General features: G+C 35.0%; 2 protein-coding genes across 2 annotated transcripts; both read left to right on the forward strand.

Annotated features, from left to right (window-relative positions):
* Nucleotides 1-25,134: 25,134 nt before the first annotated feature.
* LOC139859929 (uncharacterized) lies at nt 25,135-26,268 on the forward strand. Its single transcript, XM_071848705.1, has one exon. It carries the CDS (start codon nt 25,135-25,137, stop codon nt 26,266-26,268), a length of 1,134 nt encoding a protein of 377 aa, XP_071704806.1.
* A 54-nt stretch (nt 26,269-26,322) lies between these two features.
* Nucleotides 26,323-27,087, forward strand: LOC139859930 (uncharacterized). The gene has a single exon (XM_071848707.1). The coding sequence runs from the start codon at nt 26,323-26,325 to the stop codon at nt 27,085-27,087; it is 765 nt and encodes a 254-aa protein (XP_071704808.1).
* The last annotated feature ends 45,002 nt before the right edge of the window (nt 27,088-72,089 follow it).

Here is a 72,089-nt window from a genome sequence, read left to right on the forward strand (position 1 = left end):
GAACCATTATGTAATGGTCGTGTGTAAACATGATATTTTAGATTATCATTATTTGATAATCTACGTAAAGCTTTTTAAACCTTTATTTATGAAATAAAGGTTATGGTTTGTTTTAAAAATGAATGCATTCTTTGAAAAACGTCTCATATAGAGGTCAAAACCTCGCAACGAAATCAATTAATATGGAATGTTTTTAATCAATAAGAACGGGACATTTCAGTTGGTATCAGAGCGTTGGTCTTAGAGAACCAGAATTTTGCATTAGTGTGTCTTATCGAGTTTGTTAGAATGCATTAGTGAGTCTGGACTTCGACCATGTTTACTTGAAAAATGATTGCTTAACAAATTTTGTTGGAAACTATATATTTTTAACATGTGAATATTATGTGATATATTAATCTCTTAACGCGTTTGATATTATGTGATAGATGTCTACCTCTAGAACAAGTCCCATTGACTCACCTAATAATAATGAAGAGTCAAATGTAAATTGGAATTATTCGTGGACTGATTCACAAGTTCCCGAAGAGGAACCGGAAGAAGAGTCGGAACCAGAAGAAGAATCGGAACCGGAAGAAGAATCGGAACCGGATGAAGAAATAGAACCGGTGGGGGAAATAATAAAACGGTTAAGTAAAAAAAAATCCTCAACCAACCAACCAAGGCTAATTATGGTCAATGGTGTTTCCGCTAAGGAAGCAAAATATTAGGAGGATTACCAATTCTCCGATGAATCGGATTCTGAAGAGAATTCCGATGATGTTATAGAAGTTGAAATGTCCCGTTCTTATTGATTAAAAACGTTCCATATTAATTGATTTCGTTGCGAGGTTTTGACCTCTATATGAGACATTTTTCAAAGACTGCATTCATTTTTAAAACAAACCATAACCTTTATTTCATAAATAAAGGTTTAAAAAGCTTTACGTAGATTATCAAATAATGATAATCTAAAATATCCTGTTTACACACGACCATTACATAATGGTTTACAATACAAATATGTTACATCGAAATCAGTTTCTTGAATGCAGTTTTTACACAATATCATACAAACATGGACTCCAAATCTTGTCCTTATTTTAGTATGCAACAGCGGAAGCTCTTAATATTCACCTGAGAATAAACATGCTTTAAACGTCAACAAAAATGTTGGTGAGTTATAGGTATAACCTATATATATCAAATCGTAACAATAGACCACAAGATTTCATATTTCAATACACATCCCATACATAGAGATAAAAATTATTCATATGGTGAACACCTGGTAACCAACATTAACAAGATGCATATTTAAGAATATCCCCATCATTCCGGGACACCCTTCGAATATGATATAAATTTCGAAGTACTAAAGCATCCGGTACTTTGGATGGGGTTTGTTAGGCCCAATAGATCTATCTTTAGGATTCGCGTCAATTAGGGTGTCTGTTCCCTAATTCTTAGATTACCAGACTTAATAAAAAGGGGCATATTCGATTTCGATAATTCAACCATAGAATGTAGTTTCACGTACTTGTGTCTATTTTGTAAATCATTTATAAAACCTGCATGTATTCTCATCCCAAAAATATTAGATTTTAAAAGTGGGACTATAACTCACTTTCACAGATTTTTACTTCGTCGGGAAGTAAGACTCGGCCACTGGTTGATTCACGAACCTATAACAATATATACATATATATCAAAGTATGTTCAAAATATATTTACAACACTTTTAATATATTTTGATGTTTTAAGTTTATTAAGTCAGCTGTCCTCGTTAGTAACCTACGACTAGTTGTCCACAGTTAGATGTACAGAAATAACTCGATAAATATTATCTTGAATCAATCCACGACCCAGTGTATACGTATCTCAGTATTGATCACAACTCAAACTATATATATTTTGGAATCAACCTCAACCCTGTATAGCTAACTCCAACATTCACATATAGAGTGTCTATGGTTGTTCCGAAATATATATAGATGTGTCGACATGATAGGTCGAAACATTGTATACGTGTCTATGGTATCTCAAGATTACATAATATACAATACAAGTTGATTAAGTTATGGTTGGAATAGATTTGTTACCAATTTTCACGTAGCTAAAATGAGAAAAATTATCCAATCTTGTTTTACCCATAACTTCTTCATTTTGAATCCGTTTTGAGTGAATCAAATTGCTATGGTTTCATATTGAACTCTATTTTATGAATCTAAACAGAAAAAGTATAGGTTTATAGTTGGAAAAATAAGTTACAAGTCGTTTTTGTAAAGGTAGTCATTTCAGTCGAAAGAACGACGTCTAGATGACCATTTTAGAAAACATACTTCCACTTTGAGTTTAACCATAATTTTTGGATATAGTTTCATGTTCATAATAAAAATCATTTTCTTAGAATAACAACTTTTAAATCAAAGTTTATCATAGTTTTTAATTAACTAACCCAAAACAGCCCGCGGTGTTACTACGACGGCGTAAATCCGGTTTTACGGTGTTTTTCGTGTTTCCAGGTTTTAAATCATTAAGTTAGCATATCATATAGATATAGAACATGTGTTTAGTTGATTTTAAAAGTCAAGTTAGAAGGATTAACTTTTGTTTGCGAACAAGTTTAGAATTAACTAAACTATGTTCTAGTGATTACAAGTTTAAACCTTCGAATAAGATAGCTTTATATGTATGAATCGAATGATGTTATGAACATCATTACTACCTTAAGTTCCTTGGATAAACCTACTGGAAAATATAAAAATGGATCTAGCTTCAATGGATCCTTGGATGGCTCGAAGTTCTTGAAGCAGAATCATGACACGAAAACAAGTTCAAGTAAGATCATCACTTGAAATAAGATTGTTATAGTTATAGAAATTGAACCAAAGTTTGAATATGACTATTACCTTGTATTAGAATGATAACCTACTGTAAGAAACAAAGATTTCTTGAGGTTGGATGATCACCTTACAAGATTGGAAGTGAGCTAGCAAACTTGAAAGTATTCTTGATTTTATGAAACTAGAACTTTTGGAATTTATGAAGAACACTTAGAACTTGAAGATAGAACTTGAGAGAGATCAATTAGATGAAGAAAATTGAAGAATGAAAGTGTTTGTAGGTGTTTTTGGTCGTTGGTGTATGGATTAGATATAAAGGATATGTAATTTTGTTTTCATGTAAATAAGTCATGAATGATTACTCATATTTTTGTAATTTTATGAGATATTTCATGCTAGTTGCCAAATGATGGTTCCCACATGTGTTAAGTAACTCACATGGGCTGCTAAGAGCAGATAATTGGAGTGTATATACCAATAGTACATACATCTAAAAGCTGTGTATTGTACGAGTACGAATACGGGTGCATACGAGTAGAATTGTTGATGAAACTGAACGAGGATGTAATTGTAAGCATTTTTGTTAAGTAGAAGTATTTTGATAAGTGTATTGAAGTCTTTCAAAAGTGTATAAATACATATTAAAACACTACATGTATATACATTTTAACTGAGTCGTTAAGTCATCGTTAGTCGTTACATGTAAGTGTTGTTTTGAAACCTTTAGGTTAACGATCTTGTTAAATGTTGTTAACCCAATGTTTATAATATCAATGAGATTTTAAATTATTATATTATCCTGATATTATCATGTATGAATATCTCTTAATATGATATATATACATTAAATGTCTTTACAACGATAATCGTTACATATATGTCTCGTTTAAAAATCATTAAGTTAGTAGTCTTGTTTTTACATATGTAGTTCATTGTTAATATACTTAATGATATGTCTACTTATCATAGTATCATGTTAACTATATATATATCCATATATATGTCATCATATAGTTTTTACAAGTTTTAACGTTCGTGAATCACCGGTCAACTTGGGTGGTCAATTGTCTATATGAAACATATTTCAATTAATCAAGTCTTAACAAGTTTGATTGCTTAACATGTTGGAGACATTTAATCATGTAAATATCAATCTCAATTAATATATATAAACATGGAAAAGTTCGGGTCACTACAGTACCTACCCGTTAAATAAATTTCGTCCCGAAATTTTAAGCTGTTGAAGGTGTTGACGAATCTTCTGGAAATAGATGCGGGTATTTCTTCTTCATCTGATCTTCACGCTCCCAGGTGAACTCAGGTCCTCTACGAGCATTCCATCGAACCTTAACAATTGGTATCTTGTTTTGCTTAAGTCTTTTAACCTCACGATCCATTATTTCGACGGGTTCTTCGATGAATTGAAGTTTTTCGTTGATTTGGATTTCATCTAACGGAATTGTGAGATCTTCTTTAGCAAAACATTTCTTCAAATTCGAGACGTGGAAAGTGTTATGTACAGCTGCGAGTTGTTGAGGTAACTCTAGTCGGTAAGCTACTGGTCCGACACGATCAATAATCTTGAATGGTCCAATATACCTTGGATTTAATTTTCCTCGTTTACCAAATCGAACAACGCCTTTCCAAGGTGCAACTTTAAGCATGACCATCTCTCCAATTTCAAATTCTATATCTTTTCTTTTAATGTCAGCGTAGCTCTTTTTTCGACTTTGGGCGGTTTTCAACCGTTGTTGAATTTGGATGATCTTCTCGGTAGTTTCTTGTATAATCTCCGGACCCGTAATCTGTCTATCCCCCACTTCACTCCAACAAATCAGAGACCTTCACTTTCTACCATAAAGTGCTTCAAACGGCGCCATCTCAATGCTTGAATGATAGCTGTTGTTGTAGGAAAATTCTGCTAACGGTAGATGTCGATCCCAACTGTTTCCGAAATCAATAACACATGCTCGTAGCATGTCTTCAAGCGTGTGTATCGTCCTTTTACTCTGCCCATCAGTTTGTGGATGATAGGCAGTACTCATGTCTAGACGAGTTCCTAATGCTTGCTGTAATGTCTGCCAGAATCTTGAAATAAATCTGCCATCCCTATCAGAGATAATAGAGATTGGTATTCCATGTCTGGAGACGACTTCCTTCAAATACAGTCGTGCTAACTTCTCCATCTTGTCATCTTCTCTTATTGGCAGGAAGTGTGCTGATTTGGTGAGACGATCAACTATTACCCAAATAGTATCAAAACCACTTGCAGTCCTTGGCAATTTAGTGATGAAATCCATGGTAATGTTTTCCCATTTCCATTCCGAGATTTCGGGTTGTTGAAGTAGACCTGATGGTTTCTGATGCTCAGCTTTGACCTTAGAACACGTCAAACATTCTCCTACGTATTTAGCAACATCGGCTTTCATACCCGGCCACCAAAAATGTTTCTTGAGATCCTTGTACATCTTCCTCGTTCCAGGATGTATTGAGTATCTGGTTTTATGAGCTTCTCTAAGTACCATTTCTCTCATATCTCCAAATTTTGGTACCCAAATCCTTTCAGCCCTATACCGGGTTCCGTCTTCCCGAATATTAAGATGCTTCTCCGATCCTTTGGGTATTTCATCCTTTAAATTTCCCTCTTTTAAAACTCCTTGTTGCGCCTCCTTTATTTGAGTAGTAATGTTATTATGAATCATTATATTCATAGATTTTACTCGAATGGGTTCTCTGTCCTTCCTGCTCAAGGCATCGGCTACCACATTTGCCTTCCCCGGGTGGTAACGAATCTCAAAGTCGTAATCATTCAATAATTCAATCCACCTACGCTGCCTCATATTCAGTTGTTTCTGATTAAATATGTGTTGAAGACTTTTGTGGTCGGTATATATAATACTTTTGACCCCATATAAGTAGTGCCTCCAAGTCTTTAATGCAAAAACAACCGCGCCTAATTCCAAATCATGCGTCGTATAATTTTGTTCGTGAATCTTCAATTGTCTAGACGCATAAGCAATCACCTTCGTTCGTTGCATTAATACACAACCGAGACCTTGCTTTGATGCATCACAATAAATCACAAAATCATCATTCCCTTCAGGCAATGACAATATAGGTGCCGTAGTTAGCTTTTTCTTCAATAACTGAAACGCTTTCTCTTGTTCATCATTCCATTCAAATTTCTTCCCTTTATGCGTTAATGCAGTCAAGGGTTTTGCTATTCTGGAAAAGTCTTGGATGAACCTTCTATAGTAACCAGCTAGTCCTAAAAACTGGCGTATGTGTTTCGGAGTTTTCGGGGTTTCCCCTTTTCAACAGTTTCTATCTTTGCCGAATCCACCTTAATACCTTCTTTGTTCACTATGTGACCGAGGAATTGAACTTCTTCCAACCAAAATGCACACTTTGAAAACTTAGCGTACAATTCTTCCTTCCTCAATACTTCTAACACCTTTCTCAAATGTTCACCGTGTTCTTGGTCATTCTTTGAGTAAATAAGTATGTCATCAATGAAAACAATGACAAACTTGTCAAGGTATGGTCCATACACTCAGTTCATAAGGTCCATGAACACAGCTGGTGCATTAGTTAAACCAAACGGCATGACCATAAACTCGTAATGACCGTAACGTGTTCTGAAAGCAGTCTTTGGAATATCATCTTCTTTCACCCGCATTTGATGATACCCGGAACGTAAGTCAATCTTTGAATAAACAGACGAGCCTTGTAGTTGATCAAATAAGTCATCGATTCTCTCTGTAGTGGGTAGCGGTTCTTGATGGTAAGTTTGTTCAACTCTCGGTAGTCGATACACAACCTGAATTTACCATCTTTCTTCTTGACAAACAAAACAGGAGCTCCCCACGGTGATGTGCTTGGTCGAATGAAACCACGCTCTAAAAGTTCTTGTAATTGTCTTTGTAGTTCTTTCATCTCGCTGGGTGCGAGTCTGTAAGGAGCACGAGCTATTGGTGCAGCTCCTGGTACAAGATCTATTTGAAATTCAACGGATCGATGTGGGGGTAATCCCGGTAATTCTTTCGGAAATACATCAGGAAATTCTTTTGCGACGGGAACATCATTGATGCTCTTTTCTTCAGTTTGTACTTTCTCGACGTGTACTAGAACAGCATAGCAACCTTTTCTTATTAGTTTTTGTGCCTTCAAATTACTAATAAGATGTAGCTTCGTGTTGCCCTTTTCTCCGTACACCATTAAGGGTTTTCCTTTTTCTCGTATAATGCGAATTGCATTTTTGTAACAAACGATCTCCGCTTTCACTTCTTTCAACCAGTCCATACCGATTATCACATCAAAACTCCCTAACTCTACTGGTATCAAATCAATCTTAAATGTTTCGCTAACCAGTTTAATTTCTCGATTCCGACATATATTATCAGCTGAAATTAATTTACTATTTGCTAATTCGAGTAAAAATTTACTATCCAAAGGCATCAATGGACAACTTAATTTAGCACAAAAATCTCTACTCATATAGCTTCTATCCGCACCCGAATCAAATAAAACGTAAGCAGATTTATTGTCAATAAGAAACGTACCCGTAACAAGCTCCGGGTTTTCTTGTGCCTCTGCCGCATTAATATTGAAAACTCTTCCGCGGCCTTATCCATTCGTGTTCTCCTGGTTCGGGCAATTTCTAATAATGTGGCCCGGTTTTCCACATTTATAACAAACTACATTGGCATAACTTGCTCCGACACTACTTGCTCCGCCATTACTCGTTCCGACACCATTTGTTCCTTTCGTTCTGTTAACCCCTGGTCCGTAGACCTCACACTTCGCCGCGATATGACCATTTCTTTTACACTTGTTGCAAAATTTGGTGCAGAACCCCGAGTGATACTTTTCACACCTTTGGCATAGCTGCTTCTGATTGTTGTTGTTGTTATTGCGGTTGTTATTGTTGTTGGGATGATTGTTGTAGTTGCTGTTGTTGTTGTTGTTGTTGTTGTTGGGCCGTTTGTTGTAGTTGAGATTGATGTTGCGATTGTTGGGATAATTGTTGCGATTATTGTTGTAATTGCTGTTGTTGTTGTATTGGTGATTCTTATCACCGTTTTCCTCCCACTTTCTTTTGACTTGCTTCACATTGGCCTCTTCAGCAGTCTATTCTTTAATTCTTTCTTCAATCTGGTTCACTAGTTTGTGAGCCATTCTACATGCCTGTTGTATGGAGGCGGGCTCGTGTGAACTTATATCTTCTTGGATTCTTTCCGGTAATCCTTTCACAAACGCGTCGATCTTCTCTTCCTCATCTTCGAACGCTCCCGAACACAATAGGCATAATTCTGTGAATCGTCTTTCGTACGTGGTAATATCAAATCCTTGGGTTCGTAACCCTCTAAGTTCTGTCTTGAGCTTATTGACCTCGGTTCTGGGACGGTACTTCTTGTTCATCAAGTGCTTGAATGCTGACCACGGTAGTGCGTACGCATCGTCTTGTCCCACTTGCTCTAGATAGGTATTCCACCATGTTAACGCAAAACCTGTGAAGGTATGCGTAGCGTACTTTACTTTGTCCTCTTCAGTACACTTACTTATGGCAAACACCGATTCGACCTTCTCGGTCCACCGTTTCAATCCGATCGGTCCTTCGGTTCCATCAAATTCCAAAGGTTTGCAGGCAGTGAATTCTTTGTAGGTACATCCTACACGATTTCCTGTACTGCTAGATCCAAGGTTATTATTGGTATGTAGCGCAGCCTGTACTGCGGCTATGTTTGAAGCTAGAAAAGTACGGAATTCCTCTTCATTCATATTCACGGTGTGTCGAGTAGTCGGTGCCATTTCCTTCAAAATAGTTAAATGGAACAAGTTAATCATACAGAATATTAAGAGTAGTTAATAGTATTTCGTAGCATAATATGAACTCATTTATAAAAGCTTTTTCTTCATATTAGAGTTTTATAAGTTTAAATTCGGGTAGTACCTACCCGTTAAGTTCATACTTAGTAGCTAATATACAATTCAACTACTACAATTCTATATGAAAAACTGATTATAATAATATTTCGCGTTCAAACTTTTACACAATATTTTATAAACTTACAATACCGCTTATTTTACATATAGCATGAAATATAGCACACAATAAATTTGATACAAGATGGTTGTGAAGATAATTCTAGCTAGTACACAAGTCGTTCAGCAAAGGCAATAAAGACACGTAATTCATACGTCCAGAAACAAGTCATGCATTCTGGTTTTACTACGATTACTTCCCATCCTTGGTCTTGTGGAACATAACTGTTATGGCCGTTGATAAGACAGCGTGTTGTAACGTCGTCAAAGGGACGAGGGTTACGTAATGTCCAACAGTCCCGTAACAATCTAAACACCTCATTTCTTACCCCAATTACCGACTCCGTCACTTGTGGGAATGTTTTGTTTAATAGTTGTAGCCCGATGTTCTTGTTCTCACTTTGGTGAGAAGCGAACATTACTAATCCGTAAGCATAACATGCTTCTTTATGTTGCATGTTAGCCGCTTTTTCTAAATCACGAAGTCCAATATTCGGATATATTGAGTCAAAATAATTTCTTAACCCATTGCGTAAAATAGCATTTGGGTTCCCCGCAATATATGCGTCAAAGTAAACACATCGTAACTTATGGATTTCCCAATGTGATATCCCCCATCTTCCGAACGAAAGCCTTTTATAAACCAAGGCATTCTTGGAACGTTCTTCGAATGTCTTACAAACTGATCTCGCCTTAAATAGTTGTGCCGAAGAATTCTGACCGACTCTAGACAAGATTTCATCAATCATGTCTCCGGGTAGGTCTCTTAAAATATTGGGTTGTCTATCCATTTTGTGTTTTTATACTGTAAAATAGACAAGAGTTAGATTCATAAAAAAAAATTACTTATTAATACAAGCAATTTTTACATATATCATAAAGCATAAGCACACTATATTACATATATTACACCACACGAATACAACTATCTTATTCTGACTCGCTTGTTTCTTCTTCTTCGGTTTTGGTTCGTTTTGCCAAGTTTCTAGGGATATATGATGTTCCCCTAATACGAGCCGTCGTGATCCACATTGGTTTAGAAAAACCTGGTGGTTTAGAGGTTCCCGGGTCATTGTTACAACTTAAGGACTTCGGGGGTTGACGATACATATAAAGTTCATCGGGGTTGGAATTAGATTTCTCTATTTTTATGCCCTTTCCCTTATTATTTTCTTTTGCCTTTTTAAATTCAGTTGGGGTAATTTCTATAACATCATCGGAATTCTCGTCGGAATCCGATTCATCGGAGAATTGGTAATCCTCCCAATATTTTGCTTCCTTGGCGGAAACACCATTGACCATAATTAACCTTGGTCGGTTGGTTGAGGATTTTCTTTTACTTAACCGTTTTATTATTTCCCCCACCGGTTCTATTTCTTCATTCGGTTCCGATTCTTCTTCCGGTTCCGATTCTTCTTCCGGTTCCGACTCTTCTTCCGGTTCTTCTTCGGGAACTTGTGAATCAGTCCACGAATCATTCCAATTTACATTTGACTCTTCATTATTATTAGGTGAGTCAATGGGACTTGTTCTAGAGGTAGACATCTATCACATAATATCAAACGCGTTAAGAGATTAATATATCACATAATATTCACATGTTAAAAATATATAGTTTCCAACAAAATTTGTTAAGCAATCATTTTTCAAGTAAACACGGTCGAAGTCCAGACTCTCTAATGCATCCTAACAAACTCGATAAGACACACTAATGCAAAATTCTGGTTCTCTAAGACCAACGCTCTGATACCAACTGAAATGTCCCGTTCTTATTGATTAAAAACGTTCCATATTAATTGATTTCGTTGCGAGGTTTTGACCTCTATATGAGACGTTTTTCAAAGACTGCATTCATTTTTAAAACAAACCATAACCTTTATTTCATAAATAAAGGTTTAAAAAGCTTTACGTAGATTATCAAATAATGATAATCTAAAATATCCTGTTTACACACGACCATTACATAATGGTTTACAATACAAATATGTTACATCGAAATCAGTTTCTTGAATGCAGTTTTTACACAATATCATACAAACATGGACTCCAAATCTTGTCCTTATTTTAGTATGCAACAGCGGAAGCTCTTAATATTCACCTGAGAATAAACATGCTTTAAATGTCAACAAAAATGTTGGTGAGTTATAGGTTTAACCTATATATATCAAATCTTAACAATAGACCACAAGATTTCATATTTCAATACACATCCCATACATAGAGATAAAAATCATTCATATGGTGAACACCTGGTAACCGACATTAACATGATGCATATTTAAGAATATCCCCATCATTCCGGGACACCCTTCGGATATGATATAAATTTTGAAGTACTAAAGCATCCGGTACTTTGGATGGGGTTTGTTAGGCCCAATAGATCTATCTTTAGGATTCGCGTCAATTAGGGTGTCTGTTCCCTAATTCTTAGATTACCAGACTTAATAAAAAGGGGCATATTCGATTTCGATAATTCAACCATAGAATGTAGTTTCACGTACTTGTGTCTATTTTGTAAATCATTTATAAAACCTGCATGTATTCTCATCCCAAAAATATTAGATTTTAAAAGTGGGACTATAACTCACTTTCACAGATTTTTACTTCGTCGGGAAGTAAGACTTGGCCACTGGTTGATTCACGAACCTATAACAATATATACATATATATCAAAGTATGTTCAAAATATATTTACAACACTTTTAATATATTTTGATGTTTTAAGTTTATTAAGTCAGCTGTCCTCGTTAGTAACCTACAACTAGTTGTCCACGGTTAGATGTACAGAAATAACTCGATAAATATTATCTTGAATCAATCCATGACCCAGTGTATACGTATCTCAGTATTGATCACAACTCAAACTATATATATTTTGGAATCAACCTCAACCCTGTATAGCTAACTCCAACATTCACATATAGAGTGTCTATGGTTGTTCCGAAATATATATAGATGTGTCGACATGATAGGTCGAAACATTGTATACGTGTCTATGGTATCTCAAGATTACATAATATACAATACAAGTTGATTAAGTTATGGTTGGAATAGATTTGTTACCAATTTTCACGTAGCTAAAATGAGAAAAATTATCCAATCTTGTTTTACCCATAACTTCTTCATTTTAAATCCGTTTTGAGTGAATCAAATTGCTATGGTTTCATATTGAACTCTATTTTATGAATCTAAACAGAAAAAGTATAGGTTTATAGTCGGAAAAATAAGTTACAAGTCGTTTTTGTAAAGGTAGTCATTTCAGTCGAAAGAACGACGTCTAGATGACCATTTTAGAAAACATACTTCCACTTTGAGTTTAACCATAATTTTTGGATATAGTTTCATGTTCATAATAAAAATCATTTTCTCAGAATAACAACTTTTAAATCAAAGTTTATCATAGTTTTTAATTATCTAACCCAAAACAGCTCGCGGTGTTACTACGACGGCGTAAATCCGGTTTTACGGTGTTTTTCGTGTTTCCAGGTTTTAAATCATTAAGTTAGCATATAATATAGATATAGAACATGTGTTTAGTTGATTTTAAAAGTCAAGTTAGAAGGATTAACTTTTGTTTGCGAACAAGTTTAGAATTAACTAAACTATGTTCTAGTGATTACAAGTTTAAACCTTCGAATAAGATAGCTTTATATGTATGAATCGAATGATGTTATGAACATCATTACTACCTTAAGTTCCTTGGATAAACCTACTGGAAAAGAGAAAAATGGATCTAGCTTCAATGGATCCTTGGATGGCTCGAAGTTCTTGAAGCAGAATCATGACACGAAAACAAGTTCAAGTAAGATCATCACTTGAAATAAGATTGTTATAGTTATAGAAATTGAACCAAAGTTTGAATATGATTATTACCTTGTATTAGAATGATAACCTACTGTAAGAAACAAAGATTTCTTGAGGTTGGATGATCACCTTACAAGATTGGAAGTGAGCTAGCAAACTTGAAAGTATTCTTGATTTTATGAAACTAGAACTTTTGGAATTTATGAAGAACACTTAGAACTTGAAAATAGAACTTGAGAGAGATCAATTAGATGAAGAAAATTGAAGAATGAAAGTGTTTGTAGGTGTTTTTGGTCGTTGGTGTATGGATTAGATATAAAGGATATGTAATTTTGTTTTCATGTAAATAAGTCATGAATGATTACTCATATTTTTGTAATTTTATGAGATATTTCATGCTAGTTGCCAAATGATGGTTCCCACATGTGTTAGGTGACTCACATGGGCTGCTAAGAGCTGATCATTGGAGTGTATATACCAATAGTACATACATCTAAAAGCTGTGTATTGTACGAGTACGAATACGGGTGCATACGAGTAGAATTGTTGATGAAACTGAACGAGGATGTAATTGTAAGCATTTTTGTTAAGTAGAAGTATTTTGATAAGTGTATTGAAGTCTTTCAAAAGTGTATAAATACATATTAAAACACTACATGTATATACATTTTAACTGAGTCGTTAAGTCATCGTTAGTCGTTACATGTAAGTGTTGTTTTGAAACCTTTAGGTTAACGATCTTGTTAAATGTTGTTAACCCAATGTTTATAATATCAATGAGATTTTAAATTATTATATTATCATGATATTATCATGTATGAATATCTCTTAATATGATATATATATACATTAAATGTCTTTACAACGATAATCGTTACATATATGTCTCGTTTAAAAATCATTAAGTTAGTAGTCTTGTTTTTACATATGTAGTTCATTGTTAATATACTTAATGATATGTTTACTTATCATAGTATCATGTTAACTATATATATATATCCATATATATTTCATCATATAGTTTTTACAAGTTTTAACGTTCGTGAATCACCGGTCAACTTGGGTGGTCAATTGTCTATATGAAACATATTTCAATTAATCAAGTCTTAACAAGTTTGATTGCTTAACATGTTGGAAACATTTAATCATGTAAATATCAATCTCAATTAATATATATAAACATGGAAAAGTTCGGGTCACTACAGAAGTTACCCCAACTAAATTTAAAAAGGCAAAAGAAAATAATAAGGGAAAGGGCATAAAAATAAAGAAATCTAATTCCAACCCCGATGAACTTTATATGTATCGTCAACCCCCGAAGTCCTTAAGTTGTAACAATGACCCGGGAACCTCTAAACCACCAGGTTTTTCTAAACCAATGTGGAAAACGACGGCTCGTATTAGGAGAACATCATATATCCCTAGAAACTTGGCAAAACGAACCAAAACCGAAGAAGAAGAAATAAGCGAGTCGGAATAAGATAGTTGTATTCGGGTGGTGTAATATATGTAATATAGTGTGCTTATGCTTTATGATATATGTAAAAATTGCTTGTATTAATAAGTATTTTTTTTATGAATCTAACCCTTGTCTATTTTACAGTATAAAAACACAAAATGGATAGACAACCCAATATTTTAAGAGACCTACCCGGAGACATGATTGATGAAATCTTGTCTAGAGTCGGTCAGAATTCTTCGGCACAACTATTTAAGGCGAGATCAGTTTGTAAGACATTCGAAGAACGTTCCAAGAATTCCTTGGTTTATAAAAGGCTTTCGTTCGTTCCAACAATCTTATTTCAAGTGATGATCTTACTTGAACTTGTTTTCGTGTCATGATTCTGCTTCAAGAACTTCGAGCCATCCAAGGATCCATTGAAGCTAGATCCATTTTTCTCTTTTCCAGTAGGTTTATCCAAGGAACTTAAGGTAGTAATGATATTCATAACATCATTCGATTCATACATATAAAGCTATCTTATTCGAAAGTTTAAACTCGTAATCACTAGAACATAGTTTAGTTAATTCTAAACTTGTTCGCAAACAAAAGTTAATCCTTCTAACTTGACTTTTAAAATCAACTAAACACATGTTCTATATCTATATTATATGCTAACTTAATGATTTAAAACCTGGAAACACGAAAAACACTGTAAAACCGGATTTACGCCGTCGTAGTAACACCGCGAGCTGTTTTGGGTTAGATAATTAAAAACTATGATAAACTTTGATTTAAAAGTTGTTATTCTGAGAAAATGATTTTTATTATGAACATGAAACTATATCCAAAAATTATGGTTAAACTCAAAGTGGAAGTATGTTTTCTAAAATGGTCATCTAGACGTCGTTCTTTCGACTGAAATGACTACCTTTACAAAAACAACTTGTAACTTATTTTTCCGACTATAAACCTATACTTTTTCTTTTTAGATTCATAAAATAGAGTTCAATATGAAACCATAGCAATTTTATTCACTCAAAACGGATTTAAAATGAAGAAGTTATGGGTAAAACAAGATTGGATAATTTTTCTCATTTTAGCTACGTGAAAATTGGTAACAAATCTATTCCAACCATAACTTAATCAACTTGTATTGTATATTATGTAATCTTGAGATACCATAGACACGTATACAATGTTTCGACCTATCATATCGACACATCTATATATATTTCGGAACAACCATAGACACTCTATATGTGAATGTTGGAGTTAGCTAAACAGGGTTGAGGTTGATTCCAAAATATATATAGTTTGAGTTGTGATCAATACTGAGATACGTATACACTGGGTCGTGGATTGACTCAAGATAATATTTATCGATTTGTTTCTGTACATCTAACTGTGGACAACTAGTTGTAGGTTACTAACGAGGACAGCTGACTTAATAAACTTAAAACATCAAAATATATTAAAAGTGTTGTATATATATTTTGAACATACTTTAATATATATGTATATATTGTTATAGGTTCGTGAATCAACAGTGGCCAAGTCTTACTTCTCGACGAAGTAAAAATCTGTGAAAGTGAGTTTCATTTGCCTTTTTACCCTTTATATTTTTGGCCTGAGAATACATGCGTAATTTTTATAAATGTTTTACGAAATAGACACAAGTAATTGAAACTACATTATATGGGTGAATGATCGAAGCCGAATATGCCCCTTTTTGCTTGGTAACCTAAGAATTAGTAAACTGATCTACTAATTGACGCGAATCCTAAAGATAGATCTATTGGGCCTAACAAACCCCATCCAAAGTACCGGATGCTTTAGTACTTTGAAATTTATATCATATCCGAAGGGTGTCCCGGAATGATGGGGATATTCTTATATATGCATCTTGTTAATGTCGGTTACCAGGTGTTCACCATATGAATGATTTTTATCTCTATGTATGGGATGTGTATTGAAATATGAAATCTTGTGGTCTATTGTTACGATTTGATATATATAGGTTAAACCTATAACTCACCAACATTTTTGTTGACGTTTAAAGCATGTTTATTCTCAGGTGAATATTAAGAGCTTTCGCTGTTGCATACTAAAATAAGGACAAGATTTGGAGTCCATGTTTGTACGATATTGTGTAAAAACTGCATTCAAGAAACTGATTTCGATGTAACATATTTGTATTGTAAACCATTATGTAATGGTCGTGTGTAAACAGGATATTTTAGATTATCATTATTTGATAATCTACGTAAAGCTTTTTAAACCTTTATTTATGAAATAAAGGTTATGGTTTGTTTTAAAAATGAATGCAGTCTTTGAAAAACGTCTCATATAGAGGTCAAAACCTCGCAACGAAATCAATTAATATGGAACGTTTTTAATCAATAAGAACGGGACATTTCACATGGTTTGCTGACTTTGCAAACTATTTAGCTGCTAAAGAATTAAGAAAAGATTTAACTTATCAATAAAGAAAAAAATTCTTCTCTAATTTAAAACATTACTTTTGGGAAAATCCTTATTTGTTTAAAGTAGGTCCCGATCAAATTACTCGATGTTGCTTTCATGGTAAAGAAGCAAATGAAATCTTATTACAATGTCATAGTAGTGCACCGGGAGGACACTTTTGAGATACCCGTCAGAATATTCAAGAATGCGAAATATTTGAAGTGTGAGGTATTGATTTCATGGGACCATTTCCTTCTTTAGAGAGGAATCAATATATTCTTGTAGCAGTTGACTACGTTTCTAAATGGGCTGAAGCAAAAGCTCTTCCTACTAATGACTCACAAGTGGAGGTTGATTTTCTAAAGAAATTATATTGCCGATTTGGTTTTCGTAAATCCTTAAATAGTGACCGTGGAATCCATTTCACCAATTTACTACTCGAGAAAGTTCTAAAAAGATATGGAGTTAATCATCATTTCTCTACAGCTTACCATCCTCAAACAAGTGGTCAATTTGAAAACACTAATCGAGGAGTAAAAAGGATTCTCGAACGAACCGTTGAAAATAATCCAAAATTCTGGTCTCAAAAATTAGATGATGCATTATGGGCTTTCCGAACTGCATATATAACACCTATAGGGACTACTCCTTTTAGGTTGGTTTATGGAAAAGCTTGTCATCTACCTGTTGAAATTGAACATCGTGCATATTGGGCTTTAAAACAATGTAACTTAGATCCTAAGGAAGCTGGAGAAAACCGACTCCTCCAATTAAATCAACTCGATGAACTTAGACTTTCTATTTATGAAAATTCACTAATATATAAAGAGAAAATAAAAAGATGGCACGATGCTCGTATTAAAAACATTAAAAGCTTTCAACTAGGTGATAAAGTTCTAATTTTTCAACCAAAATACAAATTTTCTCCTAGAAAGTTAAGATCTAGATGGATGGGTCCTATTATAGTTAAAAAATCTTTTCTAACTAGATATGTTGAGTTATATAATTAGAAAGGGGACACCTTTAAAATAAATGGCCATCATTTAAACATTTACTTTGAGAAAGATGCATTACCAGGAGGGGAAGTAATTTCCCTTACTACAATTTAAGCTTGAAAAATATAAATAAGTTACTGTAAATTTTGTAAATTAATTGTACACTCTGATAAAATTCAAAAAATTAAAAATTTAAAAAATAATTAAGGAAGCCGCCGACTTAGGCTCACGAAGCCACCGGCTTGGGTGATGCAAAAAAATGCTGCAAACCGTGTTCAATCATTAATGCTTTTTGTCCTCGAATCTGCCGACTTTGCTATTAAAGCCGCCGACTTATGCTGCAAATGGGTTTTAAACCCTAATCCACCTCACTTTTCCTTTTCACACATACAACCTCAAAAAATGCTCTCAAAATCTAAAAATCGTTGTTTCCTTCATCTACTTCAAAACATCCATGGCTGGAAGAGTAAGTTTCAATTTTTAATTCTGCATTGTCAACATCTTTTTATTTATGTAAAACTGCTATGACTTCCTCTACCATGCCATGAAGCCGCCGGCATAAGAATGAAGCCGTCGGCTTCGTTCTCTTCTGTTGAAATTGTTTATGTTTGCTAGTTTGTTTATCGAGGAATTGTTAGGAATTGCTTAGAAATCTCTGTTATGATAATTATTGTTAAGTTTATAATTAGAACACCTAAAAATATGAATATATTTAACAGGCATATAAAGCCGCCGACTTAGTATTAAAGCCGCCGGTTTCATCTTAACTGGACATGAATGAAAATTGAACATTGATGTTTAAAATGTTTATACACAGGTTGGAGGAATTGAAAATTTTGCAGGTTATAAAGCCGCCGGCATGGGCAATTGAAGCCGCCGGCTTTGTTATAAAAATTCGTATTTTTAATTGCTAATGTTTCTTCAAATTGTGTTAAAACAGAGAGTTAGGAACAGGGAAGAGCCCAAGCCAGTTGAAATTCGCATTAACTGGGCATCGTTACATGAGTGGTTGAGATTTCCACAGGACGATCATAGGTTCCAAACCATGGCTCTAAGACTTAAGAAAATGATGCGTCAGGAGATTTTGGCACCTTACGTGATTGATTGGCCAGCGTTAAACTCTGATGGGTTGACACTATAAATAAATGATGCAAACTGATTACATGGTTCCTTTGGCTGATGGAGGGGGATGAATGTGGTTATGGAAGAGTGGTTTAATTTGTTTAATATTCATATGCCGATCTATCCTACTCTCACTTATGAGTTATTGGCTACTACTGCTTGTTCCTGTCACGCTTAGAGTGTGGTAGGTGCTTCATTCTTTAGGTTTCGACTGGGTGGACGTGCGTAGTTGATGCTCGTTTCACAAACATATATTTATCTTCAAATTTTATACTTAAACGTGGAGTCAACTATGTGACAAGCATACGAGAAACAATGACTCGGTAGTTGAAATTAGTAAGTTTTCCTTTTAAGGTTCATCCCAAGAGACCGGTGAATGCTAGTTGAATCGATGAAAACTCATAATCGTCCTAAGGTTTGTTTGGTTGGGGGTTTTGAATTTTAGATATTAAGAAAACTATTGCAATTTAAATCTAGAACTAAAAAGTGATTAAGTAAATATCTATATTAAAGGCATGTACACTTGCTTAATCCACTTGAAGCATTAGGATTGGTCTATTGTTCAATTAGGAGCTAAATGTATTCAAACTTTGGACTAGTATCCCTACTAGATGTTCTTATGATCAATAAACACTTACAAATTCCCATAAGTTTGCATTAATTGAATCTAGTTGAATCATGCAATTTTCATTAATACTTAGCCTAGGTTAAAGCCCTAAAACCCTTTGGTAATCAAAATCCCTTAAGAAAACCAACTTCACTATGTTGACTAAGGACCAATTGAAAACTAATCCAAACTAAGACCCCAATCCTTTGAAAGCCCCAATTTGATTGTCTAGATCACCTAAGTGTTGAAGTACAAGTTTCTTCACTAATCAAATCCTTTTGAATGCTACATAACTCATATAATCAAAGTCAAGTCCAAAACAAGCATAATGAAGGATCTTGTGACTAATTCTAATAACAAACCACAATTATCAACTCAAGTATTCATCCAAACACAATCAATAATATAGATATGAATAATCCTTAGCTATCAAGCTTCATAAACAAGTGCACATAATAAAATCTAGCCAATCATGGCTAGAACAAGATCAATACAAGTTATAATAGTAAAACTAAACATCATTAAGCAATAAACAAGAGTAGATTGTACCAAAATTAAGAAATTACAAAAGTGACTAGATGAAGATGATGAAGATGATGAAGAACAAGCCCTAGATCTTGATTCAATCTTCAAATCCTTGATGTAGAATGGAATGGATGATGAAAACTTGATGGAAAACTTAATAAAATAGCTATGAAACCCTAATTTTGATCAGCTACCACGAACTACTATTCAATTGAATGTGTTCTCTATTAAAACCCTTCATCTCTTTCTATTTATACTCTTTCAAAAACTACCCAGACAACGCAGTGGAACGTCGTTCCTCTTTTAGGAACAGCATTCTTGGGCTCTTAAAAATGGAACGCCATTCTTAATTAAGAACGTCATTCTTGAATCGTGCTCCAAATGCCATCTTTTTCTGTTTACATTTCCTTTGTAAATTTCCCAGGTACAACGTTGTTCTGACTTTGGAACGGCATTCTTGATGATGGAACGGCGTTATTTGATGATGGAATGTCGTTCTTGTTTCCAGGTTGAGCACTTTGCAATTTTCTTGATATATTTGCACACTTTGGTCAATTTTACACCAAATTTACACTTAGAACTGCAATAGCACTCAGAACACGATAAAACCCAAGATCATAACTTTTCGAGCACTTTGGAAATGAAAACCGAGTAAAACGAAGTAGATATTCGTGAGAAACATAGCGTGGATGAGCAATATCAAACCCCCTACATTTGAACCTTGCTTGTCCTCAACCAAGAATAGTAATAAACAAGTCTTTGAGACAAATATCAATAAGATGATCAAAGCCAAAGTGCAAACGTTTGTGCAACAATTGATACCTTCGTGAATACAAGTGATTTCTAAATACTTGCATTTGCTTAGGGCCAAGCATAACCTCATCATCATCATCATCATCATCATCTTCTTCTTCTTCTTCTTCTTCTTCTTCTTCTTCTTCTTCTTCTTCTTCTTCTTCTTCTTCTTCTTCTTCTTCTTCTTCTTCTTCTTCTTCGGTGGTAATTCTTGACTAAATCTTCAATTGAACCTCAACATTACACACCACTCTTCCAAATCAAGCTCCAAATCATCAAACATCCTTAAATAAAACAAATTCAAACCTAGGCTAAACATCTACACATCTTCATTCATCTTGAAACAAACGATCAAACAACATGCTCCCTAGAAAGGCTCAAATATCTACTCGTAAAAGATTTGCAATTAAGAGTAAACATATCATGATTCGAGCTTTTTAGTGCAAACCTTTATAGGAGCATTCTACAAATCACCACAAGCAAAGGCTCCACCTTTTCACCCTAAGTTCATCACCACCGAGTCAAGGATTGCCCGCATGCTTCGTTTTGGAACAATGGAGCGCCAAGTCACATGAGTCATCCAAGAAAAACATTTTAGCCTTAAGGAAGACAAGGCTTTAAGAAAACCATTTTTGTTTTTGAAAAGGAAAAAAATGAGTCGAGTTGTGAAACTAGACAAGTTTTATGAAAATTTTATGGTTTAAAAGCTTTGTGCTTTCCAAAGCCATCCCGGTTTTGGGACAACCGCACGGATAACTAATTCCCTGGTATATCACCAAAGTGAACTACCTTCTTGTATTAAAGGCGATGAGACACTAACTATCTTGGGCTCATAAGGTTGTGTGCATACAAGCCACCCTGGTGGTGGGACGGCAGCACGGGTAGCTACTTTCTCGGTATATCACCGAAGTGAACTACCCCCGGTGTCGAATGCGATGAGAAAGTAACTACCTTGGGTGTGATATTGGCGGTGGGTCTATTGCGTGATACTTGGAAGACTTTACTTTCAAGCTTAGGTCTTTTGTTACACAACTTAACTTGGAAGACTTTACTTCCAAGCTTGGAAGACTTGACTTCCAAAATAACAAATGGGAGGACTCGACTCTCCCGGGAGTGTCAAAGCTCAAGGCTTTTATTCACTCAGCTACTTCCCACATAACAAGCTTTTATGCTTATGTTGAGAAAGGGTAGGAAGTAGAAACTACCCCTCTATAATTGATAGAACAAGGGTGCCATAGCTTTTGCCATGGCGTGTGTTGTCTAGCAACACTAGCACGAAGCCATTGCTCTTAAAAAGGAAAGTACATTGTGAAGCTCGGGCTCCTCTTCCCACGGTATGATACATCGGTTGAAACATCGTGAAATGATGAGACAACTAATGTCAATATAAAATGATGTGGATTAGGAAGTGTTCCACACCAAGTAATGCGACATTCGGGAGACTTGACTCCCTAAAAATGGATGGACTTGAGTCATCCGGAAGTGTTAAAGCATGGAGGTCTAAACACTTGGTTTTTGGAACCTGCATGAAAGACTTTACTTTCAAGCTCAAGCTTTGATTTCTCATTTGATTTCATCATTTAAAGCACAGAAATCTTTTGAAAGTGGGAGACTTTACTCCCACATGAGAATAGTAAGTATGAAAGGAAGACTTTACTTCCTTGAAGTTGAAACAATTTACAAGTTTTAACCATTTCGGTGTTTATGATATAAGTTAATGTAATGGTTAAAAACTTGTTCCAAAAATTAATCAATATTATAAGTTTATCTTTGTAGTGTATGTGACAATTGTAACCAAAAAGTTTAAAATGACCCAAGATTTTAACTCTCCCCCTACATTTAGTTTGATGCAATGCCCTCATTGCATTGAACGATGAAATAAGTAAAAATGAGGGGCATTTTGAAATCGAATAGAAGAAAGAAGAGAAGTAAAAAATTGGAGTAGATCAAGTGATCTTTGTTATCATCAATCAGATATTACTTAGTCACCAAAGAATGCAAGTCGATGAGCTTGATGCCTGAACTTACTGCCAGGCTTGGATCAATTATCAAAGAGTGTATCCTACCACTAAGATCGACAAACAAGCAAAAGATACCATGAACAAATTCACAAGAAATCATAAAGTTATTACAATCATAGTGTGATATTGTGCGAGAGTAGTAATACAAGTGTACTACCTCACACCAAATCAATGATGCTTAGTTTCACACACAATTATCAAAGTAATATAAGTTATAAGCCAAATCATAGAATTGTTTCATAAATCACGGTGGATATTTGTTACCGCTTAACCTTTACGTGTCGAGGTTCCTTCACCTTTACAACGTGTGATCAAGTTGCGTGAAGTTCCCCTTAGGATATGCCCTTCTTTGTACTCCTTAACACCGAACCGGGTCATTGGAAGCTTTTCAAACCCATCTAAGTCAACCTTTAGGAACTTGTCAAGGCGAGTTACATAGTGACCACCAACACTTGGGAGCTTTAATTTGTCTCCAATTGCAACAAAGAGGTAGCTTGCAATGAGGTTAGGAACATGAACATGCTTTCTCTTGTGAACTCTATGGACCAACCAAATATCGAGCAATGTTATCTTATCCTTATCCTCTACGAGATGGAAAACCGTATTTGTAAAGAACCCTTGAATACATCTAAGCCTAGGACTAGAAAGTGCGTGAGGCACTTGGTTGGATGGTGTGAACTCGGTATTACTAGTCTTATGCCAAACCCTCTTTGGATCGAACTCATTTGGATTGAACGTTTCACATTTGGACAAATACATGAAAGTGACATTGGGTGAGGTATCCTTGTAGAGATTTAGACTCGCCATGAATTGTGCCATACTTAATCGCCATTCCTCCCCTCCTAACCTAAATGTGAGGTAATCTTCTATCTACGGAGAATGGACTTTGAAGTTAACTCTTAAGGTTGTTATAAATTCCTGGGTTAACAAGGGGTAGACATCCTCACGGATATCAAGCAAAGGTCCCCATGGGCACATGCTTTGACGAAAGTACTCAACTTTGAACGCATCCTAAATCTCACTAACCATTCCTGCTATTTGTAATGGAGCCCAATCAATGTTCTTGACCAGGCACAACGGCATATGAATTCTATTAAGCATTTGAGACCTTAAAGTCTCTTCATAAAGAACTTCTTGTAACCATTCATCAATACCGAATGCTTGCTCCTTCCCTCTTCCTTTATAAATCACCTAAAACACAAATGCAACAAATAACAAACTCATCCACAACTTCATTTCATTACATTAGTAAACATCCAACTTCTCGTATTTAACAACAATGGGGCATACGCCCCCTACATTTAATCCATTAACACAAGCTTCACAATTGTCATGTTTAGGCTAAAATGATCAATATGCAATGATGGTCCAATGGTCAACTTGGGTCAAACTAGATAAGTGCAATTCTAGAAAACTTAAATAACCTTGCAAGCATACCGTAAGCACATATAAAAATCACTAGCCAGAGTGTTTCATGCTTCAAATCACAATTTCATTGTCAAAAAGTCAACGTCAGTCAAACCCTAAAGTCAATAACCCTAATTTCAATTTCATAACGAAAGAAACACTAAATCCTAGGGTACATGGCATTAGTACGCTGGTTAACTAGCAAATAACCTTAGACAACACTTAATTTCATCTCAAACATCCAAACTTAAAAAGTCCCAATTATTGAAAACCCTAGAATCACAAAGTTGAAATTGTGCAATTAAACATGGCAAACATGTAAATTAACAACATTGCAACATAGAATCAAAAATTATATCATCATAATCAACTTAGATCTAGCATAATTGACAAGCATGGAACACAAGGTAAAAAGCATCAAGATTTCACAAATAAGTGTAATTAAGTGAAATAAGTGCAAGATCATACTTGAAACTTGTTTGATGTTGATAAATTAAGAAGATCCTTTAACGATACGCATATCCACAGGACAATGCGGATGCGCATACAAAGCCCTAAATCGCACACAAAACTGTCATGTCAGAGATATGACATGTGTGTAGCCGCACTCTATGCGCCTATACCATCTGATGTGAGTTTCGTATACTTGCATAAGGGTCCAGTACATTCTAGAAGAATGTACGGTATAATCAATTCGGATTCTTTTCCTTAAATAACGAAAGTTAGTTGGGATAAGATTGCATTTAATTAGGGAAGAGATTTTACCGAAACCCTAATTAATGAGCCTATAAATACATAGCTCATAAACCCTAAAACATATATACATTCATTCGTTTACTCATACATAAACCACATCATACAAATCTTCATCGTACGAACAAAGCTTCTTACGATCTTAAAGACTTTCAGGTATGTCTCGAACTATAAAACCTTCATGTCTTTGGGCCACTCAACGCGTTATGCTGCAACTCAATCAAACAGCTTCATATCTCAATTGCAGTAAGTCGCGCCACCACACTTAGCACCAGCTTTCAATGAGCCAGCACGGTTACAAGAATTTATGAACAATTGGTTCGAAGTGATGCAAGGGCAAAAAGCTAAGCAAAGCCTTGAATTAGCTCCCACAATAGAAAAGTTTGTGCCACATATCGCCAATTATCCCTTTACAGTCGCACCTGTGTTGCCTCTAACACTTGGAAGTTATGACGGGTTATCGGATCCAGATGACTTTTTACAAAAGTTTGAAGGAACCGCAAGAACATATAGCTGGGGAGATGCGGTAGCATGCCATATGCTACCAATAGTGCTGCAAGGAGTAGCTAGAGAGTGGTTCAATAATTTGTCAGCTCAAAGCATTGCAGGTTTTGCGGATTTGCGCTCAAGATTTTTATTAAATTTCCACAATTTGTGCGCACGCAAAAGAACACATGTCGAATGCCACGACATTAAGCAGAAATCGAAAGAAAGCTTGGGAGAGATAATAGATAGATATACCAAAGAGGTGGCTAAAATACAAGACTTGCCAGAAAGCCAGAAGGTGTCCTGCTTTATACATTGTATAGATACCAATAGACACCTATCTTTATGGAAACGGTTACGTAGAAGAGTGCCAGAAACTTTGGTAGAAGCTGCAAAAGAAATGCATGATTACATGCGGGCACGAGAAGATATAAAACAGAATTGCGGAAGTACCTCTTCAAATATGGACATCGACGATGATTATTATCGAGTGCAGGGAAGAGGGTCAGAGTCTGGCAAGCGTTATGGTGGTAATGGGCAACCCAGGGGTGGTAACTATCATAGTGATAAATATCGCAAATTCAACAATAACAAAGGGGGAGGAAGTCAGAGATTTAAAAGCATCCACACTGAGAATGTTGCGTTAATAAAAGACCTCACAAAAACACCAAAAGAAATTTTAGCTACAGAGGCAGTATGCAAAATATTCGACCCCCCACTGCCATTGTCAAAGTATGGGAATAGAGACAAAAGTAAATTTTGTGATTTTCATGATGATTACGGTCATGGAACCAACGAATGTCAGCATTTAATCGAAAAGGTAGTTGCTGAACTCAAAAGAGGAAGATTGCAACACCTGAAGAAAAATGCAAGTGCATTAACCGATAAGCCAAAAGGAGAAAAAGAATATCCGTGGCAAAAGAAGAATGAGGGAAAGGAAACGGATAAAACCATAAATATGGTAACCAGCGGATGAGCAAATCAGAGGCGCAAGTTGGAAGTATCTGAAGAATGGGAAAACACTCCCATCATGTTCCCGACCATAGCGCAGGAACCCTCGGATGCGCCCATCACAATTAAGGGACGTGCTAAAAGTTGCGGGTACATCATCAAGCGATTGCACATAGACACCGGTTGCAGTGTTGATATAATGTACGAACATTGTTTTCGCTTGCTGCTAGACGCTGTGCAAGCCAAGCTAATGGCCCCTAACACCGCATTATCAGGCTTCTCTGGGGAGTCCGCATGGCCAATCGGGATCATTGAATTAGAACTAGAGCTGGTAGATGATGATAATAAGGAGTTAGTAAGGAGTATAATAGTAGAATTTGCTGTCATAAGGTCTTACTCAAAATATAATAGGCTTTTAGGACGCACAACTTTGCAAAAATTGGTGGCTATCCCTTCAACAGTGCATGGCCTTGTCAAGTTCCTAACACCATTAGGAATTGCAACAATAAGGTCAGAAAAACAAGATGCAAGCGTCGCGGCTGTGGAACAAGCAGAACAACAGCCAAGTGAGGTAGAGCAGCTTCAAAGCTACATGATCATTGCAAATCCGCAACATCCGGAACAAAAAATTAAAATCGGCAGAGGATTGTCCGGTGAGACAAAATTTAAGCTTCTTAATATATTAGCTTCTAATACGGACGTCTTTGCATGGAAAGAAGTGGACATGACGGGCGTGCCAAGAGAAATTGCTGAGCATAAACTCAATGCAAATCCAAGTTTGACTCCAGTGCGACAAAAGAAATGTGGCATGGCACCAGAAAGAAGCAAATGGTTGAAGGCATAAGTTGATAAGTTGGTCAAAGCAAACATATTACGAGAAGTAAGGTACCAAACATGGGTAGCAAACCCTGTACTGGTAAAAAAGCCTGACGGGTCTTGGCGCATGTGTGTTGACTTCATGGATATCAACAAAGTATGTCCTAAGGACAATTATCCTCTACCAGAAATAGACTGGAAAGTTGAGTCGTTAGCTGGCTTCCGATACAAATTTTTTTGGATACATCAAAGGGTACCATCAGATATAGATGGTAGCAGACGATGAGGATAAAATTGCTTTTCACACAATCCAGGGCATATATTGCTATACCAAGATGCCATTTGGTTTAAAAAACGCCGGATCAACGTACCAACGCGTAATAGACGAGGCTTTCAAATGTCAAATTGGCAGAAATTTAGAAGCATACGTTGATGACTTAGTCATAAAGAGCACAACAGAGCAAGGTCTGCTGAAAGATATATTAGAAATGTTTGCATCGCTAAGAAAGATTAATATGAAGCTCAACCCGTCGAAGTGCAGTTTTGGAGAAGAAGAAGGAAAGTTTCTTGGTCATATAATAACTTAGCGCGGGATACGTGCAAACCCAAATAAAATAGAGGCAATTGAGAATTGCCGTCACCTAGAAATAAAAAGGAAGTGCAAAGTTTAACTGGTAAGTTGGCGGCATTAACAAGGTTTTTATCGAAATCCGCAGAGCGATCACTCCTCTTTTTCGGGACACTGAAGAATTGCTTAAAGAAAACGGATTTCAAGTGGATGGAGGAAGCAGAAGTGGCATTTCAAGAAATGAAAAAGTTGCTGAAAGAGTTGCCAATAATGACTGCGCCGATTGCGGGAGAAACGTTGATACTATACTTAGCAGCATCGAAAGAAGCAATAAGTTCAGTATTGATAGCGAACAGGGGACAGGTACGCACTATAGAATTAAAAATAACTAATTTTCAATCAGTAGACATTTAAAATTATATAATTATGATGTGCGAACAGGTACAAATGCCTATATATTTTGTTAGCAAAGCTTTAACAGGGAGCGAATTAAACTATCGTGCAATTGAAAAATTGGTTTATGCACTCGTGCATACTGCTAGATCTTAAGGAGATATTTCCAAACGCACCCAATAATGGTCCTAACAGATCAGCCAATAAAGCAGGTATGACAAACAACAACGTGTTGTCAACAAACATAAAATTTCTTGATAAATTCTAGCAAATTTACATTCCCTGATACTTGTTGAGCAGGTGCTATATAAACCAGAAAATTCTAGTCGCATGGCCAAATGGGCTATTGAATTGGGAGAGCATGAGATAAGCTTCTCACCAAGAAGTGCGGTAAAAGGACAAGTCCTAGCAAATTATCTGGCTGAAATAGCTGGAGATATCGAAGTCTCGCATGAGTCAAAAGAAATACCACCTCCGCTCGAACAGTTGTGGGAGATGCACACAGATGGGGCTTAAGGTCCAGAAGGCGCAGGGGCAGGCATAGTCCTAAAAAGTCCAGAGCGAGAAGAATATACCTGTGCGCTGCCATTTAGCTTCCCTATCACAAACAATGAAGCTGAGTATGAAGCGTTGTTATCTGGAATGTGGGTAGCAAAATATCTTAAGATAAAAGAACTGTCAGTATATGTTGATTCGCAGTTAGTTGCAAACCAATTCAATGAAATATTTGAGGCACATGATGAATCGATGCAAAAATATCTAAAACTTGTGCAAGAACTGGCGGTAGAGTTTGACTTATTGCAGATAACTCAGGTTTCAAGAACGTTGAACAAAAAGGCGGACGCACTCAGTAAGTTAGCTGCCTTAACATTCAACCATTTTAAGAAAGAATTTTGGGTTGAGGAAGTTAAAGTAAAATCTATTGAGGAAGACAGTGTATCCGCCACAGTTGAAGAAGAGGAGCAGAGTTGGATGACACCAATAGTAGAATTTCTAAACAAAGGTACATTGCCGATAAATTCAGTTGAAGCAAGAAAGATTAAGATGAAAGCACCAATGTATTTGTTAGACAATGGAATTCTATACAGAAAGTCTTTTCTGGGACCCCATTTGCGGTGTCTTAATACAACTCAAGCAGAGTCAATCATACGGGAAGTGCACGAGGGTATGTGCGCTTTACACTCAGGACACAAAACAGTTGCATCCAAAATAATGCGGCTCAGATACTACTGGCCGTCAATGTACAGAGATGCTGTAGAAGTGATACGCAAATGTCAGTCGTGTCAGCTTCACGCACCGGTAAGCAAGGCTCTGCGACATCCAATGATACCGGTCGCGTCTCCATGGCCATTCTGCAAATGCGTAATCGACATAGTAGGGCCATTCCCCACAGGACCTGGGGGTGTAAAGTTTCTGGTAGTGGCCATTGATTATTTCACGAAGTGGGTAGAAGCCAAACCACTGAAATCAATTTCAGGAAAGCAAATCCGAAATTTCGTATGGGAAAAAATCGTCTGTCCGTTTGGAATACCAAATGAAATAGTAAGCCACAATGGTATCCAGTTTGAAGGTAATCCATTTAGTGACTGGTGCCAAGAATTAATTATAAAGCAAACATTTACATCAGTTGCACACCCTCAGACGAATGGTCAATGTGAAGTCACAAATCGGGACATTGTGTTAGGAATCAAAGCAAGGCTTGGATTATGTCGAAGGGGTTGGATAGATGAGCTGCCTAACGTATTGTGGGCACACCGCACAACTCCAAAAGGCTCAACTAATGAAACACCTTTCGGCTTGGTGTACGGGTCCGAGGCTGTAATACCCGCCGAAATAAATGTGCCAACTATGCGCATAGCTTTCTTTGATGAAAGTAGCAATAACGAAGAACTGTGTGAAAATCTAAACTTAGTTGAAGTACGTAGAGAAATGGTGGCTATAAAAGAAGCAATCAGCAAGCAAAGAATCGCAAGCTACTATAATAAGCGCGTACAACCATTATCTTTCTAATTGGATAACTTGGTGTGGCGAAAAAATGAAGCAAGCAGAGCAGAGGACACGAGTAAAATTGGACCTAAATGGGAAGCACCATACAATGTTACTGGCGTAAGAGATACAGGGGCGTATTGGCTAGCAAGTTTAGATGGAAAAGCAATAAAACGCACCTGGCATGCGCAAACACTGCAACGGTGGTACATATGAAAAAACTGCAGAGGGATTGATCACCCTAAATAACTGCTTTAAGTTTTTAGTATGAAAAGTTTTTATTTTCCATTGTAAACATGACAGCTAAGTGTTGGTCAAGTGATATGTTTGAAATAAATTGAATTATGCAATTTAAGCCAATAACTTGTGCATTTTTACATTTGTTGATTACATGCCCCTTAAGCTATACAGGGACACACTTCGAGTCTCAAGTGGCATAGTTTAGTTTGGTTACTAATACTATTTTTAATGGTGACAGTAGTAAAACATTGGTTTGTTTCAAACGCTCGTACATCGCGCAAGACGGAGACTTGCACAGTCTAGACTATAAAACACAAGTTTGGTTTACTTGTTTAAATAACCCGGACATTGGCGTGGGCGGAAGACTCTTGAGTATAGACATTGGTTTGTCTATAGTACGGGTAATTTACATTAGATTGTATACGCGTACGTACTTATAAAATTTTTTATAATAGTCTTGAGTATAAACTTATAAGCATTGGTTTGCTTACTGTTGCGTATAACATTGGATTGTTGGCGCAAGAATAAAAAGATCATGAAACGATTGAAGGGTCGCTCCCGTCATGAAGTCATGACATTTATTCTACATAAGAGTTATTGAATGCATAATGTCATAACAAATCATTATAACCGCCGTAGTGATTTCGTAAAGATACAATAAATGCACTTTAACCAAAAAAGATGTGGAATTATATCCAGTCAAAAGATAATAAATTACAGTCATAAAATATAACGTCAACCGCTTAGCATAAAAGCGGGACACGTACCAAAATTTGACCTAATACAAGCTAATATAAAAATAAAAAAGGGGGTGGCATTGGATGGAACGTTTGCCCTACACTAAGGAGAGCATGCCATCCTCGCACGCAACGATCAGGCGCATACTCCGCTGTCAACAGAAAAGAAAAATATAATATAGGGATGCGAAACCTCCAAGACTGCAAGGCCTATCCCTCATTGGCAAAAACAAGCCACCCAAGGATAGCTTAACAAACTCAATCGAGTTTGTCGGTAATTATCTCCTGCGTGGAGATGGTAGGATCGTTAATGAGAAATTGAAGACGGGGGATCGAGATTTGTTGAAGTTGGGAACAAGCTTCCTCACATTTTTCCTTGGCTCCATCGACGAGCAACTCAGCAATATTGGGGGGAATCACGGGGGGCACATACAGTTCCTGGCGAATAACATTCCAGAACAGGGTTCGCTCATACGCACATGCGGCAACCATGGCTGCACCAAAATGCTGCTCGACGGCTTCGCATTCTAGAGCATGATGGACAAGGTTCGGTAAACTCTTGCGGAGAATGTCATACTCCACCTTTAAAGAGTCATGTTTCGCGCCCCATGACTCCTGTGACACAATCCAGTCACTAAAGCTTTCGTTTAAAAAGATGACAAGGTTTTCTGACTCTTTGAGCTTTGCAGACAGCGATGCAATCTCCTACTCCATAAACCGTTTCTCAGCAACATGCCGATCCTCCTCCTGTTGCCTTTTAAACATCATCACATTAATTCGCTCTTCTACCTGCTTGTGCGCGGTTACTGTAACCGCAAGCTGAGCAGTTAGTTTTGCGTTTTCTTGCTGCAAGGAAGTCTCTGTGGATGACAGCAGTGGTGGATAAGCGAGCGCAGCAGATTTGAGTTGCAAACGATTGAGGTCCTTGGCAAAGTTGAACAGCATTGATTGCGTGTCAATGTACAGTTCCTCGGTAGGTGAAAGTGTGGAAAACTTTTGAATCAATTGCTGAGGGGCACAGGATTGTAGAAAAGAAAATTGTTGGGCGAATACTGAAACAGGAACCTTCATAAATTCATTGGCATTTGGAATAAGTAGAGACAAATCTTCTGGATTTGGATATGCACGTTTGGAGTGATGAACTACACTACTGGGACCTGCAAAAACAATATGCATGATATATAAAAATCTTAACATCGAAATTCAACTAAAAGGCCGTCGGATGTGAAATGTCCCGTTCTTATTGATTAAAAACGTTCCATATTAATTGATTTTTGCGAGGTTTTGACCTCTATATGAGACGTTTTTCAAAGACTGCATTCATTTTAAAACAAACCATAACCTTTATTTCATCAATAAAGGTTTAAAAAGCTTTACGTAGATTATCAAATAATGATAATCTAAAATATCCTGTTTACACACGACCATTACATAATGGTTTACAATACAAATATGTTACAACAAAATAAGTTTCTTGAATGCAGTTTTTACACAATATCATACAAGCATGGACTCCAAATCTCGTCCTTATTTAAGTATGCGACAGCGGAAGCTCTTAATAATCACCTGAGAATAAACATGCTTAAAACGTCAACAAAAATGTTGGTGAGTTATAGGTTTAACCTATATATATCAAATCATAATAATAGACCACAAGATTTCATATTTCAATACACATCCCATACATAGAGATAAAAATCATTCATATGGTGAACACCTGGTAACCGATATTAACAAGATGCATATATAAGAATATCCCCATCATTCCGGGACACCATTCGGATATGATATAAATTTTGAAGTACTAAAGCATCCGGTACTTTGGATGGGGTTTGTTAGGCCCAATAGATCTATCTTTAGGATTCGCGTCAATTAGGGTGTCTGTTCCCTAATTCTTAGATTACCAGACTTAATAAAAAGGGGCATATTCGATTTCGATAATTCAACCATAGAATGTAGTTTCATGTACTTGTGTCTATTTTGTAAATCACTTATAAAACCATGTATTCTCATCCCAAAAATATTAGATTTTAAAAGTGGGACTATAACTCACTTTCACAGATTTTTACTTCGTCGGGAAGTAAGACTTGGCCACTGGTTGATTCACGAACCTATAACAATATATACATATATATCAAAGTATGTTCAAAATATATTTACAACACTTTTAATATATTTTGATGTTTTAAGTTTATTAAGTCAGCTGTCCTCGTTAGTAACCTACAACTAGTTGTCCACAGTTAGATGTACAGAAATAAATCGATAAATATTATCTTGAATCAATCCACGACCCAGTGTATACGTATCTCAGTATTGATCACAACTCAAACTATATATATTTTGGAATCAACCTCAACCCTGTATAGCTAACTCCAACATTCACATATAGAGTGTCTATGGTTGTTCCGAAATATATATAGATGTGTCGACATGATAGGTCGAAACATTGTATACGTGTCTATGGTATCTCAAGATTACATAATATACAATACAAGTTGATTAAGTTATGGTTGGAATAGATTTGTTACCAATTTTCATGTAGCTAAAATGAGAAAAATTATCCAATCTTGTTTTACCCATAACTTCTTCATTTTAAATCCGTTTTGAGTGAATCAAATTGCTATGGTTTCATATTGAACTCTATTTTATGAATCTAAATAGAAAAAGTATAGGTTTATAGTGAGAAAAATAAGTTACAAGTCGTTTTTGTAAAGGTAGTCATTTCAGTCGAAAGAACGACGTCTAGATGACCATTTTAGAAAACATACTTTCACTTTGAGTTTAACCATAATTTTTGGATATAGTTTCATGTTCATAATAAAAATCATTTTTTCAGAATAACAACTTTTAAATCAAAGTTTATCATAGTTTTTAATTAACTAACCCAAAACAGCCCGCGGTGTTACTACGACGGCGTAAATCCGGTTTTACGGTGTTTTTCGTGTTTCCAGGTTTTAAATCACTAAGTTAGTATATCATATAGATATAGAACATGTGTTTAGTTGATTTTAAAAGTCAAGTTAGAAGGATTAACTTTTGTTTGCGAACAAGTTTAGAATTAACTAAACTATGTTCTAGTGATTACAAGTTTAAACCTTCGAATAAGATAGCTTTATATGTATGAATTGAATGATGTTATGAACATCATTACTACCTTAAGTTCCTTAGATAAACCTACTGGAAAAGAGAAAAATGGATCTAGCTTCAACGGATCCTTGGATGGCTCGAAGTTCTTGAAGTAGAATCATGACACGAAAACAAGTTCAAGTAAGATCATCACTTGAAATAAGATTGTTATAGTTATAGAAATTGAACCAAAGTTTGAATATGATTATTATCTTGTATTAGAATGATAACCTACTGTAAGAAACAAAGATTTCTTGAGGTTGGATGATCACCTTACAAGATTGGAAGTGAGCTAGCAAACTTGAAAGTATTCTTGATTTTATGTAACTAGAACTTGTAGAATATATGAAGAACACTTAGAACTTGAAGATAGAACTTGAGAGAGATCAATTAGATGAAGAAAATTGAAGAATAAAAGTGTTTTTAGGTATTTTTGGTCGTTGGTGTATGGATTAGATATAAAGGATATGTAATTTTGTTTTCATGTAAATAAGTCATGAATGATTACTCATATTTTTGTAATTTTATGAGATATTTCATGCTAGTTGCCAAATGATGGTTCCCACATGTGTTAGGTGACTCACATGGGCTGCTAAGAGCTGATCATTGGAGTGTATATACCAATAGTACATACATCTAAAATCTGTGTATTGTACGAGTACGAATACAGGTGCATACGAGTAGAATTGTTGATGAAACTGAACGAGGATGTAATTGTAAGCATTTTTGTTAAGTAGAAGTATTTTGATAAGTGTATTGAAGTCTTTCGAAAGTGTATAAATACATATTAAAACACTACATGTATATACATTTTAACTGAGTCGTTAAGTCATCGTTAGTCGTTACATGTAAGTGTTGTTTTGAAACCTTTAGGTTAACGATCTTGTTAAATGTTGTTAACCCAATGTTTATAATATCAAATGAGATTTTAAATTATTATATTATCATGATATTATCATGTATGAATATCTCTTAATATGATATATATACATTAAATGTCTTTACAACGATAATCGTTACATATATGTCTCGTTTAAAAATCATTAAGTTAGTAGTCTTGTTTTTACATATGTAGTTCATTGTTAATATACTTAATGATATGTTTACTTATCATAGTATCATGTTAACTATATATATATCCATATATATGTCATCATATAGTTTTTACAAGTTTTAACGTTCGTGAATCACCAGTCAACTTGGGTGGTCAATTGTCTATATGAAACATATTTCAATTAATCAAGTCTTAACAAGTTTGATTGCTTAACATGTTGGAAACATTTAATCATGTAAATATCAATCTCAATTAATATATATAAACATGGAAAAGTTCGGGTCACTACAGTACCTACCCGTTAAATAAATTTCGTCCCGAAATTTTAAGCTGTTGAAGGTGTTGACGAATCTTCTGGAAATAGATGCGGGTATTTCTTCTTCATCTGATCTTCACGCTCCCAGGTGAATGATAATGCTAAAAACGAACATATATTTCATAGCATTATTCCTCAAGAAAGACAAGCTTTTAGTTGCAATTGTTCTATTTACAAGTAATATTCGTTTAAATAATAAAAGGTGAAGACAAAAGACAGATTCGACGAATTGAAGACGCAAACGACCAAAAAGCTCAAAAGTACAAAAGACAATCAAAGAAGTTCCAATTATTGATAAGAAACGTCTCGAAATTACAAGAGTACAAGATTCAAAACGCAAAATACAAAATATAAAATTGTACGCAAGGACGTTCGAAAATCCGGAACCGGGACCAGAGTCAACTCTTAACGCTCGACGCAACGGACTAAAAATTACAAGTTAACTATGCATATAAATATAATATAATATATAATTAATTATATTAATTATATATATATTATATATATATATTATAAAACCGTCGGCAGAGAAACTCCAAGGGTGTGAGCTGTAAATACATTCTCCGGGACTCGCGGAATTTGAAGAGGATTTTGACGCAAGTCGCGGAGCCCCAAAAATCAACTCTGGCTATAAAGCAAACCGAATTCTGATCATTTTTCATATTCTATTTCTCTCATCTCTCTATCTATACGATATATATATATATATAATTTATATTTTAATTTTAATTTTAATTATAATTCTAATAATAAGGGTATGTTAGCGAATGTTGTAAGGGTGTAAGTCGAAATTCTGTCCGTGTAACGCTACGCTATTTTTAATCATTGTAAGTTATGTTCAACCTTTTTATATTAATGTCTCGTAGCTAATTTATTATTATGCTTATTTAAAACGAAGTAATCATGATGTTGGGCTAATTACTAAAATTGGGTAATTGGGCTTTGTACCATAATTGGGGTTTGGACAAAAGAACGACACTTGTGGAAATTAGACTATGGGCTATTAATGGGCTTTATATTTGTTTAACTAAATGATAATTTGTTAATGTTAATATAAAGATTTACAATTGGGTGTCCCTATAAATTACCATATACACTCGATCGGACACGATGGGCGGGGTATTTATATGTACGAATAATCGTTCATTTAACCGGACACGGGAATGGATTAATAGCCACTAGAATAATTAAAACAGGGGTGAAATTACATTCAAGGGTAATTGGTGTAATTGTTAACAAAGTAGTAAAACCTTGGTTTACACGCAGTTGATAACCTGGTGTATTCATTAAACAAAGTATTAAAACCTTGTTACAATTCGAATCCCCAATTAGTTGGAATATTTAACTTCGGGTATAATAATAATTTGACGAGGACACTCGCACTTTATATTTATGACTGATGGACTGTTATGGACAAAAACCAGACGGACAGATTAAATAATCCAGGACAAAGGACAATTAACCCATGGGCATAAAACTAAAATCAACACGTCAAACATCATGATTACGGAAGTTTAAATAAGTATAATTCTTTTATTTCATACTTAATTTCCTTTATTTTATATTTAATTGCACTTCTAATTATCGCACTTTTATTTATTGTTGTTTAATCGCACTTTTAATTATCGTACTTTTTAATTATCGCAAGTTTATTTTATCGCACTTTTATTATTCGCAATTTCATTATCGTTATTTACTTTAAGTTTTAATTTAAGTCTTTTATTTATTTAATATTTTACATTAGGTTTTAACTGCGACTAAAGTTTTAAAATCGACAAACCGGTCATTAAACGGTAAAAACCCCCCTTTATAATAATAATATTACTTATATATATATGTTTGTATTTTTATAAAAGTAAACTAATATAGCGTTAAGCTTTGTTTAAAAAAGATTCCCTGTGGAACGAACCGGACTTACTAAAAACTACACTACTGTACGATTAGGTACACTGCCTATAAGTGTTGTAGCAAGGTTTAAGTATATCCATTCTCTAAATAAATAAATATCTTGTGTAAAATTGTATCGTATTTAATAGTTTTTCCTAGTAAAATATAAGCTATTTTATATACACCTCGCATAACATCAAGTATTTTTGGCGCCGCTGCCGGGGATCTATCTTAAAAGCCGGAAGCGCAACGCTAATATATATATTAAAAAAAAAAAGATTTTTAGCTTACTTCTATTAAAAATTCGTTTTTGTAAAAATATGTTTTAATTATTCAAAAATATAAAAAGAAAAAACAAAAATTTATATATTTTTAAGAGTTTGTTAAAAGTTTTATAAGTTTCTTTATCTTTATTTTAGTTTATAATAATATAAATTTTATTAAATATCTTTTATATAAAAATTAAAAACAGAAAATAAAATAAATAAATAAATAAAGAAAAACGCGTTGAAGATAAAACCTGTCAGCTGAAATTCTGAACCCCGCGACTCGCGGGGTTTTCTTTATAAATTACCGCAACTCGCGGAGGCTACCTGACACACGGACAAAAACCCTAAACCAGCATTAATTACGAATTATTATTAATTATTAATAATATAAACCCTAATTATGTATTATTATTATTATTAGTTTTATTTTAACTTTTACTTTTTATTTATTTTATATTTTGTTTAATTAGTTTTATTAAAATTGTAAAATTAATAGTTTAATAAAATAAATAATATAAAAATAATATTTTTATAAAAAATTGTACTTTTTACAACTTTTTGTATATTTTTATATTTTGTCCCTTTTTAATCGTTGTAGCGTAATATTTGTATTTTTTAGCTCATATTTAATTTTAAACTTAGTATTTGCTATAGTCATTTTTACTCCTAGATTTTTAGGCTTTGCCGTAAAATTCCTTTTTGTCCCTTTTTAATCGTTGTAGCGTAATATTTGTATTTTTTAGCTCATATTTAATTTTAAACTTAGTATTTGCTATAGTCATTTTTACTCCTAGATTTTTAGGCTTTGCCGTAAAATTCCTTAAGTGCTTTTTTCTTTAGACTAAGATTTAGGTGCTTTAGAATTTGGCGACGCCATTTTAAGTTTTAGTTTCTTTTTAAGTTATTTCCATTTGGGATTTAGTTTTTCCTGTAAGCTTTAATATTTTTAGACCTTTTACTATGTACCAATTATCATTCCAATTAGTAATTTCAATTTGCGATTATAATTTTAAGTTAGTTGTAGTAATAAGGTTAGGTTAGTTAAGTATTTTTAAGTTTTGATAAGTTTCTTTTATTTTTCCGTCACCTTTTATTTTTCAACCATTTTTCGTTTTTCGACCTTTTTCGACGAACTCTTTTTCTCTCTTATTTCTCGCCATTCTAGTTTTTAGGACTTAGAATTTTTTCTACTTCTTATCTAAATTTCTTAAAATTACGAAAATTTATTTTAAGTGGTTAAATTAATAGACATCAAAATTTTCTGGTTCGTAGTAATAGTTGGATTTGTACGTGGACCGGGTTATTGGAGCCAAACAGTCCTCAATTATATTGAGACCAAACGAATCCTGCCCCTCTGCTGCATCTTTTGGCTATTCGAAACGTGGGCAAAATCAGAAAAGTCTATTGATTGGATAACTTATTATAATTTTTCTTTCCTTTTTAAAACTAATAGGATATTCAGTGAATGCACCGAGCAAGACGTTCATCACCTTTTGTACGTTCACCACCTATAACTAGATCAAGACATTTAGCAAATATAACCACCGTTGATTTTTCTTTAGAATCGTCATCCAGTCGACCAAGTACTTCAGTTCAAATTTCCGATAATCCATTTTTTGAACCCAACATCACAATTGAGAATCCGGAGAATATTCAGGAACGGTTCGTAGATCCTGAACCATTAAACTTTCCTCCGGAACCACCAATCATTCAAACAGAGATTGTTGAGGAACGAACCATTAAATCAGAATCATCTAGTGATACCGATTCAACAAATTCAATTATGGAGAATCTAGAACCTTTAAGTATGGAAGACCGAATGAGAGCTAAACGCACTGGCCAAGGTCACGCAATTACTCATCCAGACATTAATGCGCCAGATTATGAAATCAAAGGACAAATTCTACACATGGTGACTAATCAATGCCAATTTAGTGGTGCGCCGAAGGAAGATCCAAATGAACATCTACGTACCTTTAATAGGATCTGCACACTATTTAAAATCCGAGAAGTGGAGGATGAACAGATATATCTCATGTTATTTCCCTGGACTTTAAAGGGAGAAGCCAAAGATTGGTTGGAATCGTTACCTGAAGGGGCGATTGATACATGGGACGTTTTAGTTGACAAATTTCTTAAACAATTCTTTCCTGCATCTAAAGCCGTAAGACTTCAAGCAGAAATTGTTACGTTCACACAAAAACCAAATGAAACTCTATATGAGGCGTGGACAAGATATGGAAAGTTATTAAGAGGATGTCCGCAACATGGTTTAAACACCTGTCAAATAGTACAAATATTCTACCAAGGATGCGACATCACTACAAGAAAAGACATAGATATAGCAGCTGGTGGTTCTATTATGAAGAAAACCGAAACTGATGCTTACAAAATTATTGATAACACTGCTTCCCACTCACATGAGTGGCACCAAGAAAAAGATATCATTAGATCATCTAAAGCAGCTAGAGCCAATTCTAGCCATGACTTAGATTTCATTTCCGCAAAGATAGATGCTGTGGAGAGACGAATGGAAAAGATGACTAAGGATATTCACTCAATACGAATTAGTTGTGAGCAGTGTGGAGGACCACATTTGACAAAAGATTGTCTCAGTATTGAATTAACAATGGAACAAAGAGAGAATATTTCATACATAAACCAAAGGCCTGGAAATAATTATCAGAATAATTATCAACCGCCAAGACCGATTTACAATCAAAACCATAATTATAACCGAAATATTCCATACAACAACCAACAAGGTCCTAGCAATCAACAAGTATCCAATAATACTTACAATCAGCAAAGACCTAATTTTCAAAACAAACCACCACAACAAACCGATGATAAAAAGCCGAATTTAGAAGATATGATAACGAAGCTAGTTGAAACTCAAACACAGTTTTTCACATCTCAAAAACAAACTAATGAACAAAATGCTCAAGCATTTAGAAATCAACAAGCTTCTATTCAAAATCTGGAACAAGAAGTAAGTAACCTAGCAAGATTAATAGGTGAAAGAAAACCGGGAAGTCTACCTAGTGATACAAATGCTAACCCCCGGAATGAAACAGCTAAAGCCATTACCACAAGAAGTGGTACAACACTTAAACCACCTGAAATACCTGTAACTTCTGATGAAACTATTCCTACTCCACAAGAACCACAACCTGATCAAGATAAGGAAAAAGAACCGGTAGTTGAAAAGGTTAATGAAGATAACACAGTTAAGGATAAACCTTATGTTAAACCATACCAACCACCACTTCCTTACTCGAGTAAAATGAAGAAAGAGAAACTTGAAGCCGAGCAATCCAAATTTTTGGATATGTTTAAACAAATAAATATAAATCTTCCTTTCATTGATGTAATTTCAGGAATGCCAAGGTATGCTAAATTCTTGAAAGATCTAATCACGAATAGAAAGAAAATGGAAGAACTCTCGGCTGTCACTATGAATGCAAATTGTTCAGCAGTGCTGTTGAATAAGATACCAGAAAAATTATCTGATCCAGGAAGTTTCACAATTCCATGTTTTCTGGGCAGTCTTAGTTCAATAGAAGCATTGGCAGACTTAGGTGCTAGTATAAATCTAATGCCGTATTCACTATACGCTAAACTAGACCTTGGAGAATTGAAACCAACCAGAATAAGCATACAACTAGCCGATAGATCAATAAAATATCCTAGAGGGATAATGGAGAACATGCTAGTTAAAGTTGGTAATTTAGTATTTCCAGTAGATTTTGTTGTTTTGGACATGGAAGAAGATTCTCAAGTTCCTCTCATATTAGGAAGACCATTCTTAAACACGGCTAAAGCAATGATAGACGTGTTCGGTAAGAAATTGACCCTAAGTATAGAGGATGAGAGTGTTACCTTTTCAGTTGATAGAGCAATGCAACAGCCGCAATCTGCAGATGATACATGTTATTATATTCAAACTATAGATGCACATGCAGAATTATTAGAAGAATTTCCAGAATTACAAGGAACAGGAGAATGTTCTTTAGGAGAAGGTAATGAACCAATTGATGAAGCTGAAATGTTAGCTACACTTATAGCTAATGGATATGAACCAACAACAGAAGAAATTCAAATGCTAAAAGAAGAAGACAGATATCGATATAAATCATCGATAGAAGAACCTCCGAAATTAGAGTTAAAGCCACTTCCAAACCATTTGGAATACGCTTATTTACATGGTGAATCTGAATTACCTGTAATAATATCGTCTTCTCTTACTGAAAATGAGAAATCACAACTCATTTCTGTGTTGAAAGCTCATAAACCAGCCATTGCATGGAAGATTCATGATATTAAAGGAATAAGTCCTTCGTATTGCACACATAAAATCCTTATGGAAGAAGGTCATAAAACGTATGTGCAACGCCAACGAAGACTAAATCCTAATATGCAAGATGTAGTTAAGAAAGAGATTATTAAACTGCTAGATGCAGGTTTGATATATCCAATTTCTGATAGTCCATGGGTAAGCCCAGTTCAATGCGTACCTAAGAAGGGTGGCATGACTGTCATTACAAATGAGAAAAATTAGCTTATTCCTACTAGGACTGTAACAGGATGGCGTGTATGTATTGATTATAGAAAATTAAATGACGCCACCAGAAAAGATCACTTTCCCTTACCTTTCATAGATCAAATGTTGGAAAGATTAGCCGGAAATAGTTACTATTGTTTTCTAGATGGATTTTCCGGATATTTTCAAATTCCAATAGCACCCGAGGACCAAGAGAAAACCACATTCATGTGCCCTTATGGTACTTTTGCTTACAAACGCATGCCATTTGGACTTTGTAACGCCCCTGCAACCTTTCAAAGATGTATGATGGCGATTTTTCATGACATGATAGAAGAATGAATGGAAGTATTCATGGATGACTTTTCATTCTTCGGTGATACATTTAAATCATGTCTAGTTAATCTGGAACGAATGCTAATTAGATGCGAAAAATCAAATCTAGTACTTAATTGGGAGAAATGCCATTTCATGGTTAAAGAAGGCATCGTTCTTGGACATAAAATTTCAAAAGAAGGAATTGAAGTGGATAGAGCTAAAGTAGATGTAATTGCTAAACTTCCACATCCCACCAATGTTAGAGGAGTTAGGAGTTTTCTAGGGCATGCCGGTTTTTACCGACGTTTCATAAAAGATTTTTCTAAAATTGCCACTCCTATGAATAAACTCCTAGAAAAGGATGCGCCATTCATCTTTTCAGATGAATGTATCAAATCTTTTAATATTCTTAAAGAAAAACTCACTAATGCACCGATCATGATAACACCAAATTGGAATCTACCATTTGAACTAATGTGCGATGCAAGTGATTTTGCAATGGGAGCCGTTTTAGGACAAAGGATTGAAAAACGATTTCAACCTATATATTATGCTAGTAAGACATTACAAGGAGCACAAACGAACTATACAACTACTGAAAAAGAACTCCTTGCTATTGTCTTTGCTTTTGACAAATTTCGATCATATCTCGTTCTAGCAAAAACGGTGGTCTATACCGACCATTCTGCTCTTAGATACCTATTTTCAAAACAAGATGCTAAACCAAGATTAATCCGTTGGATCTTACTCTTACAAGAGTTTGATATTGAAATCCGAGATAAAAGAGGAGCAGAAAATCTCGCCGCTGATCATCTTTCTCGTCTTGAAAATCCCGAATTAGAAGTTCTAAATGAATCGGCCATACAAGACAACTTTCCTGATGAATATCTATTGAAGATAGATTATAAAGAAATCCCATGGTTTGCAGACTATGCAAACTACTTAGTTTGTGGATTCCTTGAAAAAGGATTATCATACCAAAGACGAAAGAAATTCTTCAGTGATATAAAACACTATTTTTGGGAAGATCCACATCTGTTTAAAAGTTGTCCCGATGGAATAATACGCCGATGTGTATTTGGAGATGAAGCTAGTAAAATATTAAACCATTGTCACACAGGACCAACAGGAGGGCATTATGGGCCTCAACTAACAGCAAGAAAAGTTTATGAAGCTGGATTCTATTGGCCTACAATTTACAAAGACGCACACCTTCTTTGCAAATCTTGTGATGCATGTCAAAGGACCGGAAAAATCAGTCAACGTGATGAAATGCCACAAAATGTCATCCAAGTATGTAAAGTATTTGACATTTGGGGTATTGACTTTATGGGTCCATTTCCAAAATCTCATAATAATCTATATATACTCGTAGCCATTGATTATGTATCTAAATGGGCGGAAGCATAAGCTCTCCCAACTAACGATGGACGAGTTGTAGTCAACTTTTTAAAACGTCTTTTTGCAAGGTTTGGAACACCGAAAGCTTTAATAAGTGATCGGGGTACTCATTTCTGTAATAATCAACTTGAGAAAGTTCTTAAAAGATATGGAGTAACTCATAAAATCTCCACCGCATATCATCCACAAACAAGTGGACAAGTTGAAAATACCAACCGAGCTTTAAAACGTATTCTAGAGAAAACCGTATGATCAAATCCGAAGGAATGGTCCATTAAATTGGAGGATGCACTCTGGGCTTTTAGAACAGCCTACAAAACTCCAATTGGAACCACACCTTTTAGACTTGTTTATGGAAAAGCATGTCATCTTCCAGTAGAAATTGAACACAAAGCATTTTGGGCTTTGAAAACATGTAATCTTGATTTACATGAAGCCGGACGTCTACGATTAAGTCAACTAAACGAATTAGAAGAATTAAGACATGAAGCATACGAAAATTCGTTAATCTATAAAGAAAGAACGAAGAAATGGCATGATACAAGAATCAGAAGTTCAATAGAATTTAAAGAAGGAGACAGAGTTCTTCTTTTCAATTCACGATTCAAGCTATTTCCTGGAAAATTGAAATCAAGATGGTCTGGACCATTCATAGTCAAAAGAGTTTTCCCATACGGAACGATAGAATTGATAAATTCAAATGGGATTGAATTTAAAGTTAATGGTCACAGAGTTAAACATTACATACATGGTCCGATGGAAGTCGACAACAAAGTTAATCACAATTTCGACACCACAGCTAACTAAGTGTGGGGAGAATCAAGTCTTTAAAGGATAATATGTATTTCTGTTAGAGTTAGATTGTCTGTTTTCGTGTAGTTCTCGAAAATGGAACCCGAATGGTCTTTCCCTAGCAGACCCTAAAGAACTAGTCTTCTCCCCCCATTCTGAATTTTTATTTTTTTTAGGTTTTTACAAAATGAAGACTGCCTGTGAACTAAACCATGGTCTAATGCTACACGCTTTGATCACTAAAAGAAATAATGACATACTACCGAGTGAAATAGTATCAGTAATCAGAGAAAGAATGGACGGAGTTAGAAAAGAATCCAGATGCGAAGATAATAAGTTACAATTTGGTAAAGGAAAATCAAAATCCGCAGCGAAAAGAAGAGCACGACACCTAGAACGATGTCACAAATGCGGAAAATGGTCACATGGAGGTAAATGTTCAAATAATCAAACCTATTCAAATACCGAATTTGTTACTTTATGCAGAGACGGACCGTTCATATGTTTAGAAGAAAAGACACTGAATGCTCGAGGTTACGCCTATGTAGCCATGGAAAACCAATTAAACCGACTATCTTATGAATGGGATAGATCATATAACTAAGAAATCTATTTCACAGGTATGTCTGTACAGTTTTTATTTTTATTTTTAACCTTTTGATAATAAACGCTAATTTGTTCGCTAAAAAGTATTAAATTGGTATTGAATAAAATTAGGTTTGGCGACCGAAATTATTGATATCATTAAAAAATTTATTACATCACTGCGAAATTTAACGTTTATTCTTAAGGTATAAATATCTTTAATCAATCAACCCAAAATATTTCAAAAATTTGTCATGAGTTAAATTAGGTCTTGGAACCGAAATTACTTTACCGAAAAGAGGGGCGCATATTTTTGATAATATTTGATTGATTAAAGTGGGATAAAAAGACAAAAAGATTTTTAATTTTATTTTTACCATATTTTTAAAATTAATATTTAAATCTTAAATTAATATTGTAAACTTTGTAAAAATAATATATTTAAAATTGTAAATATTGGAAAAATTAATATAAGTTTGGTGTGAATTTTTAATTTTTAAAATATAAATTTTATGCATTTCAAATTTTAAGTTTGGTGTGAATTTTTAATAATAATTTTGAATTTTATATTTAAGTTGTGTGAATTTAAAAACAAAAATTTACTTTATCTCATTAAGTTAAGAATATGATTTTTAAAATTCGTCGTAAGTTGAAGACTAGGTCTTTGAACCGAAATTGCTTTACCCGAGGGAGGGATGAGAACTTTTATTATCATTATTTTTAATCTTATTGAATTAGAGTATGCCAAAAACATTGAAAAAACCCAAAAATCTTAGCTTTTAAAACAATCGCTACTAAAAGACAAATTTTAAAATTTTGTCGAAGGACGGACTAGGACATCGATCCGAAACGACCTCGTCCTAAATAACAAGGGAAACAAAATTTTAAAATTAAATACTTAATTGTTTTATAAGTTAAAGATTATAAAAAAAAAAAAAAAAAAAAAAAAAAAGAGCAAACTCCGCGACTCGCGGAGTTTGAAAGGGAAATCTCCGCGACTCGCGGAGGGACCAATTTACAGAAAAAAAAATATAACGCAAGAACTGATCAGTTTCACACACCCAACTCAAAAATACAGCTCGAAAAAACCCCGAAAAAACCCGAAAAATACACCTCAAAATCACAATTTTTAACCGTTAATCACCAAATCTTTTGCTAAAATCATGTTGAGAAGGATGCTATCTAAGAATTACTCAAGAAAAACGGTAAATTTCTACACCTAAACACCATTTAATTCGAAATTTGATGTTCTTGAGCTATTTTTTCCCCAATTTGATTTTGATGCTTTTTAGTGTAATTAGACTTAAATTGTTTATGTATTATGCTTGTATAACCTAGATTGATGCTGTTTAACATGATTAAAAGCCTTAAACTTCAAATTTTGAATAATCTAGGGTTTGTGTTCTTGAGCAAATTTGGGGCTTTTTGATATAAACAGGTTATGGCCGATTTTTGTCATGAATTGTTGCTAAATTAAGTAGTGTAACATGTCTAGGTAGTTAAATGATCCAAACTTTGAGCCTAAACATGATTTTGAGAATTAAAGTGGACTTTTTCAAGTCTAAAATTCATGAACTTGATTTTTGAAAAATAATGCCATTTGAGACTTGTTTAATTGCTAGTAATGATTATTTTGACATGTTATTTGAGTTGAATGCTTATGAACTTGGCGAACATTTTCGTATATGCTTATTTGAAAAAGTGTAGATTTGATAAAAATGTGAAAATAAGCTTAAGTTTGATATAAATTGATAATGTCATTGTAATTATTTTGATTGATGATTTTGCTGACACTAATGCATATTTGGATGCACAAAAATTGTGTTTGATGTGTTTTGCAGAATGAAAGGGGTGAATCTTCATCCCAAGCCCGCAATGCTCCTGCTGAGAATTTGGAACAACAGGAGGTGGATAACTACTACAAGCAGGATGTACCTCATCCAGTCATGACTTTTTCCGATATGCACTTGGAAGAGTTGCACCCGAACCTGAGATTTGACAGACTTTGGATAGATTATCCAAAATATCAACGGGGTTTGCATACTCTTCATTCCAAGGTTATTGAGGTACCGAGGGTCATAGAATGGGGACCCTTAGAAGCTGTAGAATTGGCCGAGCCAAATAGGGAATTACTTGTACAGAGGTATGGTAATTCTTCTTTTAATGACTGGATATGTTTATTCACCATACGTAGACCTGTATATAAAGTATGGTGTGAAGAATTATTATGTAGTATAGAGTTGAATGATCGGGTAGCTAGTTTAACCGGTCGTTCTTTTATTAGATTTTTGTTAGGCGGTTCGATGCGCCACATGTCTTTACTGGACATGGCTCAGGCTTTACGTATATATACGCCTGAGGAGTTGGCGTCTGCCGATTGTAGAGGATTGATACTAAACGGTAGAAAGATAGATGAGAATTTTGATACACACGGTGTGTGGAGTCAAATGACAAGCCATCACCGTTTCAAAGGGGGAAATTACTCTTATTTGGATATAGATAGAGCCGAATTAAGAGTGATACATAGGTTTTTAGCTAATTCGATTACACAAAGGGGTAAAAACAAGGAAAAAGTAAATGAACAGGATTTGTTTTACCATATGTGTATTCGAGACCCACAAAGCGCTGTAAGTATACCATATTGTGTGGGTTATTATTTATCAGCTATGGTTCGGGGGATGCGACCACATAGCATAATAGGAGGTGGTATTTTTATTACTCTGATTGGTGAATATCTCGGTGTGGATATAAGTCGGGGGGGATTATTACTAGAAGAGCCGGAACCTCGCGATACTATAGGTTTAAATGTATACCATGGTGCGAAAGTTTTGAAGAGGCGAAATAACGCCGCAGTACGATACCATGGTAGACATCCACAGGTGGAGAGAAACCAGCAACAAGGTAATGTAGGAGGGGGGAATCAGATGCAAGAAATGCATAGGTTTATAGCTTCTCAGGAATACGAAAATGCTAGACAGAGAGCATTTGAAGATTGGCAAGTTCATCAGAACCAGATCATAGCTCATTGCCAACATATAGGTAGAAACTATATTCCTACACCGAAACCCGTCTTCCCTCCTTGGTCTATAGAGATGCAGCCACCATATCCTACGTATGACCCTGCCGAAGCATTCTATAGCACTTATGGTTATGCCTGGAACCCCTATTGGTACCAATATCATCCTTAGTTTACTTATTATTATTTTTTTTATTTTGTAATTTGTAATTATTGATACATTTAATATTTTTGTTAATATTGTAATCATTTTTATAATTATCTAACTTTTATTCTTAGATTTTAATAATTTTTGAATGTGGGGTAATATACCAAACTTCAAAAATATGTATATATGTTTGCAGTTTATCTTATGTACACAACAGGGTAAAACAACGCATTTTCAAAGACTGGCATTAAGTTCAGCAAAAGCAACTAATTTTGACGACAAGATGCAAAATATATGTGAAATAACAACAAGACGGAATGAACAAATGATGTGCACCATTTATCATTCAGCAAACAAACGCCAATATATTTGGAAACTTTGGTAAAAATTTAATCATTTTCACACAAATCACCCTCAATAATTTAAATTGTTACTGATTTCTTGCAAATGAGGGCATTGCAAGATCTTAAGTGTGGGAAGGGGTTAAATTCTTTCGGATTTTAAAATTTTTTACTTTATACACTTGGTTACCATTAAAAATTCTAGTAAAGCAGTAGTTGTATTAGAATCTAGTGCTCTCTGATAAAAAAGAACAGCCCTAGTCTTATATACTGACTACCCAATTCTAGTAAAAATTTTCAATTAAATGAATTCAAATCATGTTTATACATATTTATGAACGATAAAACTAGGTTTTAACACCGAAATTATTGTTATCTCAGAAAGAACATAAATTAAGAAACAAACTAAAATGTCAAAATTCATTTAAAATGGAATAGAGGACGATAAAAAGAAAAATAAAAAGCCAAGTGTGGGAAAATTTACCAAGTTATTTTAAACATATGTCACATATATCTGTAACAAATAACTGAAAATACTTTTGCTTTGGACTAAACTAAACTGTTTTACCCGATGAAAGAAAAGAAGAGATGGATCTACATGATGAATCAATTCCATCATTAAAAGGAAGTAAAGTCTTCCGAAAAAGAAACGCGCTTCTTGATTTAGGTCATGAAGTTGTCGTCCAGACCAGCTGTAGGTTGACGAAAAATCTAGAAAAGTCATCACTAAAATCAGCAGGAAATTCACGGACCTCAGCATTAAACAGGGTCGCCAAGTGGTCAGATTTATCCTAACCATGAGAAGGATTTATCTCGTATAATGGGGGGGCACCATGAAAATTAGCTGGAAACACCGGTAAAGGGTTATTTCGGAAAACTTATCTAGGGTAAAAACTAGATTTCAAAAGATCAAATGTTTTCATAAAGATCCAATTTCCTTAATGGATCTAAATTTTTATAGTCATGTGGGACTGTAAACCATATCGTTACTACCATTGTTTATACCGCCGTATAGAAATCACTGATGTACAAAGTGTGAAGAATAAAGAAGTGATTCTAGTATTACAAGATAATATTGCTTGAGGACAAGCAACGCTCAAGTGTGGGAATATTTGATAATGCTAAAAACGAACATAGATTTCATAGCATTATTCCTCAAGAAAGACAAGATTTTAGTTGCAATTGTTCTATTTACAAGTGATATTCGTTTAAATAATAAAAGGTGAAGACAAAAGACAGATTCGACGAATTGAAGACGCAAACGACCAAAAAGCTCAAAAGTACAAAAGACAATTAAAGAAGTTCCAATTATTGATAAGAAACGTCTCGAAATTACAAGAGTACAAGATTCAAAACGCAAAATACAAAATATAAAATTGTACGCAAGGACGTTCGAAAATCCGGAACCGGGACCAGAGTCAACTCTTAACGCTCGACGCAACGGACTAAAAATTACAAGTTAACTATGCATATAAATATAATATAATATATAATTAATTATATTAATTATATATATATTATATATATATATATTATAAAACCGTCGGCAGAGAAACTCCAAGGGTGTGAGCTGTAAATACATTCTCCGCGACTCGCGGAATTTGAAGAGGATTTTGACGCAAGTCGCGGAGCCCCAAAAATCAACTCTGGCTATAAAGCAAACCGAATTCTGATCATTTTTCATATTCTATTTCTCTCATCTCTCTATCTATACGATATATATATATATATAATTTATATTTTAATTTTAATTTTAATTATAATTCTAATAATAAGGGTATGTTAGCGAATGTTGTAAGGGTGTAAGTCGAAATTCTGTCCGTGTAACGCTACGCTATTTTTAATCATTGTAAGTTATGTTCAACCTTTTTATATTAATGTCTCGTAGCTAAGTTATTATTATGCTTATTTAAAATGAAGTAATCATGATGTTGGGCTAATTACTAAAATTGGGTAATTGGGCTTTGTACCATAATTGGGGTTTGGACAAAAGAACGACACTTGTGGAAATTAGACTATGGGCTATTAATGGGCTTTATATTTGTTTAACTAAATGATAATTTGTTAATGTTAATATAAAGATTTACAATTGGGCGTCCCTATAAATTACCATATACACTCGATCGGACACGATGGGCGGGGTATTTATATGTACGAATAATCGTTCATTTAACCGGACACGGGAATGGATTAATAGCCACTAGAATAATTAAAACAGGGGTGAAATTACATTCAAGGGTAATTGGTGTAATTGTTAACAAAGTAGTAAAACCTTGGTTTACACGCAGTTGATAACCTGGTGTATTCATTAAACAAAGTATTAAAACCTTGTTACAATTCGAATCCCCAATTAGTTGGAATATTTAACTTCGGGTATAATAATAATTTGACGAGGACACTCGCACTTTATATTTATGACTGATGGACTGTTATGGACAAAAACCAGACGGACAGATTAAATAATCCAGGACAAAGGACAATTAACCCATGGGCATAAAACTAAAATCAACACGTCAAACATCATGATTACGGAAGTTTAAATAAGTATAATTCTTTTATTTCATATTTAATTTCCTTTATTTTATATTTAATTGCACTTCTAATTATCGCACTTTTATTTATTGTTGTTTAATCGCACTTTTAATTATCGTACTTTTTAATTATCGCAAGTTTATTTTATCGCACTTTTATTATTCGCAATTTCATTATCGTTATTTACTTTAAGTTTTAATTTAAGTCTTTTATTTATTTAATATTTTACATTAGGTTTTAACTGCGACTAAAGTTTTAAAATCGACAAACCGGTCATTAAACGGTAAAAACCCCCCTTTATAATAATAATATTACTTATATATATATGTTTGTATTTTTATAAAAGTAAACTAATATAGCGTTAAGCTTTGTTTAAAAAAGATTCCCTGTGGAACGAACCGGACTTACTAAAAACTACACTACTGTACGATTAGGTACACTGCCTATAAGTGTTGTAGCAAGGTTTAAGTATATCCATTCTCTAAATAAATAAATATCTTGTGTAAAATTGTATCGTATTTAATAGTTTTTCCTAGTAAAATATAAGCTATTTTATATACACCTCGCATAACATCAGTGAACTCGGGTCCTCTACGAGCATTCCATCGAACCTTAACAATTGGTATCTTGTTTTGCTTAAGTCTTTTAACCTCACGATCCATTATTTCGACGGGTTCTTCGATGAATTGAAGTTTTTCGTTGATGTGGATTTCATCTAATGGAATAGTGAGATCTTCTTTAGCAAAACATTTCTTCAAATTCGAGACGTGGAAAGTGTTATGTACAGCTGCGAGTTGTTGAGGTAACTCAAGTCGGTAAGCTACTGGTCCGACACGATCAATAATCTTGAATGGTCCAATATACCTTGGATTTAATTTCCCTCGTTTACCAAATCGAACAACGCCTTTCCAAGGTGCAACTTTAAGCATGACCATCTCTCCAATTTCAAATTCTATATCTTTTCTTTTAATGTCAGCGTAGCTCTTTTGTCGACTTTGGGCGGTTTTCAACCGTTGTTGAATTTTGATGATCTTCTCGGTAGTTTCTTGTATAATCTCTGGACCCATAATCTGTCTATCCCCCACTTCACTCCAACAAATCGGAGACCTGCACTTTCTACCATAAAGTGCTTCAAACGGCGCCATCTCAATGGTTGAATGGTAGCTGTTGTTGTAGGAAAATTCTGCTAACGGTAGATGTCGATCCCAACTGTTTCCGAAATCAATAACACATGCTCGTAGCATGTCTTCAAGCGTTTGTATCGTCCTTTCGCTCTGCCCATCAGTTTGTGGATGATAGGCAGTACTCATGTCTAGACGAGTTCCTAATGCTTGCTGTAATGTCTGCCAGAATCTTGAAATAAATCTGCCATCCCTATCAGAGATAATAGAGATTGGTATTCCATGTCTGGAGACGACTTCCTTCAAATACAGTCGTGCTAACTTCTCCATCTTGTCATCTTCTCTTATTGGCAGGAAGTGTGCTGATTTGGTGAGACGATCAACTATTACCCAAATAGTATCAAAACCACTTGCAGTCCTTGGCAATTTAGTGATGAAATCCATGGTAATGTTTTTCCATTTCCATTCCGGGATTTTGGGTTGTTGAAGTAGACCTGATGGTTTCTGATGCTCAGCTTTGACCTTAGAACACGTCAAACATTCTCCTACGTATTTAGCAACATCGGCTTTCATACTCGGCCACCAAAAATGTTTCTTGAGATCCTTGTACATCTTCCCCGTTCCAGGATGTATTGAGTATCTAGTTTTATGAGCTTCTCTAAGTACCATTTCTCTCATATCTCCAAATTTTGGTACCCAAATCCTTTCAGCCCTATACCGGGTTCCATCTTCTCGAATATTAAGATGCTTCTCCGATCCTTTGGGTATTTCATCCTTTAAATTTCTCTCTTTTAAAACACCTTGTTGCGCCTCCTTTATTTGAGTAGTAATGTTATTATGAATCATTATATTCATAGATTTTACTCGAATGGGTTCTCTGTCCTTCCTGCTCAAGGCATCGGCTACCACATTTGCCTTCCCCTGGTGGTAACGAATCTCAAAGTCGTAATCATTCAATAATTCAATCCACCTATGCTGCCTCATATTCAGTTGTTTCTGATTAAATATGTGTTGAAGACTTTTGTGGTCGGTATATATAATACTTTTGACCCCATATAAGTAGTGCCTCCAAGTCTTTAATGCAAAAACAACCGCGCCTAATTCCAAATCATGCGTCGTATAATTTTGTTCGTGAATCTTCAATTGTCTAGACGCATAAGCAATCACCTTTGTTCGTTACATTAATACACAACCGAGACCTTGCTTTGATGCGTCACAATAAATCACAAAATCATCATTCCCTTCAGGCAATGACAATATAGGTGCCGTAGTTAGCTTTTTCTTCAATAACTGAAACGCTTTCTCTTGTTCATCATTCCATTCAAATTTCTTTCCTTTATGCGTTAATGCAGTCAAGGGTTTTGCTATTCTGGAAAAGTCTTGGATGAACCTTCTGTAGTAACCAGCTAGTCCTAAAAACTGGCGTATGTGTTTCGGAGTTTTCGGGGTTTCCCACTTTTCAACAGTTTCTATCTTTGCCGGATCCACCTTAATACCTTCGTTGTTCACTATGTGACCGAGGAATTGAACTTCTTCCAACCAAAATGCACACTTTGAAAACTTAGCGTACAATTCTTCCTTCCTCAATACTTCTAACACCTTTCTCAAATGTTCACCGTGTTCTTGGTCATTCTTTGAGTAAATAAGTATGTCATCAATGAAAACAATGACAAACTTGTCAAGGTATGGTCCACACACTCGGTTCATAAGGTCCATGAACACAGCTGGTGCATTATTTAAACCAAACGGCATGACCATAAACTCGTAATGACCGTAACGTGTTCTGAAAGCAGTCTTTGGAATATCATCTTCTTTCACCCGCATTTGATGATACCCGGAACGTAAGTCAATCTTTGAATAAACAGACGAGCCTTGTAGTTGATCAAATAAGTCGTCGATTCTCGGTAGTGGGTAGCGGTTTATGATGGTAAGTTTGTTCAACTCTCGGTAGTTGATACACAACCTGAATGTACCATCTTTTTCTTGACAAACAAAATAGGAGCTCCCCACGGTGATGTGCTTGGTCGAATGAAACCACGCTCTAAAAGTTCTTGTAATTGGCTTTGCAGTTCTTTCATCTCGCTGGGTGCGAGTCTGTAAGGAGCACGAGCTATTGGTGCTGCTCCTGGTACAAGATCTATTTAAAATTCAACGGATCGATGTGGGGGTAATCCCGGTAATTCTTTCGGAAATACATCGGGAAATTCTTTTGCAATGGGAACATCATTGATGCTCTTTTCTTCAGTTTGTACTTTCTCGACGTGTGCTAGAACAGCATAGCAACCTTTTCTTATTAGTTTTTGTGCCTTCAAATTACTAATAAGATGTAGCTTCGTGTTGCCCTTTTCTCCGTACACCATTAAGGGTTTTCCTTTTTCTCGTATAATGCGAATTGCATTTTTGTAACAAACGATCTCTGCTTTCACTTCTTTCAACCAGTCCATACCGATTATCACATCAAAACTCCCTAACTCTACTGGTATCAAATCAATCTTAAATGTTTCGCTAACCAGTTTAATTTCTCGATTCCGACATATATTATCTGCTGAAATTAATTTACCATTTGCTAATTCGAGTAAAAATTTACTATCCAAAGGCGTCAATGGACAACTTAATTTAGCACAAAAATCTCTACTCATATAGCTTCTATCCACACCCGAATCAAATAAAATGTAAGCAGATTTATTGTCAATAAGAAATGTACCCGTAACAAGCTCCGGGTCTTCCTGTGCCTCTACCGCATTAATATTGAAAACTCTTCCGCGACCTTGTCCATTCGTGTTCTCCTGGTTTGGGAAATTTCTAATAATGTGGCCCGGTTTTCCACATTTATAACAAACTACATTGGCATAACTTGCTCCGACACTACTTGCTCTGCCATTACTCGTTCCGACACCATTTGTTCCTTTCGTTCTATTAACCCCTGGTCCGTAGACCTCACACTTCACCGCGCTATGACCATTTCTTTTACACTTGTTGCAAAATTTGGTGCAGAACCCCAAGTGATACTTTTCACACCTTTGGCATAGCTGCTTCTGATTGTTGTTGTTGTTGCGGTTATTATTGTTGTTGGGATGATTGTTGTAGTTGCTGTTGTTGTTGTTGTTGTTGTTGTTGTTGTTGTTGTTGTTGGGCCGTTTGTTGTAGTTGCGATTGATGTTACGATTGTTGGGATAATTGTTGGGATTATTGTTGTAATTGCTGTTGTTGTTGTATTGGTGATTCTTATCACCGTTTTCCTCCCACTTTCTTTTGACTTGCTTCACATTGGCCTCTTTAGCAGTCTGTTCTTTAATTCTTTCTTCAATCTGGTTCACTAGTTTGTGAGCCATTCTACACGCCTGTTGTATGGAGGCGGGCTCGTGTGAACTTATATCTTCTTGGATTCTTTCCGGTAATCCTTTCACAAACGCGTCGATCTTCTCTTCCTCATCTTCGAATGCTCCCGGACACAATAGGCACAATTCTGTGAATCATCTTTCGTACGTGGTAATATCAAATCCTTGGGTTCGTAACCCTCTAAGTTCTGTCTTGAACTTATTGACCTCGGTTCTTGGGACGGTACTTCTCGTTCATCAAGTGCTTGAATGCTGACCACGGTAGTGCGTACGCATCGTCTTGTCCCACTTGCTCTAGATAGGTATTCCACCATGTTAACGCAAAACCTGTGAAGGTATGTGTAGCGTACTTCACTTTGTCCTCTTCAGTACACTTACTTATTGCAAACACCGATTCGACCTTCTCGGTCCACCATTTCAATCCGATCGGTCCTTCGGTTCCATCAAATTCCAAAGGTTTGCAGGCAGTGAATTCTTTGTAGGTGCATCCTACACGATTTCCTGTACTGCTAGATCCAAGGTTATTGTTGGTATGTAGCGCAGCCTGTACTGCGGCTATGTTTGAAGCTAGAAAAGTACGGAATTCCTCTTCATTCTTATTCACGGTGTGTCGAGTAGTCGGTGACATTTCCTTCAAAATAGTCAAATGGAACAAGTTAATCATACAGAATATTATGAGTAGTTAATAGTATTTCGTAGCATAATATGAACTCATTTATAAAAGCTTTTTCTTCATATTATCGTTTTATAAGTTTAAATTCGGGTAGTACCTACCCGTTAAGTTCATACTTAGTAGCTAATATACAATTCAACTACTACAATTCTATATGAAAAACTGATTATAATAATATTTCGCGTTCAAACTTTTACACAATATTTTACAAACTTACAATACCGCTTATTTTACATATAGCATGAAATATAGCACACAATAAATTTGATACAAGATGGTTATGAAGATAATTCTAGCTAGTACACAAGTCGTTCAGCAAAGGCAATAAAGACACGTAATTCATACGTCCAGAAACAAGTCATGCATTCTGGTTTTACTAGGATTACTTCCCATCCTTGGTCTTGTGGAACATAACCGTTATGGCCGTTGATAAGACAGCGTGTTGTAATGTCGTCAAAGGGACGAGGGTTACGTAATGTCCAACAGTCCCGTAACAATCTAAAAACCTCATTTCTTACCACAATTACCGACTCCGTCACTTGTGGGAACGTTTTGTTTAATAGTTGTAGCCCGATGTTCTTGTTCTCACTTTGGTGAGAAGCGAACATTACTAATCCGTAAGCATAACATGCTTCTTTATGTTGCATGTTAGCCGCTTTTTCTAAATCACGAAGTCCAATATTCGGATATATTTAGTCAAAATAATTTCTTAACCCATTGCGTAAAATAGCATTTGGGTTCCCCGCAATATATGCGTCAAAGTAAACACATCGTAACTTATGGATTTCCCAATGTGATATCCCCCATATTTCGAACGAAAGCCTTTTATAAAACAAGGCATTCTTGGAACGTTCTTCGAATGTCTTACAAACTGATTTCGCCTTAAATAGTTGTGCCGAGGAATTCTGACCAACTCTAGACAAGATTTCATCAATCATGTCTCCGGGTAGGTCTCTTAAAATATTGGGTTGTCTATCCATTTTATGTTTTTAAACTGTAAAATAGACAAGAGTTAGGTTCATAAAAAAAAATACTTATTAATACAAGCAATTTTTACATATATCTTAAAGCATAAGCACACTATATTACATATATTACACCACACGAATACAACTATCTTATTCCGACTCGCTCATTTCTTCTTCTTCGGTTTTGGTTCGTTTTGCCAAGTTTCTAGGGATATATGATGTTCCCCTAATACGAGCCGTCGTTTACCACATTGGTGTTGGGATTTAACAAGTTTCATAATACTTAAAACCTTTTAAGAATCATTCAAAGCGGAAGCATGTAAAATTACCAATTGAAACTTGTATATCTTTAACCATATAAAAGTTAAATCCCAAGAAAAGGATCAAGTTGAGAAATAAGCTTACAAACTACAAGCAAGAATAAGATGTTATACCTATTCCAAGCTAGTTGAAAGTGATGAAGATGATGATGTTGAATGGAGCTTCAAATGATTGAAACCTCAAGAGATTATACCCCAAACTTGTAACCAACACCTTGTACTTTGGTTAGGTTTTGTTGACACTTGAATTTGGCTTCCAAAAACCAAATTATGAAACCCTTTTTGTGCACAAAAGGCCACGGCCAGAACAGCTCTTGGAGAGAGCTTTGTGCAGTTTTTTTTTGCTTATGTTTTGATGTGTAAATGCATGTGTGTTTGGTCTCCAAGAGAGCCTTGGTTAATATGCACCTAGAATGGAAGTAACATGGTAAAAGACAAGTCAAAAGAGCATGCTTACTCCATACTCCCATGCCACTTCCAATTCTTTTAAATAAAATGGTTTGTTTTATAAAATTAGATTTAATAAAACACATTTTATAAAACTTCCATTTATTATATACATTTTATTATATAAAACCAATTTATATATAAAATGTAACATAAATAAATTAATTATTTAACCTATAAATAATTAAATCCATAATATATAAATTATTCCATAATTTATATAATACACATCAAGTAATATTTAAGAAAACCATTTTTCTTAAAGTTCAAGTGTCGCGTATTTGATCAATGAACCAATCGTTAAAATCAAATACAAATAAGGTGTCGGTAAGTTTGTTATTGGGTATGACCCGACTTGGATCATAACACGTCAGCCACATTAATTTAGTATGTCTCTCGGGCATACGAAATACCTTCAATCTCCCACTTTCACGAGAAACATAAGAAATTAATGCAAGTGATGGATACAGCCTAACACACCGTCCATCACCCCTAATATGTTATGACTTTGTGCCATTCAATAACATCATCCCTTTCGAGTTCCCATCTCGAATATGATTAGGTGAATCTTTCATTATTTCCTTTCGTCCTAGATGTCATGTTAAATCCAAGAGATACAGAGTGATCACTCTCTTATAGATTTAACTTTTCAGGCCTTAGACATCTTACTCTCAACAAATAAGAGGGACAAATTCCATCTTGACTACATACGTCCTAGATATACACTTTGTAATATACCTGAGTTCTTCCTTATGTACAACCATGTTTCAGAATAGCGAAGAAAAGAATCAAGGCACAGTACTAGGTGAATATCCGAACCCAATATGTATCTCAGGTCAGAGGATACAATGATATTCGCCTTTACTCAAGATTACATGTGATCAACCACAAAGGCTCTATACAGTAATTCTTGAGAGCGGGTCTTCCAATATTTGTTTCCCACAAATATCTATGAACCTTGGTTGCAACCTTGCCCCACATTCAACCTATGAATGTATACCAATCCGAGTTCATAATAGTCTAAACCTCACACTTGTTCCCACAAATGTGATCAACTACGGAATTTACAATAATAGTTTATTCATGGATGAAATATGCTAAATTGGAACATGACTCATAATTAAATTAATACCATAATTATATTAATGAGTTTGAACTAATTCGTTCCGTTACAATACATAAAGTAGATCAATTCCAATCACTAGAATATCGAAGCCCTAACGCACAAACATGTCCCTCATGTTTTGGCCCATGTAAAAGCTTCGTGAGTGGATCCGCAACATTATGATCTGTGTGAACCTTGTGAATACATATCTTTCCCTTTTCAACCTCATCCCTGATGTAGTTGAATCTCCGCTCAATGTGACGAGTCTTTTGATGAGCACGAGGTTCCTTGATTTGAGCAATCGCACCCTCGTTGTCACAAAAGATCTCAAGAGGGTCCTGAATGGAAGGGACCACTCCTAAGTCGTCGATGAATTTCTTCATCCATGCAGCTTCCTGAGCTGCCAGTGAGGCGGCAATGTACTCCGACTCTGTAGTGGATAACGCAACAACCTCCTGTTTCGAACTCTTCCAAGAGACCGCACCACCATTTAACATGAAGACATAACCGGATTGTGATCGAGAGTCATCTCGATCAGTTTGGAAACTCGCGTCCACGTAACCTTTTACGGCGAGTTCCTCCTCACCAGACCCATATATTAGAAACATATCCTTAGTTCTCCTAAGGTATTTCAATATACTTTTAACAGCAATCCAATGACTGTTTCCTGGGTTATTCTGGTATCTACTTGTCAAGCTTAGAGCGCATGACACATCCGGTCTAGTACATATCATCGCATACATGATAGACCCAATAGCAGATGCGTATGGGACTTTCTTCATTCTCTCTTGTTCATCTTTCGTGGTAGGACACTGATATGAATTGAGAACGGTTCCTCTTTGAATAGGTACCAAACCTTTCTTAGAGTTTTCCATCTTGAACCTTTTCAAGATTTTATCAATGTATGTACTTTGACTTAAACCTATCAATCTCTTGGATCTATTCCTATAGATCCCTATCCCCAATATGTATTGTGCATCTCCAAGATCCTTAATGGAGAAGCAACTCTTTAGCCAAGTTTTGACTCCTTGCATTGTGGTAATATCATTCCCAAATAATAATATATCATCCACATATAGTACAAGGAACATGATAGTGCTCCCACTAGCTTTCTTATATACACAAGCTTCATCACCATTTTTAATGAAGCCAAATTTCTTGGCTTCCTCATTAAAACGATGATTCCACATTCTAGATGCTTGTTTCAATCCGTAGATTGACTTCTTTAACTTGCATACACTTTTAGGATATTTTGGATCAACAAAACCTTCAGGCTGGACCATATAGACATCTTCCATAAGATATCCATTTAGGAAAGCGGTTTTGACATCCATTTGCCATATTTCATAGTCGTAGTGAGCAGCAATGGCAAATAATATCCTAATAGACTTTAGCATTGCCACAGGCGAGAAAGTTTCATCATAATCAACCCCTTGAGTTTGAGTGAAACCTTTTGCAACAAGTCTAGCTTTATATGTATCCAAGTTTCCATGTATGTCGGTTTTCTTCTTGAAAAGCCATTTGCAATCAACTAGCTTGGAGCTAGGAGGTTGCACAACAAGTTCCCAAACTTGGTTTTCATACATGGATTGCATCTCGGCGTTCATGGCTTCCTGCCATTTATCTTTATCGATCCTTGATAAAGCATCTTCATAGTTTGTCGGTTCATCCAAATCAACCGTATAGCAACCATCTATGAGAAACCCATATCTCTCAGGAGGATTGCTAATCCTACCAGATCTACGAATGCCTTGTGTATTTTGATCATTCATTTGATCACTATCAACATTTTCATGTTGAGTGCTAGTGTCAACCAATTGTGTATCATCTACTTGATCTTGAACCTCTTCAAGATCTATCTTCCTTTCACTATTTCCTTCCATTAGGAACTTAGTTTCAAGGAATTCCGCCTTTCGAGCAACAAATACATTCTGCTCGTATGGATCATAGAAATAGTATCCCATATCATCCTTGGGATATCCTATGAAGATACACTTCGTGGATCGAGCATTCAACTTATTAGGGACGTAACGCTTAGGATAAGCTTCACATCCCCATACCTTTAAGTATGATAGAGAAGGAGGTTTTCCAAACCACATCTCATGAGGAGTTCGTTCCACTTTCTTGGTTGGGGCCATATTTAAAATACGAGCCGCGGAGCTTAGACAATAACCCCAAAATGACAGAGGTAACGAGCTTCTTGCCATCATAGATCGAACCATATCCATTAGGGTTCGGTTCCTCCTTTCGGAAACTCCATTAAGTTGGGGTGTTCCGGGTGGAGTAAGTTGTGAGATAATCCCACAACTCCTAAGATGATCTTGGAAGGCATCGCTTAGGTATTCACCTCCTCTATCAGTACGTAGTACCTTAATTGTCTTATTGAGTTGATTTTGTACTTCGTTTTGATATTCTTTGAATGCTTCAAACGTTTCGTCCTTGTGTCTTAATAAGTAGACATATCCGAAACGACTAAAGTCATCAATGAAAGTAACAAAGTATCTTTCACCTTTCTTAGTCATGGGTTTAAAGGGTCCACATACATCCGAATGTATTAATCCCAATAAATCTTTAGCCCTTTCATAGGTCCCTTTAAAAGGTGCTTTAGTCATCTTGCCTTGTAAACAAGATTCACATACTTCAAACGAATCCATTTCATTTGATTTCAAAAGTCCATTCTTTTGAAGTGTATGTATTCGGTTCTTGTTTATGTGACCAAGGCGACAATGCCATAAGTAGGAATCACTCAAATCCCTTTTGAGTTTCTTGGTGCTTGTATGGTACATTGAGCTACTAGAAGATGTGTCATCATGAACCAATTCATAAATTCCATTTGAAGGCGAAGCCTTGAAATAGAATACATTATCTTTAGAAACATGAATATCATCATCAATAAAATTAACAACGTAACCACATTGTTTTAAGCGAGAAATAGAAATAATGTTTCTACACAAATCCGGAGCATACAAAACATTTTCTAAAATAAGTTCCAATCCGCTTGGAAGCTTCAAAATAAAATCTCCTTGAGCTTTAACATGCACCTTTGCACCATTGCCCATATAGAGACTTGATGTTCCCGCCTTATGATCACTTCTTTTGAACCCCTGCAAAGAATTGCAAATATGAGTTCCACATCCAGTGTCTAATACCCATGTATTAGAAGAAGTAATACTTAGCTCTATATATACCATATATATATTACCTGAGGTTTGCCCTGCATCCCTCTTGTCCTTCAACTCCTTAAGGTAGACCGGACAGTTTCGTTTCCAATGACCCATCTCACCGCAACCGAAACATGGGTCTTCCTTGGGGTTTGCCTTCTCGGCTACCTTTTGCTTCTTAGCCTTGTTTATGGTTGGGGTAACCATCTTCCCTTTCCCTTTGCCTTGATAGGTGGGTCCTTTTCTCTTAGCCACCTTTGGCTTAGAGGTCTTACTTTTGGACCCACCTTGATCGATTGCTAACACGGGTAAAGCCCTTTTACCCATGCTAGTTTCCGCCGTTCTAAGCATACCGTGAAGCTCACCTATGCTCTTATCCATCCCATTCATATTGTAATTAATTACAAATTGATCAAACCTTTTTGATAGGGAATTAAGGATAAGATCGGTGGCTAACTCATTTGATATGTTTAGGTTAAGACGGTTAGCACGATCAATAAGGCTCTTCATTTTGAGGACATAAGAGGAGACGGATTGGGTGTCATCCATACGACATGCATGTAGCGCTCGAACCGTTTCGAAGCACTTGACACGTGCTTGTTGAAGGAACATCTCCTTCAATTGCGTAATCATGTCATATGCACTATGATGTTCGAAATCCTTTTGGAGTTCGGGTATCATAGTCCCAAGCATTAGACAAGCGACTTGCACCGAATCGGCGCAATACTTGTCATAATAAGCCATGCCCTCTATATCTTCCTCATCCGGTTGGTCGGGAATAGGGTCCTCCAACACATACGCTTTGTCCTCAAGTTTGAGGACAATCCTAAGATTACGGAACCAATCCATAAAGTTCGTATGGTTGAGTTTGTCTTTCTCGAGGAGAGACCTTAATGATAGGTTGTTTAGGTTAAGTGGTGCATTTTGCATGTTGTTGTTATTTGCGGCCATCTACAAAATTTAACAAAGTCCTTTTAAGTATCGATTTTAAATTTAATAAACAATACCCTTTTATTTTTAATTGTTTTATTAAATCTTAGAATCCAACGGTAAATCAAATTTCGGTTAGGTGACCTTTATCCCGTTATTTGATTTAGCTAGGTAGTCATTTATGTGACAATTGCAATCCTTTTGCAACTTCTAAGTTATGGGATCATGCAATCCTTTTGCATGGCATATTTATCCCATCAACGCCTATTTGTTCATCATGCTTCGGTGACCCTAAGTTCATGATTCCCAAATCAAGTCGTCCTACTTGTGTAAACATGTAGACTTAACATACAAGTGGTTAGGTGACCTTTATCCCACATGTATGCGAAGTGTACCTTATTCATATTAATTCGCTCATGACGGTTAGGTGACCTTTATCTCATCAAGAGTTTCCTAATACGTCTAAGTGTTTCCACAAAAGGATGGCGTTTAACTTGTTTACCTTGTTATAGTTAAGGGATTTTAAGTTTTCATAAATTCTAGTTTAAGAAAACATTTGCCATACACCAACATGCATTTGGTGTATAGTTCATTATGAAAAGCCAATTTCATGTCTATAAACCATTTTATATATATGATCCTAATCATGATCTTAATAACCGTTTATTAATGTCCTTTTAGCCATTTTTAATTTAACCATTTAAATTGACGTTTTGCATGTCGTTAATTAATGTATAATTTAACCAATTAAATTGCCATTTTGCTTGTTGTTAACTTGTGTGATTAACTTGTAGCATACAATCATACAATCCACAATCATACAATAAACAACCATGCATGCAAAACAAATATGTTCACAATCAAGCCATTTTGGTAGACATTTGTTTAGCCGAAAACAAATGCCACCGGATAAGGGGTTATAACACAAAGTAGGAGATTTCAAATCTCCCACTTAACCTTGCATCCAAATGCTTCTTCATGTGTTCTTCAAGTCTTCATCATCCTTCATCATTTTACAAAATATATCCTAATACATTTTGTCTAAAAAATGAAATTACAACCTAATCTATTTTACATACCAAATATAAAATAAATTACATAACCAAATGAATTATTACATGCCAAATGAATAAATATTATTACAAACCAATTGAATAAATATCAATCAACCATGCATGCAACCAAACACAAGGTCAAGGCTTAGATTGTGAACATCATCAACATAAGTGATAGGCAATACAGAATCACAAGTGATTGGAAACACAGAATCACAAGTGATCTGCAACATAGAATCACAAGTGATCGGCAACACAGAATCACAAGTGATCGGCAACACAGAATCACAAGTGATTGGCAGTACAGAATGCAGAATCACAAGTGATTTTGGCCAAAATGACAACCACCCAAAACCGAAAATTTTACATTCTACTTCATGCATGTTCATAGAATGCAAAATTATAGTGGGTTTAATAACCATCTCGAAGCATATTTCAACAACTTCGGCTCTAGATACCATTGTTGGGATTTAACAAGTTTCATAATACTTAAAACCTTTTAAGAATCATTCAAAGCGGAAGCATGTAAAATTACCAATTGAAACTTGTATATCTTTAACCATATAAAAGTTAAATCCCAAGAAAAGGATCAAGTTGAGAAATAAGCTTACAAACTACAAGCAAGAATAAGATGTTATACCTATTCCAAGCTAGTTGAAAGTGATGAAGATGATGATGTTGAATGGAGCTTCAAATGGATGAAACCTCAAGAGATTATACCCCAAACTTGTAACCAACACCTTGTACTTTGGTTAGGTTTTGTTGACACTTGAATTTGGCTTCCAAAAACCAAATTATGAAACCCTTTTTGTGCACAAAAGGCCACGGCCAGAACAGCTCTTGGAGAGAGCTTTGTGCAGTTTTTTTTGCTTATGTTTTGATGTGTAAATGCATGTGTGTTTGGTCTCCAAGAGAGCCTTGGTTAATATGCACCTAGAATGGAAGTAACATGGTAAAAGACAAGTCAAAAGAGCATGCTTACTCCATACTCCCATGCCACTTCCAATTCTTTTAAATAAAATGGTTTGTTTTATAAAATTAGATTTTATAAAACACATTTTATAAAACTTCCATTTATTATATACATTTTATTATATAAAACCAATTTATATATAAAATGTAACATAAATAAATTAATTATTTAACCTATAAATAATTAAATCCATAATATATAAATTATTCCATAATTTATATAATACACATCAAGTAATATTTAAGAAAACCATTTTTCTTAAAGTTCAAGTGTCGCGTATTTGATCAATGAACCAATCGTTAAAATCAAATACAAATAAGGTGTCGGTAAGTTTGTTATTGGGTATGACCCGACTTGGATCATAACACGTCAGCCACATTAATTTAGTATGTCTCTCGGGCATACGAAATACCTTCAATTGGTTTAGAAAAACCTGGTGGTTTAGAGGTTCCCGGGTCATTGTTACAACTTAAGGGCTTCGGGGGTTGACGATACATATAAAGTTCATCGGGGTTGGAATTAGATTTCTCTATTTTTCTGCCCTTTGCCTTATTATTTTTTTTTTGCCTTTTTAAATTCAGTTGGGGTAATTTCTATAACATCATCGGAATTCTCGTCGGAATCCGATTCATCGGAGAATTGGTAATCCTCCCAATATTTTTCTTCCTTGGCGGAAACACCATTGACCATAATTAACCTTGGTCGGTTGGTTGAAGATTTTCTATTACTTAACCGTTTTATTATTTCCCCCACCGGTTCTATTTCCTCCTCCGGTTCCTCCTCTTCCGGTTCTGATTCTTCTTCCGGTTCCGACTCTTCTTCCGGTTCCTCTTCGGGAACTTGTGAATCAGTCCACGAATCATTCCAATTTACATTTGACTCTTCATTATTATTAGGTGAGTCAATGGGACTTGTTCTAGAGGTAGACATCTATCACATAATATCAAACGCATTAAGAGATTAATATATCACATAATATTCACATGTTAAAAATATATAGTTTCCAACACAATTTGTTAAGCAATCATTTTTCAAGTAAACACGGTCGAAGTCCAGACTCACTAATGCATCCTAACAAACTCGATAAGACACACTAATGCAAAATTCAGGTTCTCTAAGACCAACGCTCGGATACCAACTGAAATGTCCCGTTCTTATTGATTAAAAACGTTCCATATTAATTGATTTCGTTGCGAGGTTTTGACCTCTATATGAGATGTTTTTCAAAGACTGCATTCATTTTAAAACAAACCATAACCTTTATTTCATCAATAAAGGTTACGTAGATTATCAAATAATGATAATCTAAAATATCATGTTTACATACGACCATTACATAATGGTTTACAATACAAATATGTTACAACAAAATAAGTTTCTTGATTGCGGTTTTTACACAATATCATACAAGCATGGACTCCAAATCTCGTCCTTATTTAAGTATGCGACAGCGGAAGCTCTTAATAATCACCTGAGAATAAACATGCTTAAAACGTCAACAAAAATATTGGTGAGTTATAGGTTTAACCTATATATATCAAATCATAATAATAGACCACAAGATTTCATATTTCAATACACATCCCATACATAGAGATAAAAATCATTCATATGGTGAACACCTGGTAACCGACATTAACAAGATGCATATATCAGAATATCCCCATCATTCCGGGACACCCTTCGGATATGATATAAAATTCGAAGTACTAAAGCATCCGGTACTTTGGATGGGGTTTGTTAGGCCCAATAGATCTATCTTTAGGATTCGCGTCAATTAGGGTGTCTGTTCCCTAATTCTTAGATTACCAGACTTAATAAAAAGGGGCATATTCGATTTCGATAATTCAACCATAGAATGTAGTTTCACGTACTTGTGTCTATTTTGTAAATCATTTATAAAATCATGTATTCTCATCCCAAAAATATTAGATTTTAAAAGTGAGACTATAACTCACTTTCACAGATTTTTACTTCGTCGGGAAGTAAGACTTGGCCACTGGTTGATTCACGAACCTATAACAATATATACATATATATCAAAGTATGTTCAAAATATATTTACAACACTTTTAATATATTTTGATGTTTTAAGTTTATTAAGTCAGCTGTCCTCGTTAGTAACCTACAACTAGTTGTCCACAATCAGATGTACAGAAATAAATCGATAAATATTATCTTGAATCAATCCACGACCCAGTGTATACGTATCTCAGTATTGATCACAACTCAAACTATATATATTTTGGAATCAACCTCAACCCTGTATAGCTAACTCCAACATTCACATATAGAGTGTCTATGGTTGTTCCGAAATATATATAGATGTGTCGACATGATAGGTCGAAACATTGTATACGTGTCTATGGTATTTCAAGATTACATAATATACAATACAAGTTGATTAAGTTATGGTTGGAATAGATTTGTTACCAATTTTCACGTAGCTAAAATGAGAAAAATTATCCAATCTTGTTTTACCCATAACTTCTTCATTTTAAATCCGTTTTGAGTGAATCAAATTGCTATGGTTTCATATTGAACTCTATTTTATGAATCTAAACAGAAAAATTATAGGTTTATAGTCAGAAAAATAAGTTACAAGTCATTTTTGTAAAGGTAGTCATTTCAGTCGAAAGAACGACGTCTAGATGACCATTTTAGAAAACATACTTCCACTTTGAGTTTAACCATAATTTTTGGATATAGTTTCATGTTCATAATAAAAATCATTTTTTCAGAATAAGAACTTTTAAATCAAAGTTTATCATAGTTTTTAATTAACTAACCCAAAACAGCCCGCGGTGTTACTACGACGGCGTAAATCCAGTTTTACTGTGTTTTTCGTGTTTCCAGGTTTTAAATCATTAAGTTAGCATATAATATAGATATAGAACATGTGTTTATTTGATTTTAAAAGTCAAGTTAGAAGGATTAACTTTTATTTGTGAACAAGTTTAGAATTAACTAAACTATGTTCTAGTGATTACAAGTTTAAACCTTCGAATAAGATAGCTTTATATGTATGAATCGAATGATGTTATGAACATCATTACTACCTTAAGTTCCTTGGATAAACCTACTGGAAAAGAGAAAAATGGATCTAGCTTCAACGGATCCTTGGATGGCTCGAAGTTCTTGAAGCAGAATCATGACACGAAAACAAGTTCAAGTAAGATCATCACTTGAAATAAGATTGTTATAGTTATAGAAATTGAACCAAAGTTTGAATATGATTATTACCTTGTATTAGAATGATAACCTACTGTAATAAATAAATATTTCTTGAGGTTGGATGATCACCTTACAAGATTGGAAGTGAGCTAGCAAACTTGAAAGTATTCTTGATTTTATGTAACTAGAACTTGTAGAATATATGAAGAACACTTAGAACTTGAAGATAGAACTTGAGAGAGATCAATTAGATGAAGAAAATTGAAGAATGAAAGTGTTTGTAGGTGTTTTTGGTCGTTGGTGTATGGATTAGATATAAAGGATATGTAATTTTGTTTTCATGTAAATAAGTCATGAATGATTACTCATATTTTTGTAATTTTATGAGATATTTCATGCTAGTTGCCAAATGATGGTTCCCACATGTGTTAGGTGACTCACATGGGCTGCTAAGAGCTGATCATTGGAGTGTATATACCAATAGTATATACATCTAAAAGCTGTGTATTGTACGAGTACAAATACGGGTGCATACGAGTAGAATTGTTGATGAAACTGAACGAGGATGTAATTATAAGCATTTTTGTTAAGTAGAAGTATTTTGATAAGTGTATTGAAGTCTTTCAAAAGTGTATAAATACATATTAAAACACTACATGTATATACAGTTTAACTGAGTCGTTAAGTCATCGTTAGTCGTTACATGTAAGTGTTGTTTTGAAACCTTTAGGTTAACGATCTTGTTAAATGTTGTTAACCCAATGTTTATAATATCAAATGAGATTTTAAATTATTATATTATCATGATATTATCATGTATGAATATCTCTTAATATGATATATATACATTAAATGTCTTTACAACGATAATCGTTACATATATGTCTCGTTTAAAAATCATTAAGTTAGTAGTCTTGTTTTTACATATGTAGTTCATTGTTAATATACTTAATGATAAGTTTACTTATCATAGTATCATGTTAACTATATATATATCCATATATATGTCATCATATAGTTTTTACAAGTTTTAACGTTCGTGAATCACCGGTCAACTTGGGTGGTCAATTGTCTATATGAAACATATTTCAATTAATCAAGTCTTAACAAGTTTGATTGCTTAACATGTTGGAAACATTTAATCATGTAAATATCAATCTCAATTAATATATATAAACATGGAAAAGTTCGGGTCACTACAGGATGAAATTAATACCTTCGTCATGTAACCTTTTGTGGTTAACTAGCCCTCTAGTACCGGGAGTTTGGTAAAATGAAGGTAGTGTATCTGAATGACTAGCCGGCAAACTCGAATGGTTACAGGAATCGGTGGTCGGATTGGGTGCGTAAGATTCCAACTTCATCTGCAATGATAAAAATTAGAACAATAAATGAGTGATACATAAAACTTGTAACTAGGGTTATATCGTGTAAGGGAAAAGTATAAGAGTATGAGATATACCTTTTTTAGGCTTTTTGCATAGAAGATGAAAAGGGTAGAGTGATTTAAAAAGGAAAAAGATTGTGAGATATGAAAAAGCCAAAAGGCTATTTCTAAAGAAAATAGGGGAGTCAAAAAGTAATGCAGGTATAATGATAGCCGTACACGTGTATCAATCTCAAGCTAAATACCTTGTTAAAAGGTTTGGTGCATGTTAGCATCAACAGGCGGTTGAATAATTACAATCATTACCTTTTCGATAAACTGTGACAGTTGTCACCTCGAGTGCAGGAAATGCAGCCGAAAAGACAGTTTGGTGACTGCACGCATACATTGCATTTAATGCTCACACAGTATCCGGTTACACATAAATATTTAAATGACCTTGCACACTGTCCAGTTATATTTGGAATCCAACTAGGATTTTTTAGCAAAATCATTAAGCATACTAATTTGGATTAAAGGTGTTACTTTTGGTTCATTAAGTGTACATTTTTCTTACTAGTTCGATGTCATACACTAATTTTCATTGTATATAACATCGAACTAGGGGACTTAATGATACGCATATTCGCAGGACAATGCGGATGCGCATACAAAGCCCTAAACCGCACACAAAACTGTCATGTCAGAGATATGGCACAGGTATAGCCGTACTCTATGCGCCTATACCATCTAATGCGAGTTTCGTATACTTGCATAAGGGTCCAGTACATTCTAGAAGAATGTACGGTATAATCAATTCAGATTCTTTTCCTTAAATAACGAAAGTTAGTTGGGATAAGATTGCATTTAATTAGGGAAGAGATTTTACCGAAACCCTAATTCATGAACCTATAAATACATAGCTCATAAACCCTAAAACATATATACATTCATTCGTTTACTCATACGTAAACCACAGCATATAAATCTTCATCGTACGAACAAAGCTTCTTACGATCTTAAAGACTTTCAGGTATGTCTCAAACTATAAAACCTTCATGTCTTTGGGCCACTCAACCTCGTATGCTAGGTTGTTGGTGAACTCTTGACCAGCTACCCTTTCGGAATCGAAATGATACCGATGTTGGTTATCCATGACTAAGTGTCGGAGGTCCGAATGTTGTTAGTCCTTAAACCCTATCATGCAATCAAGCGTAGGTTCACCTTGACCTCGTGAAAATATGCTTGATCATCCTTGAAGAGAATAGATGAATTGAACTTAAGAAATTAGGTTTTCAAGTGTGTAAGTTGGAAGTAAGAGAATTATATAAGTGTGAAAAAGTAATTTAAATAAACTCCCAAAACACGTTCAAAACAGGGCCTGGAACGTCATTCCATATGCTGGAACGTCGTTCCAGTTTACCAGGAAACTAGAACGTAGTTCCTCAATTCCAAAATGTCGTTCTATCAAACACAAGAATGTCGTTCTTAATTAAGAACGATGTTCCTAAAAATGCCTAGAAAGTGCTTCTGTTTAAGTGTTAGATTAAGAACGTCGTTCCATAAGTAAGAACGTCGTTCCTGAACCTGAAATGCAGTTTTTCAACATTTTAACTCAAACAAACACATTTCTACCCAAATCACAAACTATTTTTGGTCTTTTCAGATTTTCCAAATGCATGAAATGCAACTACATGCCAATGCAAGCTAACAAAAATGCTAAAGCAAACAATTCTACATGAAATGCAAACTATCATGAACAAGTATAAACAAGTGTAATTGTTTTTAGTCTAGGGTCTATCACATGAACCTTTTAAGCTTAAGGGTATCACTTGTGAAGACCCGTCCTAATCCATCCGGACGAAGTCCATATCGATTATAAACGATTCACAACAGTTGATTACATCGCGAGGTACTTGACCTCTATATGATACATTTTACAAACATTGCATTCGTTTTTGAAAAGACAAACTTTCATTACATCGAAAGTTGACAGGCATGCATACCATTTCATAATATATCCAACTATAATTGACTTGATAATAATCTTGATGAACTCGACGACTCGAATGAAACGTCTTTTGAAATATGCCATGAATGACTCCAAGTAATATCTATAAAATGAGCAAATACACAGCGGAAGATTT

This window comes from Rutidosis leptorrhynchoides, chromosome 7 (genome assembly GCF_046630445.1).
Source record: "Rutidosis leptorrhynchoides isolate AG116_Rl617_1_P2 chromosome 7, CSIRO_AGI_Rlap_v1, whole genome shotgun sequence".
NCBI lineage: Eukaryota > Viridiplantae > Streptophyta > Magnoliopsida > Asterales > Asteraceae > Rutidosis > Rutidosis leptorrhynchoides.

Coding starts and splice junctions, on each gene's coding strand:
- LOC139859930 (XM_071848707.1), top strand. CDS start 26,323: ATGTTCCCGACCATAGCGCAGGAACCCTCGGATGCGCCCATCACAATT.
- LOC139859929 (XM_071848705.1), top strand. CDS start 25,135: ATGCAAGGGCAAAAAGCTAAGCAAAGCCTTGAATTAGCTCCCACAATA.